A 72,089-nucleotide genomic window follows, 5' to 3' on the forward strand; every position below is an offset into this window, starting at 1 on the left:
AGGAAATGAAACAGCCCACTTGTTAGCTAAAGAGGGAATAAGATATGCGAGTCCCATGATTTGGATAGAGTAAGCTCCAGTGATGGTGGAAGTGGAGGTAGAAATGAATAGAGAAGCCATGCAAGGGAAGAGATGAGATGGGTTTTGTCACGCCCCCTATTTTTATTTTTATTTTTAATTTCGTCAGTTTATGTGCAAGCAAGTAGTAGCCTAGTGGTCACGACCTCAATTAAATTCCTTAAGATCCTAAGTTCAATTCCTTTCACCTACAACTTTTTTTTAGAATTTTTGACACATTAAACCTTGATCAAACCCCCTTGTGTTGTCCGCACGTAGTTACCATGCAAGAGAACATTCTTTCCTTGTTTAGCTAGTTAACATTCCCTCGATAATCCCCTTTTCACTCCCTTAGTTCCCTCATGATCCACTTTTTATGCCTTTGTCCCCCTTGCTGCCATTTTTCCTTCCGTTACCATGTTATTGTCGTCCCATGCACCTAGACACCATAGAATTCCATTTGCTTCTCATTTGAACTTTCTCTCCCCCCCTTTCTCTCTTTTTCTCCTCATTCAACCACCATTTATTTTACATTTTGCCACCATATCACCACATTTGGCCACCACTTTATCACCAAATCACTACCACAACACCACAAAAACCTCCCCCTCTTCCACGCCTCCTTCACACCTCATCACCATCATACCACCGTCGTGCCATCACCGTAATATCGCCGCACGGCCACCGCTGTTAGTCACCGTTCTTCGCCAATTTTCATTTCCTCTTCAATTCTTTAGTTATAATTTAACTATTATTCTTCCTCTCCTATTTTCATAGATCGTTTATGGTCCTAATCTATTCTTTTGAATTTTGGATGTTGATTCTCCTTAGATAATCTTCCTCTATAATTGAATCACCATGGGATCAAGGACTCTTCTATTCCTTGGAATTATCATAAGTGATATTTAAAGTTCCAATATTAATCTTTTCCTTTCCATTTCTTAAGGTCGAATCTAACACTAATTTTGCACACTCGTGAAGTGTTTGGATCCGTATTCTCACTTTAGGAAAAAAAGTGTATTCATTTAAATGATTGATAAGTAAGTCCTCTTACTTGATGTTTGATATGAGACCTATATGCAACGTTTTCGCATTTTAACACATGGTATTTATTTTATTGATAAAAAAAATTCAAGATTGAATTTCTTCCTTTGGAGTTGGAATTATAATCAGAATCGGTGTTGTCGAACTTACAAAATAAGGTACGGGTTTAACTTAATAGCAAACATATATGAGATTTGTTGTCTAAAATAAATATATTTTATTATAAAACTTTGTTAAGGTCTCCATATTGTGAAATAATGTGAATACTCTATGTATTCAAAAAGGGATGCAAAATTCATAAAAAAAAGGCAATTCTCAAGTAAGTACTCTGAACAGATCATTTTGTGACCGTATGATTATGTTGAAGTGATACAAGTTGATATAGAAAATATTTTTACATTCCAATTTTCATTGTCGAAGCTTTTTTTATTAAATTGACTTTTTATTTAAAAACGAAGATGGAGTCGCCACCCATCCTTTTTATTAGGTGTGATTAAATTACCTCGAAATTTGATCATTTAAATAAAAGGTTAGCTTTACTAAAACGATAATTTTCGGTCTACAAAATCCAAGAAATGGGTTCGAAAGTCGACTACGTATGAGGAAGGATTAGCACCCTCATAACTCCCAAAATTGATACCTAGTTGATTACTTAATGTCTTAGAGTTAAAAATTGAGAATTCAAAGAGAATTTAAAATACGATCCCTTTTTACATGATGTTATTTGATGGTATTGAAAATGTCACTATCTAAGTTAAATTTTAAGGAGGAGATTCTCTTATTTCGAGTTAATCGAGAAGAAAAGATCATGTCCCGTGAGTTAGGGCACGATATCTCGAATTCCTGAAAGCAAGAATGCTTGTCATTTGATTATTACCTAAATCATTTACATTTTAAATTTTAAAAGGATGTTCAAAGAGGAAGTCAAACCCCGTAAGTTAGGGCACAACTTCTCAACTCCCTAAATAAAGAACATTACCCCGATTTTAATTATTTTCTATGCGTCGGGTAAGAACGAATATAACACTTAATGCGATATGCAATTAATTCATTTGGGCATAGTATGAAAATGAATAAATATATTTAAACACGATACATGGTATGGGGATAGCAAAATAAAATAAAATAACTATGTGGGTGAAAAAAACGAAATGATGATATTAGAATAATAAATAAAATTAAAAAAACCATGCTAGTAAATAATAATAGTACAACTATAATAGTAATAACAACATTAATTCATAATGATAATAGCAATGGTCATGACATGATTACTACCATGATACCGGTATAAATAAATAGAAAAAAAAGATAACCACCTAAGAATAAAAATAAAAAATGCGTAGTTAAAAAGGGAAAATGTAAATAACATAAATTTCAAGTGTTAAAAAAAAGTAAGTAAAGGGGTGAAATTAAATAAATGAAGGATTAAATTGAAGTTTAAACAAAATTTAAAGTATGAATTATAAAAAACATAAAGCAAAATAAAGGATTAAATTAGAAAATGCGAAAATGAATAGGGACCAAAAGAGAAATTATCTCGACCATATTACATGTGTCATTCCCTCAGTGGGTCAATAGTGAGCTAAGGGACTAAATTGCATGAGAATAAAATAAAAGGGGTAAAAATAAAATAAAAGATGTTGGACTAAATTAAAAAAGGGCAAAAAAAAGGAAGGGCCAAATAACCCCTCCCTTTAAAAACACACAGATCCTTGGAGGGGGTCAGGTCAGAAATTCGAGTTAGGCTTGAAACGACGTCGTTTTGGGCGTCTAAATCCAAGCCCAAAACGACGCTGTTTTGAGGGGCTATATAAGTTAAAATTGTTTTATAAAATTCTTTTGCATCAGTGTTTTTTTTTTAAAACTTCTTTTCTCTTTTTTTTCTCTCTGAAGTGCCTCCCTATCCAACCTTGGAGCTAGCGAGTCTCCGCTGTGGCCACCGGTCATCGGCGATGGAGACCGCCGCCTCCAGTGGTCAGAGATCTTAAAAAATAGCCCTTTTAACCCTTTAAAAGCATAGAACACAAATATAGGGTTAGAATCCCAAAAAGTTCAACCAAAACCCGACTGAAGGTAGAGAAACCTTTCAATTTCTCCTTTTTTTGACGAAACCTTCGATGAATCCTAAAGGATTCAGAGACCTCTGAAGTCAGAAAGGGGCACCCACGACAACGGCGCGATGGAACATGTAAAAACACAACTTTTTCGGTTCTTTTTCCTTTTTTATATTTTTGTAATTTAAAAGATAAATAAAAAATGAAATACCTTTAAACTTGTTTTTTTCTTGTATTCTATTTTCTTCTTTTTGTGTGTGTGTTACAATTGGTTTAAGCTTTTATAGCCGAAATATATTACAAGATATTAGTTTTTTTTGTTTTTTTTACTTGTTTCTGTCCTTCCTTTGTTCCCCTGTCTTTGTTCTTGTTTTTTCTCTTTTTTGTAGGTATCTGTGGCAGTCAACGATGATAGGAAGCCATGCTTTGCCATTTTGGTAAAAGGGGGGCAACCTCAGATGGCACGCCTACTGACATGGCGAGGGAGTGGGGGACTTAGGGTTTTCTTTTTTTGTTTAGGTTTTAGGATTTGGGCTATTAAGCTTCGAGTGTTTGAGTTTTAGGGTTTTGTATTTGGGCTTGTAAATGGATTTTTTATGTAATGTATTTATTTGTTTTATTTCTGGTTTGGTTTGTTTGGGCCGGATAAAAACGGGCCTCTACACTCATGATATGTGATTGGCATCATATGATATGCATGATAAATAAATCATGCCATTGATATTGAAATTGAGATATATGATATGCATGTTAAGCATGCCCACTGTACTAATTATGAATCTAATTCGCATGTTAAGCATGCCCATTAAAAATATTGTTTATATGTCATATCACATGCATTGGGTTGGATGATTTGTTAGGAGGAAGACTTTGACAGTTTTATTGCAATATTCAATGGCTTGACTACAACATTATTCAGTGGCTTGACCACAACATGCCACTTGTCTACAAAATTCAGAGGCTTGGCCATGACGTGGTGTGTTATTGGATGGATGAGTTTTGGGAAAGTCTTTATTGGTGTGTAACGGAAATAGGTAGGAATGTTTTCTAAAAGACTTGCATTGATTTCTGTAAAGCTTTGCATTGACATTCTCATGCACTTGGCTATATGTGAAATTATGTTGGAATGGAAAACTACTATATTTATGAAATGTATGTCTTAATTCTCTACTGTTATTTAAGTTAATTCTCACACTGGGCTTTAAAAGTCCACCTCATTTAAATTCTGACTTTTCAGATAATCCTCAAGGTTAGGACATGAGCACGACTAACAAAGGAGTACTCGAACATAATTACGAAGTACCACGACTAACAAAGGAGTACTCGGACATATTTACGGACTATGGCATAGGACGTTGATTTCAGATTTTGGATAATTTTGCATGATTTGGTTTCAAAACAATTATTGAAAATGATTTATCAAATCGGTAAAAACTGAAATTTTCAATATTATTTACAATTTCAACCCAATGATTTTATTTTAAATTCAAGAATACATTTTTGCAAAACTCAAATCTATTTACTCAATTATTTAGTTTTTATGAAATGTATCAAATAACTATTTTATATCAATAATATGATTTTTGTCAATTTTCCGCTACGACATTTTCAAATTAAGATGTTTTCTGGACTTTCCAAAGTTATTTTGTTTATGATAATATTCTTCTAAGAAAGTTCAAAGAGATTATTTTAGTTTTTCTCTAAACAAATCAACATGCTGTTTTGAAATGAAAGAGATGACAGTTTTTAAATAAAATAGTTAAACCTTCTTCGTGCCATCATCATGACTAATGTAATTATTAAGATTCGGTCACAGCATCTAAGTCAGATTTAGAGAGTTACAGGTTTTGTCGCTAGAGGATTTGTTTGTTTCTTTTTTACTTCAATGACGACGAACCGAAAGGGGACTGAGATTAATCGTCAAATACAACTTCTGTTGAAGTGGGAAGGTCGACTGATGGGAGGCGGGGATGGAAGAACTTGCAGGCCGTTTCGTCTTTCTGCAAATTGGGGTGGGGGTTTCTTTACTGCTTGAAAATTTGTTTGTTTTTTCAGCTATGTTTGTGATTGCATTTTATTTTCTTAGGTTTTCTGTTTTGATTCTTCAATAAAAGGTCCTTTTAAGGCACTGACCCCTATATCCAATCAGGTTGCGATGTAACGACCACCTTTTTATTATACCATCAGTAGAATTTATTTTTTTTAAAAATATTTATATTTTTTCAATTTTAAAATTATTATAGAATTGCAAACCAAGACCCTCTTATCCTATAGCATGGACACATAGGTTAGGTACTATTTAATAATTTTGTAATTTATGAAATTTAAGAATTTTAACCTATTATATTTCGTTTCAAAGTATTGTACTATTGTTATTTTTTTATATTAAATATTTCTGAAAAGAAATTCTAATTTTAAGAATATTATAAGTAATTTTTTTTTGGTTTAATACGTTAAAAAGTAAAAGAATGGAGGCCTTTGGTGAAATATATCCTGAAACGAAATGCTAAGATCTTGAACCCTTACTATAACGTAATTCATCAAGGAAAGAAAATCTAAATAGTGATTACTTATTCAGATCAACCGGTTGTTGTATAAAAATTACACATCAAAATGTAAAAAGAACATAATAAATATCAAGTGCGCATATATATATGTAAGCAAACATCGGCCCTTATATTTAAAGAATTTAAATACAACTCTTCTATAGTACTTGATCTTAGGGGTGTGCATAATTCGGGTAAAACCGAAAAAATTCGGTTAACCGACCGAATTCGGTTAATCGGTTGGTTAACCGAATTTTTTCGGTCGGGGGTCGGTTAATTTTTTTATGATTTTTCGGTTAACGGTTAATTCGGTTCGAAACCGGTCAGTTAACCGAAAATTTTCGGTTAACCGAAAAAATTAATAAATAAAATTATCCAACCCAACCCAAACTCAATTACCCAATCCAATAAAACTAAAACTAAAGTTTACCCAATTACCCAATCCAATAAAACTAAAACTAAAAGACAACCCAATTTACTAAAGTCTAAAACCCAATTTACTTTAATAATTTATAAATTTTTTAAATTTTAAAAATAAAAAATAAAAAAAATTCGGGTATTTTTCGGTAATTCGGTTAATTCGGTTAATTCGGGTAATTCGGGTAATTCGGGTAATTTTTAACCAAAAATAAAAAATACATAATTTTCGGTTAATTCGGTTAACCGACCTTATTAACCAAAAAAATTTCGGTTCGGTTAAATTTTAAAAAAAAAATCGGTTCGGTTAACGGTTAAAATTTTTGGAAGGTCGGTTAATTCGGTTATAGTAATTTCGGGTCGGTTAACCGGTCGGTTAACCGAATGAACACCCCTACTTGATCTTTGGAGTCTTCCATGAACAAATCAAGTAAAATAATCCGAAAGCATTGACATTGGTTAAAGCCCAAGCAAAAAAAAAAAAAAAAATCCCAACTAACTAATCAATAATCTTTAAATTTTAGTCGTTTTATTAATAAAGTCAGACAAAGATTAAAAAAGATATAATATATAATATTTGATGTAAATCAATGGATCTAAATAAGAAAAAACTTCAAGAGAGGTCTTGCTAACACAAATGAAAGGTTTTTTTTGCATAAATTTGGCATATCAAAATTGGTTTGTCTAAGCTAACAATTTATATTACCAGATATTTACAATCAAAATTGATATTATTAGTAAAAGTAAATGAATTTAATATTTATGGAAAGAATGAAACGTAAAGTTTTGGAAGATGAAAAAGGAAAATAAACTAAAGAAAAAGGGAGTTATGAAATAAGTGCTGATAGAGTTAAAAAAATATTTTGCTTATGAAAAGCTCAAGAAAATAATAAAATATAAAAATTTAATAAATATACCATGATTAACTCCAATGACTCTATCTAGAGTCGAAAATATATAATAAGAATAAAAAAGAAAAATAAAGATGTAAAAAAGTAAATTGAGTTTTAGCTCGATTGGCATGAGTATGGTTATCAATATAGAAGAATATGGATTCGAGTGCGCTGAAGCGCATTATTCTCCTACTTATGAGTTGGGAGAGACTATGCCTAATTTTAGGTATTATGTAAAAAAGAAAAAGATATAATAAAAGAGAAAAAAATTACTTTTGACGAAAAATATTAAAAAAATTGATAGGTTTTAAATTGATACAATTTTATTTTCACTTTAATTTTTTTTCAAAACTATATTCTTTAAATTTTTAAAGATTTTAAACAAATAAATATTACCTGAATTAAAACAAATAAAAAAATCAAAAGTAAAAATAATTAATTACCTTTAGAATATTTAAATTGTCCTTAACTTTTAATACCTAAATTACCCCTATTCCTAACTTCTAATACTTAGGGCCAGTTCTTCATTGCTTTTAAAAAGTGCTTTTGAGAAGTGCTGTGGAAAAGTACTTTTTAGAAGTGCTTTTAAGAGGTGCTTTTAAAAATTTTGAGTGTTTGGCATTGCTGTTAAAAAGTACTTTTGAAGAATAAAATGTCCATTTTAGACATTATATTATAAAGTAATAAATATGTATTTAAATAATGTTCAAATTAATTAATATTATGATATTTTAGCAAAAATATAAAAAAAAAATTTATTATAACTTATTATTAATATTTTAATATATAATATTAATTTTAAAGATTTCTAAGTAATTAAAATTATTTTTAATTTTTAATTAATGCTTTTTAACACATTTGTATTATTTTATTTTAAAATGTATTTGAATATATAACTCATATTATATGTAAACATAACATAGAAAACATAAAACTAACAAATTAAAATATTACATATATTTGGATTGAAGTTTTAAAAAAGGATAATATATAAATACTAAAAATTTTACAATAGCATTTACAATTTAAAGTGAATTCTTTAAACTAGAAGCTATAACATCTCTTGTTAATTCCATTTATGTAATTAATATTTATGTAATTATAAGTTTGTAATTAATATTTATGTAATTATAAGTTTGTAATTAATATTTATGTAATTAATATTTATGATTTTAGTCCCTTTGTTTCATTCAAGAAAATCTAACTCAGTTTTGTTTCAAAAAAGAAAAATCAACTCAGTCAAAAGACCTTTTACATTCTTTTCTTCTCTCACGCCTCCTCTGCCAAGAATTTGTTGCTCATCTTAGAAGGAAAAGTAGTGGATTTTCTAGAGGGGCTTCAATTTACAGAGGAGTAACAAGGTTAGTATATTGAAACTCATCAACCCTTTTTTTATTATTTTTGTAAGATTTCATATATTCATTCTTTTATATCTTAAGCTTGGAATCATGGAATCAAAGAATTGGAATTGGATTTGAAGATAGGCTTTGATTGACTGAAAACGGTGAGTGAGAGATGGGGTTGCTGATAGGGTTGCTGCTCCACTTTTCAATCGTTTTTCATTTTGTTGATTCTGGAAAATTTTGCTGCTTGTCCTTAATGCTGTCTGCTATATATAATTATTGCAGTCAGCTACTAAATATGAATCTCTCTGGAACTTTAGCGCCTGAACTTGGCCAACTTTCTCACCTCAAAATACTGTGAGTTTGTTATATCTTAAATGTTCTTGACACATAATTTCCAGTAGAGCTAACTCCTTTTCTCTTTTTGTTTGTGGAAGACATTTCATGTGGAATGAATTGACTGGTAATATACCGAAGGAGATAGGACATATCTCTACCTTAAGACTCCTGTAAGTTGGATTTTTCTTATTCCTTCTTCTTCTTCACCAAAGAAATATGAGGTAATAATAAGTTTCTCAGCCTAAGATCAATTTTATATGGTGCAAAGATCCATTTAAAGTTGTTAAAATATATAAATGAAAGGCTCTTTGAGTTTGAAGATGAAGTGGTTGTCCAAAAATAAAGAGAAAAACGTGATATTTGTTAGTTAAGAAGCAGAGGAACAAAGAACCAGCGAGAGAAGAGATGAGAGCAAAGAAGTAAAAGACCAGCTAAGAAGCAGCAGTAGTTTGTGTGTGGGGCTAAAAAAGTAAAAGATCAGTTAAGAAGCACTTTTTGGCCGTTTCTGCGTTTTCATCTGCCCAAAAGTGCTTTAGAAAAGCTAGTGTACTGGCCTCAAATGAAATATGTTCTCTGTTACTTTTCACCCAAAAGCACTTTTGGGTGTAAAAGTGCTTTTCAACCAGATTAAAGAACGGGGCCTTAAACTACCTCTATTTACTCCTAATGACTTCAAAAGAATTGGTTTTATATAATATATATAGATTATTTAATATTAATATTTTATATATTTAATTAAAATTAAACAATAATTTATATTAATTGGGTTCAAACTCAATTATAAATTTAAAATTGGTGCTAATTCAAACTCAATAGTAAAATTAATATTAGTGCTATTTAAAAAAATTCTACTTTATTAGCACGTATCTTTCGGCTTCTCTAGCACGCTTACGTTTAAGGTTTTTTTTTAGTTTTATTTTTTGGGTTTTCTTTTTAAGGCTAATGGCGATAGGTTTTGCTAGTGGTGCGATTGATCTGTTTGTGATTAGGGTATTCCATTATGGATGGTAAGTTGGTGAGTTTATCATTGGAGGATGGGGAGGATGATGTTATCTTGGTGAGCAAAGATCTTGGATCTCAATTGGCGGTGAACGACTATAGTTTGGTCAGTTATTTCCTAACAGCTAGTATTGTTCACTTTCTGGAGATGAAAAGTACTATGGCCAAAGTGTGGCACCCAGTTCGAGGTTTAGATCTCGAATATAGGGGATAAAAAGTTTCTTTTCAGGTTTTTTCATAAGATAGATCTGGAACGGGTTTTTTTTGGAGCGCCTTGGACTTTCAACAATCTTTTAGTGTTTCATCAGTTGGAGAAAGGGGAAGATCCAACGAAGGTCCCTTTAATTTTTGTTAACTTTTGGGTTCAAGTTCACGAGCTACCAGTGAGGTGTTTCTCCAAGACGATTGCGAGGCAATTGGGGGATTTTATAGGAAAATTTTTGGAATATGACTTGACAAGCATAAATAGGGGAGTGAGGAATCTTTTTTGTAACATAGTCCAGTTGGATGTTAGGAAGCTTCTGAAGAGAAAAAAAAGACTTATGTTTGATTTCGAAAATTATACTTATGTGAGTTTTAAATATGAGAGACTAACTTTGTTTTGTTTCTATTGTGCCCAACTTGGTCATAATGATTCTTTCTGTCATATTCGAACGTCAAAAAGGGAGGAGTTAGTTGATATGGGTTGGGATCTTTCTCTTAGAGCACCATCAAAACATGCTGCTGTGATGAGTAGTGTTTGGCTAGTGGAGGAAAAGGTTTGGGAGGGGAATGAGAGTAATAATAAACAGTCAAATTTAGGGAATGGAAGTAGGTAGGGTGATCAAAGGGAACTTAAAACGTTTTTGGACTTGATACCCGTTTTGGAGGCAAAATGATATGGACTATGATGGGGAAGACACTGATTGACAGTGGACAAGGCAAGAAAAGGCCTTGTTAGGAGATCGGGAATTATGATATTTCTGGAGGGGAAAACTCAATTATAGTTAGAAAGGAAAGACCAATAGGGAGAACCCATATTTTATCGATGGCTACCAAGTGGCAAGTCGACCAGTCGCAATGAAACTTTTATGTTGGAATGTTCGTGGGTTGGGGAGTCTACGGGCTATGAGGAGAATTCAACATTTGCTGAAAATGTATAATCTCTAAATAATCTTCTTTATGGAGACAAGCTTAATAATAAAAGAATAAAGTATTTTCAAAAGAGGTGTGGTTTCTTAAATGATATTGAGGTTTCAACTGAGGGATCTAGATGATGGTTAACTCTGACTTGGCGAGGGGACATTAAGGTTGCTCTCAAAAGTTATTCAGTTCATCATATTGACGTGGAAGTTCAAGAGTTAGAATATAACAGACATTGAAGATTTACTAGGTTTTATAGGGCTCTTTATGCTAGTGGAAGAGTTCATGCTTGGAGTGTTCTAAACACTTTGGGTTGTTCGCAGAATCTTCCATGGATGGTGTGTGGCAACTTTAACGAAATTATGTATTCTTTTGAGAAAAAAGAAGGATTATCGAGGGATGAGAGATGAATGGAGTTATTTCGAGAGGTTCTAAAGGAATGTCAATTGGTGGATGCAGGATATTCTGGACTATGGTTTACTTGAGAGAGGGGGAATTTGCCAAAAAGAACATAAGAGAACGGTTGAATAGGGGTATGGCAAATGATGGGATGATGACTTTAGTTCCTAATATGAGGGTTCTACATCTCCATATTCGTATTATGATCGTTGTCCTCTCTTTGTTCTTATGGAGCAAGAGGAGTTGAATAATAAGTCGAAAAGATTCCGATTTGAACCTTGGTGGGTAATAGAGGAATCATTTGGAGAGGTCAAGAGTTTATGGGCAAAAGGTTTTAGAGATGCATGGAGTATGTTGGAGCAAGTGAAGGAAGGTTTAGTAGAGTAGGGTGAAATTAATCAAAAGGAAGAGGGTTGGGATTAAGAGAGAATTGACGAATAAAATAGTCTTGAATAACTAATTGATACGAAAATCCAATTAAATTTAGAAATTGACAAATATGAAATTTTCTAGAAGTAGAGTGCTAAAGCTAATTGTTTAAGACTGAGTGATAAGAACATGATATTTTTTTCATAATTTTGCTTCACAACATCGAAGAGCAAACATAATTGGGGGATTACAGTGTGAGGATAGAAGAATGATTGCAGAGGTAATTGAGATGGAAGAAGTTGCTCGTTTTTATTTCCAAGAGCTTTTCACGACAAATGGAATAGGGGATACAAATCATATTTTAAAGGGAGTCAAAAGGTGTATTTTGGATGAATCCAATTTAGTGTTGATGAAACGTTATATTGTGGATGAAATAGTGGTTGCGTTAAAAGGGATGGAGCCAACAAAAGCCTCAGGCAATGACAATTTTTTGGCTCTATTTAAAGGCGCTAAATGAAGGTATGACATTGAATTTATCCTTATTGTTTTAATCTCAAAAGTCCCATATACAATGTATCTAAAAAACTTTCAACCTATTAGTTTATTACGGTGATTTACAAGTTGATAGCAAAAGTAATAGTTAATAGGTTTCAAAGAGTGCTTGATGATTGCATTGATAGTGCTCAAAGTGCCTTTGTGCTTGGGAGATTGATTTATGATAATGTGCTTCCAGCATATGAGGTTTTACATTCTTTTAAACAAAAATGAGTTGGTAAAAAGGGATTTATGGAACTCAATCTAGATATGAGCCAAACATATGATAAAGTGGACTAGGGCATTCTTTGAGCTATGATGGAGAGGATGGGGTTTTCTTTGCCATGAATAGATCTGATTATGCGATGTATATCCTCAGTTTAGTATTCGATGATCATTAATGAGCAGGTAGGTAAGGCTTTTAAATTAAGCAGAGGGATACGACAGGGGGACCCTTTGAGCCCCTTTCTTTTCTTGATTTGTAGTGAAGGACTCCCTGTCTTAATGAAATTGGCTTTGAGTGAAGGTCGGTTAAAAAAAACCAAGGTAAGTCGAAAGGGACCACAAATCTCTCATTTGCTTTTTACTGACGATTGTGTCTTGTTTGGTGAAGCAAATGAGAAAGGAGGTTCGGTTTTAAAGGAGGTCCTTAAGGAATATGAAAGATGCCAAGTCAATGTATCAATTATGATATGTCCACAGTATTCTTTAGCACGAACATTAGCGACAGTGAGAAGCTATCGATTTCGAGAACCTAATAGTAAGGGTTTCAAATCACCAAGAGAGGTATTTGAGACTTCCAAATGTAGCGGGACGATAAAAGTGACTAGCTTTTCAGATTTTAAAAGATAGGGTCAAGTAGAAGATTGATAATTGGAGCACTCACTTTGTGTCTCAAGAGGGAAGGAGGTGTTTATCAAAGTTATTTTACAAGCCATTCCGACTTATTCTATGATGTGTTTTTCGAAATTGCTTTGTAGAGATTTGGAAAACATTATTGCTAAATTTTGGTGGCAAAAAAGTCACGGTAAAAGGGGTGGAGGCTGCCAAACAAAAATTACATTATGGAAAATTTCCTGGAATTTTCTACCAACCCTATCTAACCTACAACACAGAAGGCTTCGAGTCAATACAATCTGTCCACGGTGTGAAAGAGGGGTGGAGACTACAGGCCATGTGTTTAGAGAGTGCCCTGTTTCAATTGAAGCATGGTAACACTTAAATCTTGAGTAGGTTGCCTCGGAAGTAAATCTGGAAATTTGGGATTGGTTACTTGGGTGTTTCGTAAAGCCTCGAGCTACCGGTGTCACCTATTTTGTTGTGCGACATAGGTTATCTGGACTGAAAGAAATAGGAAAATCAACGAACGGAGAAACATTTCAGGCAGAGGAATAGCCGAGCAGACTATTAAATGTATCAGGGATTTTGAAGAGTTGGGGGTGAGAAAACTTACAAAATAGATTCTATGTGTGACTTGGAGACCTCCGGAGTTTGGATTTCTTCACATTAACTTCGACACGGCCTATAATCATGAAATGTTCCGATCAACATCGGGAATGGTTGCTCGTAATGACAGAGGCGAGGTTCTGGCCTCGCAAGCAACTTTAGAAGAGGCGACTGCATCCCATTTTGCTGTTGAGGCTTGTGCATGCACTCAGGCAGTGAGATTGAGGATCTAAATGGAAGCGAGGAAGGTTGAAATAGAAGGAGATGCGTTAGTAATTATCAAGAAATGTCAGTCTAACAATGAGGATAAATCAGAAATCGGGGCTTACATCAGAGATATCAAGCAATTAGCAACAAATTTTCAAACCATTCGGTTCAAGTATACTCAGAGATCATCAAATCAGATGACACATTTCATCGCAACAGAGTGCTTAAAGCGCGGAGAAGAAATGTACTTGGAAAGACTGATACCTCATTATGCAGTGGATTCTCTATGCCCTAGCAGACAAAGAGAGAGGGAGCCTGACTGAGGGATGGGGAGGAGCAAAACCGATGGAGAGGATGCTGCTAATTGGGATTTTGTCTTTGGAAGCATCGAGTAGTCGCCTCGGGGTACTGGAACCGTCAAGTAAATGAAGGTTTTATTTTTACGAAAATACAGATGGTTGCCAGCTAATCATGACTGGTAACATTTCTAGAATGGTCTATTAGTTTTTTACTTTTGCTTGTTGGTCCTGTTTTTCGGCCTTTGCTTTAAGAATTGGTTTTGTTTTATTGTTTTCTTTGATTTTGGTTTCATTAATAAAAGGTCCAGTCTGATTTATTTCAAAAAAAATATTAGTGCTGCTTATTAATTGGGTTAGAATTCAGTTTTAAAATTAACATAAATCATTTTTTTATAAATTGGAAGATGAGATTACTTGATGTTTGAACTCAAATTTTCATGCCTCACAATATATATGAAATTTAGAAAAGTAGGAAACCATCATAATATTCACACCTTCAACCTTATCATTTCAGTAGAAATCATTTTTATTTTTATGTTAAACTTTTTATGATTTTGCTGTATAATTATTTTTCATTCAAATTAATAGTAGAGGGCGTTTGGTTGGGGGGAATGCATGCGTATTCCCCCTATGCAGCGGGCCCACAACGAAATGGCTGTTTGGTTCGCTGTAAAAGGATTACAGCCCGAATCAGTTACTGGCCTATTACCCTCATTGCGTGTAATAGGCATTACGCCCCCTCAGCGCCGATTAGGTATTCCGCCTCTTTTCATATTTTGTATTCCATTTTCTACCCTCATCATCAAGCTTCTGATTCTCCCACGTTTCCTTGCAGAGGTAATTTCTTTTCCCTTCCATCGGTTCTGCCATCGGTTCTTGTTCATCGTTTCTTTTATTTTCTTCATTTTATCAAGAACGGAAAACCGATTTCCAGAGGTATTTTCACTGTTCCCTTAAAATTGATTTCCCTTTTCTTTCTAGAGGTATTTTAGCAGCTCGCACTCTTCCCGATTTATTTTACAGGTTAGTTTTCCTTTGGCTCAAATCGGCAATATTTGTTTCTGTTCTCCTAAACTTTGGGCTTTTCTTTGACTGTTTGTATTGCATGTTCGATTGAAAAAATTGTTCAATCCTTAAGCTAAATAGTTTTATGGGTTGCGTGTTATGTTCTGCTTACATCTCTTAAGCTGTGATGAAATCCATTTTATGGATTGCTTGTCTGTGATAAAGTAAAGTTTTATGGGTTGCTTGTTATGTTTTGCTCCTGATTGTTGTTACGTAATGGCATAATCAGTGGTTCTGTTTCAAATTTAGCGTGATTAAGGATGCTCAGGTTATTTTGTGTTAACTTTGTTGCAACTATACTGATTACAGTTGAAGCATTTGAAGCATTGAAGCATTTGAAATGGCATAATCAGTGGTTATTTTGTGTTAACTTTGTTGCAACTATCCTAAATACATCTATTGAAGCATTTAAAATGCCCTGAATTTAGGCGATAAAGTGAAATTTATAAACGTGATTCTGAAGTATAAGTGGAATGCATTTTGTGATTGGGATTAGTTTTTAGTTATTTAACTGCATACCAATATATTTAAAAAGCCATGAAAGGAGATCATATTTACACTTACTAACAGAGTAGAGAGGAGTGAGATCAAACCAGGAGATCATATTTACACTTACAGAGCTGTTTTCACCTACTCCCATAATGGTAGCCCCTCTTTCCTTTCCATTCCCCCTTTTTCCGAATTATGCTTCCCTTCTTCTTCTTTTTTTCTTGTTTATTACAGAGAATTGAAGAAAAAAAACTTGAAATATTTTTGCATTGTGATTGTGCTCTTATCTCGTTTTCTGGGTTTGCCTTGTTTTTTATATGTATTTTGTTCCACCGTTTTGTTTGTTTGATTGCCCCCGATTTACTTTTGATGTACTGGTTAGTAGATAAACTGCTACAAGTTCTAGTGTCCAAAAGTAATCAACATTTAGTCAAACATGGAATTATACAGTCTCCAAGGATTAAAGAGGCTGTTCTTCACAGAATATCACTACTTGCATCTTGGTTGAATTGCCTGTAATTTGGCTCCTTTCCATCCGATTTATCTATGCATTCCTTGCTAAACGTAAAATGGTAGTCAATTTCCTTTGTAGTTGGCATAGTTGAAGTACTTTTTGCCATATATGACATTGAGCTGATATGGCTTATAGTATACCATTTAAGGAATAAGAAAGATCAATGTATGTCCCTGGTGGAATAAAAATTTTAAGTTACCTTATTTTAAGAAAAAAACTGTTGTAAGGCTACCTTTGCTTCTACCTGTGTAACGATTGTCGTAGAGGTTCATGTGTAAGGAGTTTCGTAGATGTTTCCGAATGGCTTGTGATTTCAATATATAGATGAGTTGATGTTTCCGAATATTATCTACTCTTTGCCTCTGCGCTCACTCTGCTATATTTGATTTTCCGTTTTTTATCCTATTGCTTGTTACTCTCTTTGATCTAATTTTTTAAATGGTATCTGTTTACAGACATAGTGGAATGCTATCATGTATGACATTTCTTTTACTATTATTAACATTTCTTTTATACTATTTTATACTATTTTCTTTTATGCTATCGTGAAATTTGTTAACATTTCTTTTATACTATTTTCTTTTAAATGAGTTCCTTGAGCTAATTTGATAAGCATGAAAGTCATACTGTTTTTTGATAGTGTGCTGTTTTTTAAGGATAATTGAATTATATTTAACAAGTTAGGATACTGTTTTAATCGAGATTATGTGATATTGCTATACATCTACATTAGTAAACAGTAGTAAACTGTTTGATAAGCATGAAAGTGAAATTGTTAGCAGATGATTAATTGGGATTGATCAATTTTAAAAGCTGATTTCTACCGAGAAAATGCGCAACAACTATTTTGAGTAGCTTGTTTGTTTCATTTCTTGTTCGATTATTTGTTTAGATGGTTGTAATAGTTAGCAAATCAGTTTTGAGTGACTATTGTAATGGTTAGTGCAAAACAATATATTTTTATTATTTTTTATTTTAACTATTATTTTTCAATTATTATTCAAGATTTAATTTAATTATTATGGATCAGTTTTATGCATTTGTTTTTCAATTTACTAAATAATGCATTTGTTTATTTTTGTAATTCAAGTACAGTTTGGATATTTTTTATTTTTAATTATCCAATTTTTTAAATAATGCAGCATTGGTTAAAATAAAAATATTTAAATTCATAAAACTAATTAAATTATATATTTAATTTAAATAATTAAATTATATATTTTTATTTTTTTTATTTTTAATAATCCAATTTATTAAAATGAAAAAATTAAATTATATATTTAATTGTTAAATACCGTTTAATAATTACAAAGTCTTCATTTTTAATTAACAAAATATTGTTTTAATTAACTGTAATGAATATTAATAATAAATATGGAAACAACAAAATTTGAAATAAATCTAAAATTACATTAAATTTTAATTTGATGTAGAATGTGATTATGACATAGTTTTTTTTGCTGCAATTGTATAAATATAAATTTATTTTTAATTAAATTTTTTAAAATGGAATTTTAATTTTAGCTCAATTATACATATGCCAACAATTAATTTTAGCTCAATTATACATATACCTACAAATTTTAATTTTGAAGATGAAGAATTTATGCAAATTGCTATAGACTATTTGTATTGTGTTCACCTCACAAATTTATGCAAAATGTATTTAAATATATTTTCTTTCTTTATTTTTTGGGTGATTGATAAAGAAATGAAATTAAAGTTGCAAAGATAATTTTAAGTTCTATTTTTTGCTTAGTAAAGATTCTAAATTTGTATTGTTTATTTTTATTTGATAGTGTGTTATTGCAACTTCAATTCTTTAATAGTGTGTTCTAATTTTAATATCTTGCAGTAATTGCTCGTCTGTCTTTAATTGCACAAAGTGTGAGGCGTAAAAGAATTGGTATTGCATTGACAATATGGTTGCAAATCTGTAGAATTGCGATTTGGTTCTTACTTACATTGGGTGCCAGCCTTAGCCTACATACTTATAGACAAATGATTAGGTCCTATATTTTAGATTTTTATGCAAAACAAGATTATGTGAAAAGGCTTGTATATGCTAGTGACGAGACCTGTATTGAACAAGTTAGGATGAATAGAACTGCCTTTTTTAAACTATGTGAGATGTTACAAATGTTAGGGGGATTGAAGTCGTCAAGAAACATGCTTGTTGATGAGCAAGTGGCAATGTTTTTACATATCATTTCCTATCACCTAAAAAATTGAGTTATCAAGCATCACTTTAATAGGTCTGGGGAAACTGTTAGCAAATCATTTCATAGTGTTTTAAATGCTGTCATACGCTTACAAGATGTGTTATTTAAAAAGGCAGAGCCAATTACAGCTAATTCTTCTGACACAAGGTGGAAATGGTTTAAGGTATTGGACTGAGTTTTATATATAGCTTGTACATAATTTAGTTGATTTAGATTTAAATTTAGTATTCTAACTCAAGGTTTTATATCATGTGATATAGAATTGCTTAGGTGCTCTTGATGGAACCCACATCAAGATTAGGGTTCCAACAGTTGATAAACCTAGATATCGAACGTGAAAAGGTGACATAGTAACAAATATGCTAGGTGTTTGTACACCTGATATGCAATTTGTTTATGTTCTTCCTGGTTGGGAAGGTTCTGTTGCTGATGGACGGGTTCTTCAAGATGCCATTAGTAGAAGACACGGACTAAAAGTTCTTCATGGTAAAGTAGATAGTTAGAGGACTTTGAATTATTCATTAAGATCAAATTTTTTTCGGGAATTAATCATTTTAAAAAAAGTTTTTTTATAGGTTATTATCTAGTTGATGCTGGATACACAAATTGTGAGAGATTTCTTGAACCTTTTAGAGGACAACGATATCATTTGAATGAGTGGCGTCAAGGTTATCAGCCAAGTGCTCCGCAAGAATTTTTTAATATGAAACATGCCTCAGCACGTAATGTTATTGAAAGATGCTTTGGGTTATTAAAACTTAGATGGGGAATACCTAGGAGTCTATCATTTTATCTTGTAAGGGTGCACAATAGAGTCATTATTGCATGTTGTTTGCTCTATAGTTTTATTCGAACCCATATGAGTATTGATCCTATTGAAGTGAAGGTGGGAGAATGATTACCTAGTAATGTGGTAGATGACGATGAACTGAATACCGTAAATATTCATCCATCGGATGCATGGGTTACTTGGAGGATGGAACTAGCCAACCAAATGTTCGATGAATGGCAAGCATCTAGAAATTAGTTAGGTTTAGGGACAAAATGAGTTTGAGTTAATTTGTTTTTGTTATTTTATGTATCTAGTTTGTGAAACTTTAGTGGTGTTTGAATTGTTTTTTGTATTGTACTAAACTTGTTGAATTATAATTTAATTCCTTTTCATTCATCATGTGTTATAATTTTATACAGTGTTAAGCTTTTGATTCATGATATTGAACTTAATTTTAATTTTATAAAGTGTTCACCTTTTGATTCATGATATTAAACTTAACTTTAATTTGTTTTTTTTTCTTAAGATAATTATGTCAGATGTTTCAGAATCAAATGTTTATTCCCAAGCTTCTCGAGGAACCAAAAGGAAATGGGTTCCGGAAGAAGATGCAGCATTGGTTTCCTGCATGGTGGACTTGCACAATGGTGGAACCTTTAATGCTGATACGGGGTTCAAAGCCGGTTATTTAAACGAGTAGGAAAAAATGTTAGAAAAGGCTTTACCCAATGCAATGTTGAAGGCTAAACCTAATATAGAATCGAGGATTAGGTTACTAAAAAGGGATTGGTTAATTGTGTATGACATGCTTAATGGCCAAAACAATAGCGGTTTTGGTTGGGACGAGTATAGGCTGCTCGTTGTTGCTGAAGATGCGGTTTGGAACTCTTATTTAAATGTAAGAATTATTTCAAGTCTTTATTATCTTATTTATTCCCAACTTATAACTAATATGATTTTCTCATTTTTATAGAGTCATAAAGAAGCCGGTCAATTCAGACATCGTAGTTTCCCTTACTATGACCAACTTACTGCCATCTACGCACGAGATCGAGCGACTGGTAAAGATGCTCAAACAACCGCTGATGTTATTGAAGAAATAAATGTTCAGGATGTACCTACTACATATATTAATGAAGAAAGAAACGAATTCTATGACTCCGAAGCTGATGTCTCTTTGGATGACATGGATGTTTCTGCTACGGAGCCACAACCAGATAGAAACTAAGGGGGTTCCTCATCTTCAAAGAAGAAAAAGAAGAATTCTGATGCAAGTGATAATATTTCTTATTCATTTCATGATGCTGCCACTTTATTGGCGGAAAACATGCGGGCTATTGGCGAATAAATCAGTAGGAGTATTGCCGCCGATGTGGTAGTTCAACAGAAGTCAGAAGAATTCCAGATCATCTAAGAAAAAGCTACAAATTTATATTCAACCTTATGTGAAATAGAAGGTTTAACTGTGGATGAGCAGTATCGACCTTTGAGTAAAATTTCAGATCATCCAATTCAAATGCTCGTTTTCTTTAGTTTACCTTCTGATGTACAGTTGGAATGGGTCAGAAGATTTATTGCTGACCATTAAAAATCATGGTTCTGTTGATGATATTTTCGTAACTTTTTCTGTTTGTAATATTTGGGATGGTATGTCACTACAATGTTCAAACTTTTTGATGTTGTAAAACTATATAACATATGGATTATGATGTAGAATTTCATTTTCATCTAACCTTTTGTTAATATATGAAAATTATGTTTATGCAAAATATAATTATCAAGTTATTTATTACTGCTAATATTTTTTTATTGTAGAATAATTAAATTATTTGTTTCACTAATGATATTTTAGCACATTAAATATATATTGCAGTTTAAAAATAATAAAGTAGATTATAAATATATTTAATAATAATTATTTTAAATTATATTTTATAGTATTATATATTATGATTTTAGTAAATTCATATAAGAATATTTAATATTAAGAATTTTATTAAATTATATATTTTAATTAAAATATATTTAATAATAATTATTTTAAATTATATTTTATAGTATTATATATTATGATTTTAGTAAATTCATATAAGAAAATTTATTATTAAGAATTTTATTAAATTATATATTTTAATTAAAATATATTTAATAATAATTATTTTAAATTATATTTTATAGTATTATATATTATGATTTTAGTAAATTCACACAAGAATATTTATTATTAAGAATTTTATTAAATTATATATTTTAATTAAAATATATTTAATAATAATTATTTTAAATTATATTTTATAGTATTATATATTATGATTTTAGTAAATTCATATAAGAATATTTAATATTTAATATTTAATATGATTAAATTATTAATTATTGATATTAATAATCTTATTAAAATTAAATAACAATAACAATAATCATTTACCTAAAAAAATTCTACTAAGGGTATTCTAGTCATTTTAGTTTTTTCCCTTATGCTATTACAACTTCATTCCATTCAACCAAACACAAGAATACTATTACAGTTCTATTCCATTTCAGTCAACCAAACAAAAAGATTACCTATTATGCCTCTATTCTATTACACATCTATTCCATTACAGCGAACCAAACGTGCTCTAAATTTTATTTTACGTGGAACCCTTTTTCTAATTGAGTTCTCTTTAAAACATTATTGGGTTGACTTTAGATTTAACAATTATATAATTGTAATGCAGCCCCAGCTTTAGTTACCAAATAATCCCAAAAGTGTAGATAAATAAAAAGAAAAGGTAATAGGAAATTATACTTTCTGCTTCAGTACGAGTGATGTTTGACCAAAACTTAGGAGAAGCAAAACTCAATTTTATAATTTATTTAATTGAACGGTAATTAAATTCAGAATCAATTGAAGTATTGGTTCTAAGAATAGTTTTGAGCCGATTAGATCAAAAATCAATCTAAACTAGTTGAATTGGTTAAAAAAACCAATTGAATCAGAAATTTTTTAAAATTTTAATATTTTTTAATTAAATTGATTAGACAAATCAAACCGACAAATTAATAATTTGATCAGTTCAACTATCAAATTGAATTAAAAAAACATTACAACTTACATCAAACCCAAATATTTAAATGTGACTCTTAATAAACAAGTTAAAGGTATGACATTCAACCAGTAATTGGATTCAAATATAAATATTTAAAGAAAAATTGAAGATAGGAGTGATGAGAACCGCATTTGATATTGGAAGAGGTATAACCACTAACAAGTAGTTCCTTATTATATTTACAAGTAAAATAAATAACATAATTTTAATCAAGGAGTCAATACCCTATATCTTAAAGTTTTTATCACAAATTTAATTAAAAATCTTAAAACATTGATATTTCACCAGAGGGGAAAAAAGAGAGAGATATAAGCGAAAATTAAAAGAACCATATCTTACTCATGTATTTCTATATATTATGATCACATTTACGATTTTTATGAATTTTGAAATGCTGGTATGTTTTGGTTGATGAAACATTCAACCCATGACAAGAAGAGAACCAAAAAAGGTGAGACAACATGAATACTTTTAAATAACATCATTTAAAAAATAACCATCATTTGAGCCACCCTACATCCATATTAATGGAAAAGAGCCAAGCCAGCTGCTAAACTTGACCCACCCAAAAATGGCGTACAACAAAAGCAGGTTAATGTCAACTTGTAGGGTTGACCACAAGTGCTCCACTTTTGTCTTCAATAGCTGTCATCAGATCAGAGGGTGAAAATGATTCATGCTTAAACTACTCAAGGATCCTTAATCAGTTAAACTACTCGAGGATCCTTAATCAGTCATTCTTCTGATAAAAGGCAAAATTGCAGACTGCCGCCCCAATTTCATTCATCTGGTAAGGCAAAACCACAAAAAGTCGTCCCGATTTCACGGTGGTGGGAATCCATTGGACCTCAAATACAAGCAGCTCGAGATCATGAGCAAACATGTTGGCACGGGGAAATGATCAGTTTGATGAAAATGTCAAAACTATTAACCCCGCCAACATTGCAGCTACAGGCTGCGGCTCATTACCATATCCAATGGCCATTTTCTGAAGGATAATGGATGCAGCAAATTTTGCAAGTCTCCGTGGCCCAAGTGATCTTCAAGCTCAACAGCTGCAAGTTTTAAAATTCAGATTCAACGACTTGCAGGTGGAGCAAAAGTTTTCTTGGATCGCGCCTAAACAATTATCATCCTAAACAGGTCTAGAAACTAACCGTTCTAGTTGAATTATCATCACACTGATGTCACCAAATGAGCCTCTCCATGACGATAGCTCAGCAAGTTTTTTGCAAGCAGAAAACGGCTCAGGCTTATCAATATCTACGCAGAAAAGCCGAACTAAATTGACAGCCTCTTGATTAGTAACCTAAGGATCAGGGAAAAAAAGAAGTTCAATTTGCCATATAATAACTCGAAACGGATGATCGAAGGAAGTTCAAAAGCAACTATATCAACAACTTGGGTAAAAAATATAAACCTTGTTCCAAAGATCACCTGAGGCCAGGATCAAAAACTCACACTCCGGCTGAATCTTTAACGATTTCGTCTCCGGTTCTGCAATTACCCATTGTTTAAGATGTTTATTTCCGATTGCTCTAGAAACAGCAAGAGAATCTTGAATTCTCCAAACACCATGGCAAAAATCAACATAACCACCCTACAAATTAAACGTCAAAACACAAATTTTAATCTCAATATTATCAATTTTGTCTTTAAACTCTTCATTATATTGGATTGCAACAAAAAAATAATGCACACCAAGAGAAATAATCGATTACCAAAGCTTCAATTCTAGCTCTCTCATCTTGCCTTGAAACATGGTGATCAGAAGTCAAGGCCTCTGCGACACCGTTTCGGCTCAAAACAGCACGGCAATCACCGGGATTTGATACAACAAGATCACCTTCGTGAATCATTGCAGTAACACAACAGGTACTACCACCCACATCTTCCTTGAGAAAATCCATGTCCGTGGTTAAGTATGCCTCTTTAATGGCTTCTTCAATTGCATCTCCACATCTTTTCGATACCTCCGCCATTGCGACCTTCAGCTGCCTTAGAACCCCCATGCCCATCAAAAACACCAAAGAAAGCCTACAAAACATCAAAGCCTTCAATTTTTTTTTTAATCATCAAGACACGCACCACCGTATTTTCCGCTTTGACCCAAAGGGTGTCACGATTTTGTTTACAAATGCATCTCGTAAATATGAATTTAAGGATACGTATAATCACGAATCCTAAGAAATTCTTGATGTGGGACTTGGAGCATTAGCCTTACATTAAATTTTTTTTTTAAAGGAATATATATTTAAAATTTTCTATTCATTTAAGGAATAAGAATTAAACCAGAAGAATCGATTAAAAGCAGAAAATATAAGGAAATAATACCTGTTTAGAATCTCCTTTAAGATCAATAGAGACAGAGTAACGGTCTTCGATTTTACCTCTTCTCCCTCTCTTACAATAAACAGAATATCCTTCGCCATCAACCTGAACCTCCTCCTCTCCTCTGGGCGTCACCGCCGCAAACCCCAGCTTAACCGCCACCGGAGTCGGTATCTCTATCTTAGGTGGCTTCTTCCTCTTGGGCACCGAACGCGGCGCCGCGGCATCGGTTCCCAAAGAAAACTGTGGCGGCTTCCGGATGCAAAGGGACCACGGAGATTTCAACGATGATGATGATGATGGAGACTGCGGTGTCATAACGGAGGTGGATGAAAGTGGAGGAGGTGAACTCGGAGAGGATAACGGAAGGGATAACGGAGACTTGGGCGAATGAGAACCGCTGATGTGAGGAGATGAAGGGAAAGATGAGCCATCCGGTTTGTAGAAAATTGGAGAGGAGGGGACCGTGAGAGACCAAGGCATTTTTTCCCTTTCTCTTTGCTTCTTGGTTGTTTAACGAAAATGGGGAGAAAACGTTAAAAAGAAAGGTAAGGCAACTGAAATGATTTTTCTTTTTTTAATTAATAAAACGGATCGAGAGCTTGAATTTTGGGGTTCGCGCCCTACAAGAGTGGACTCCTACGGCTCGCGCTTGAACTTTTTGATGGCTCATTTTTCTGGAGCTCAATTTTCTTAAGGTGAGTTTGGCACAGTGCATTTATCTGCGGTTAGTGTAAAAACAGCAGTGACAGTGAGATTAGATACTGTAGGGATACTGTAACGTGAGACAAAAAATAAATTAAACGCACTGCACCGCACCCAATCGCCCATCCAAACCCACCCTTAGAGTCCATGGTTTCTTACTTTCTCTGTACTTAATTCAAAGAGTATTTATTAAAGCTACATTGAGATTCAGGAAGATTATGAACATTGATTGCATTAGATCACAATGTTTTTGGTGGTTAATACACAAAGATAATCTTTAAAAATAAATTGATTAAATGAGGTTTATTTGACATACTTAAATTGGTTTGATTTATGACATATAAGAAGAAAGTGAAGCATTTAAAAGGAAAAATAGTGTTGTCATGGTAAATATGGAAATTAATATTAGAAGATTTGTAATTTTATAAAATTCCATTTTGTAATCTTATAAGATTTAGTTTTATAATCTTAGAAGATTGTGTAGATCCCTTAAGAATCTCAATTGTAGATAGACTTTAATTTCAACCATTAATGTAAAGCAAATTGTACTGTTGGATCTAGGAGAGCTCAACTATAAATAGAGGCATTCTCCCCCATTTATAATCTCATTGTATCATCATTTATAGTAATTGAATACTATTGAGAGTATTTACTCAAACACCTTGCGAGCGTTGCTTTTATGTGGTTGTTCTGTTCTTTCGTTGCTCTTTTCTCTTTGAGTTGCTTCCGCTATATTTTTGGTGTCTTAAAGAATTTTTATCAAGAATTCTCATTTAGCGAGAGTTAGGTGGATTTGAAACAAAAAAATCACCTAAAGCCATACGGATTGAAAAACTAAAGTTCTAGCCCTATGATAGTTGGTATCAAAGTTAGTGTTCGAAGGTGTCGATTGAGATGGAGAAAGAATGAGACAAATAGAATCTCCTAATGGAGATTTGTGGGAAGATTAGGAAAAATAACAGATCGAGGGATATGTTGTCGGGTTTAGAAGGTCGGGTCACTAATCTCAAGGAATCCATGGATGGTGTGAAGGAAACACTCGAGGGATATGCACCATTGAGTTAGACTTGATGAGAGAGCAACTTAGGGACTACGTGGCAGATGTTGGATCTAGTGCCCTAAGTGTAGTATATTCGTTTGTATACTTGTAATTTTTTAACAGATTGATTTAATAAAATTATTCATGAATTACATTAATACCCTTTGTATATTGTCATCAATAGTTTTTGCATTCAAAGCAAAATGGAATCAAATATTAGTTCACTGATTGTCTAATGTTTAACTAATACTAAGTGATATTACATGGTTGAATCATAATCTGAAAAGACAACTTATAGTAGTAGATGAACCTAAACATGTCCTTAGTTTAATGAGAAATGAGCAAATCGATTGAAAGACTAATATGCCATCATCAAGTCTAATTGGGGAGATGTTTTGTCTTAAGCATTAGAGCGAATAACTCCTAAAGTTATAGACATAGATATGACTGACAAGATTGAAAGTACATTAGAAAAGACCTAAGAAGAATAGATCATGAATTCGTTTATGGATTTATTCACTTATAACGTTCATAGTGTGACATACTCAAATCCTGAGTGGATGACGAACTATATATGCATGACTCGTACACTTTGACGTAAGTAAAAGCTTGAGTACGAATAGATAAGGAACCGTAAGCTGGTGCGTTGGGTGCACGACTTTTGTAGTATGTAGCATCATTTACAACAGTGGAATTCATAGCCCAAGACATGGGTAAATGATATCCTTTCACTGGAATTACATGGTTGATGAAAAGTAAACGTGGCCACGAGTTGTTCGTCTTTGTGATGAATGACTTGATTACTATTTGATAGTAATTGACTTTTTATTAAAGAATATGTAGTGGTTACCATGAGATAAGATAGGATCATATTGGGGGAGGGATTTATCCCAAAGAGATTAATGATATCCTATAAGGGTAATACACTTATGACAAGGCCATTGGACGAGTATTGATCGAGTAGCTTTCGTAATGACATGTAATTGGGGAGAGCTCAGTCACGATACCATAGTGGAATGACTTTGTGATTAAATGAGTTTATAATTAACAGGCGGAAAGCTAGAACTTAACTATAAATCATTTGAACCCTAATCACATATGTCCAAACGATCCCTCCATAGCTCGTTGAAACCGGAAATGAATTGCACGTAGAATCAAATGAATAAAAATGAATAGACATGATAAAGTTAGAGAAATGAGTTACATAAATAATGAATGCGATTCTCAATAAGTATGGAAATGACCTAAGAATTAATTTAAGGTTTTTGAATTATTATTTAAATAAATAATTGAAGTTTGAAAATGGAATTAAATTTATTGATCATTGGGAATCCGTTGAATGTAGAAATTAAATATATTTTCACATGTATTCTTTTACGGTAAAATTGCCATGACTTTAATAGAATTAGAATTGGGTTGAGAATATTATTTAATTAAAATATTAATTAATTTAATAAATAATATTTATTTTGGGAAATAGAAAAAACATGTATTGTGTTAGATTGAATTATAAAGTGTTGGGTTAAAAGTCTAAGAAGCACATATAATTGAATCTGATATATGAGAGGCCCAAAACCCCTCATAATAAGTATGAGGGGCAACTAAACCTAGTTTAATTAACTAGGGTTAGTCACCTCTCTCTCCTAATTTAACTAGGGGATTGTTTTTCTATTAAATAAGTATTATTTGTATTCTATTAATTCAACTAGGGTTCCTCTATCTCTCCCTATAAATAGATAGTACTGGTAGGACTAAAAACACAACAAGTTATTTACAGCTTTGAGATATTGTTGTTCTACTCGAAAATTGTCAGAATTTATTTCTAAGTATAAATTCTATTTTTCGGGAATAACAATTCTATCGATTTTTATAAGAGAAAGATTTACATTCCTACTAAAAGTAAGAAAATTGTTTTTGATTTTGTGTTTGATTTGTAATTGTTCAAACCCACAGTCGAAGCGATTTGTGGTACGAGAATAGCGGAGAAAGTCATTCGGTTGAAAGTTGGAAACGTCAAGGATCTATCTTGCTCAAAGCACATGCACCTTTCAGAAAAATTTTATTGCTATAAATATCCCAAACCAACTCGATTTTCAAAATTTTATTTTTCCACTTTGCAAAAAAACCATTTTCGAACCATATTTTTTCCAACAGTGAATGCTATTAGTTCTAAGTGAGATTCGATGAGAGAAACCCTTAATGCCACTATGGATGATTAGACCGAGAAGTTGACTAAGAAAAATGATTCTCTTGAAGCTATGGTTGTGGCTTTTAGGAGGAAACTGAGACCATGATGTCAAAAATTTAGGAGTTCGAGGGACAACTCATTATGAGCAGAGTTGTTGTGGGAAAAGGGATGTTGGCTTCGATTCATAAGCAATTGAAAATTGATGTCCCCAAGCTGAAAGAGTTTAAGGGGATGAGGTTCATAAGGGATGTTGATAATTTTAGTTGGGGGGATGAAATAATAATTCTATGCAATGATCATTGAGGATAATGCCACTAAGGTAAACACTGCTCAAATTTATTTTATTAATGTCGCTTTGTTATGGTGGCATGGCAGGTCTACAAATGAAATTTGGTTGGAGTTCCAAAATGAATTTAGGATGTAGTTTCAACCACAATATGCTGAGGAGGAGGCTCAATCTAAGTTACGCCGGCTTACACAACAAGCCATTGCTTGGGAGTATGTTTGGGAGTTCACTGAGTTGTTACTCCAAATCCTTGATCTGAGTAAGAATGAGGCATTCTACTAGTTCAAGGATGGGTTGAAGCCTTGGACGAAGTAAAAGTTGTGTTGACTAGGGGTCAAAGAGCTTACCAAATCCATGGCCAAGGTAGAATCCTTTGTCGAGCTTGGTCTGAGGAAAGATAAGTTCGAATTTTCCAAGCCCAAAGAGATGGGAAATGGTAGGAGAGACCATGAGAAAGAACAAGATAGAAATGAAAATAGTCACAATTATAAGAATGGTGGCAATGGGAAACCACCTAATGGATAGAGGAAACCCAACAACCATATGAGGGACAACAAAAATGAAAAGAAGTCGATACAGTGCTTCTTATGTAGTAGGCTGCATAGGGTGCGGGACTGCCTACAGTGATCAAAGCTATTCGCAATCAGTAAAGAAGACAAAGTGGAGTCTGATGAGGAAAATGTATTAAGGCTTTGATCAATAATACTCAATTTTGGTAAAACAAAGAGGGATTGCAGGCCAACAAAGGAGTGCTCTTATTGATATGGGGGCATCAAACTTGTTTCATTGGAGAAAGCTACGGGTAAACTTGGTCTCTCAATTAGTAAAACAACTAAGAGGATCAAGACTGTGAATTCCAAAAAGGTCCCAACCATGAGAGTAGCATAAGGAGTTGAGCTACAAATTAGTGAGTAGAAAGGCAAGAAAGATTTCGAGCTAATTCATTAGATGATTACAACTTCGTTCTTGGCTTGAATTTTCTTGATTGGATTAATACTCTGTTGGTTCCTTTTATTGATTGCATTTGTATCTTGGATATTCGTCAACGACAATGCATTGTGCCAGTGAGTTGTGATGAGAAAGATGGAATCTCTGTATTGTTGACAATCCAACTAGTCGAGGATGTTCATTGGGAAAGAGCATTAACTCGGTAAATTAGAGTGCTAAGAACACCCCTTTAGAAATGCTAAAGGTGCGACAAACCGATATGAAACCTGTTGAGTTATTAGTGGGGTTACCACCTATGAGAGAGAGAATCAGAACTTGGGGGAAAAATAGTGATGCAAACTAGGAAATTGAAAAGAGTAAAGGCTACACGTGAGGAACATCTGAACACTTTCCTAGTGTTTTTCATTTTGACTTACCATTGGCTTAGCAAGGACACATGGGCCGTTTCAAAGTTCTAAAGTGAGTAAGACGAGAGGTTTACAAACCAGAGTTGGCGAGAAAATTCAATGTTAACCCAACATTCAATATGGGCATGTTGAACCCTATTTGTGCAGATCAAGAGGATCTCAATCGAGGCAAGTCACAATGTGGGCAAGTAAGAGCTACGGGCTCTGACAAGCGAGATGTACCAAGGAGAGAAATTGTTCGAGTTAGGCAATGACAAAAGCCAAGGAAAATGTTTTGAGGGGCAGAATTACTCGATAGAGAGACTAGTTGGGAAATAGCCAAGGCATTGAGAAAGTTTTGAGGCGAGTCAAACCAATGTCATTCAAATGATGGAACGAAGGCATTGCGAGAATGGGTAGGGGAGAATTTCACAAGTCACGGATCAAAGCCCATGACTAATGCAGAAAGAACGCCCTATGAAGATCAATTGATTAAATGAGACTCATTTGATCCATTTGAATTGGCCCAATTCATGGAACATGTGGAGAACCAATCTATTTGAAGCCTTGGTGGCCAGGTAAAGCAATTAAAGAAAATTTGGGTTGGCATGGTAAATATGGATACTCCCTCATTTGTAATCATTCCATTTGTAATCATCCCATTTTATCGTCATTTATAGTAATTGAATACTATTGAGAGCATTTACTCAAACACATAACGAGCATTGGTTTCTTGTAGCTTTTCTTTTCTTTCGTTGTTATTTTCTCTTTGAGTTGCTTCTGCTTTATTTTTGGTGCCTTAGAGAATTTTTATCAAGAATTCTCACATTGTGAGAGTTAGGTTTGTCGAAACCAACTTTTATTTTTTGAAAAAAACAAAAATTAGTTGTCGATGAAAATTTGGAGTCGCCACCAATCTTTTATTAAGGTGTGATTGGGTCACCTAAAAACGACTTTGGTCTACGAATTTTTAAAAAAACGAGTCCGGGAGTCGGTTACCTATGAGGAAGGATTAGCACCCTCATAACACCCAAAAATTGGTACCTAATTAATTAATTAATATCTTAATGTCGAAAATTTGAAAATATATAATCCTTAGCAAAAACTTAAAAACGTTACGTATTAAGACCCTTATCATTTCAGAGAAAGAAAATGTCACACCCAATGCGTTAGGGTACGACATCCTAATTTCCTCAAAAATGAATTAGGCCAGAATACTCGTGTAATAAAAATTTAAAAGAATATCCAATTATTCAAGATTTAAGAAATCGCGGCCCAATACGTTAGGGCACAATTCCTCCAAAATCCCAAACTTGGAATATTTCCTTTATTATTTTTTAGAAAAAAATTATTTCGAGAAATCAATGCGTCACATCCAATACGTTAGGACACAACGTGTTGAATTCCCAATAATGAGTACTTATTTTGGATTAAAGATAAATGCTCGATTGTTAGATTTAACGAAGAAAATTGGAACCCAATACGTTAGGGCTCAATTTCCTTGAAAATCCTAAATACAAGCATTATCTCAATTTTGAAATGTTTGAAATCAAGTAAAAAAAAATGATGTGATGCTACATTAAATATACAATGCGATAATAAATATTACAATGACATAGAAATAATGCATACATATAAATAAATAAAACTAATATACATAAAAAAAATAAACAATGACATGCAAAGTATCACATAAACGAGCAAAATAATACAAATGAAAAAAAAATAAATAGAAAAAAAATAAAAATAAAAGGTACATGATATACACATTAAACTATGAAGAATACACATGAATTTATATATAAAAATTAGATTATAAAAGATTTATATAAACAAAATACATAATGCATTTGTGAAAATAGAGAAAAATAGGAAAATATGTATATACATATAAATTATAAAATACATGTTAAAATAAATAGGTATTTAAGCATTTTCGAAAATACAAAAAAAACATAGATATACACATGTTTTTATATAAAAGAATATTTGTTAGGAAAAAAAGGAAAAAAAATAAATAAATGAAAAAATAATAATCACATTACTAGAATTAATTAATAAAAAAAAATAAAACTAAATTGAACTGGAATTCAAAATTTTAGGGTAAATCCGCAAATAAATAGAGCCAAAAGGACTAAATCGAACACGCGAATTGCATAGAGGGGCTGGAAGGGAAATTTTCCCTTCTCCTCCAAAACGGCGTCGTTCCAATAGGGCAAAATTGAAATTAAAAATAAATTAAAGGGCGAATTAAAAAATAAAAAAAATCTAATTATAAAACATTAAAAAGGCGGAGGGACTAAATGTGCAATTTATTCCTCCGCTCAAAAACACGCGGATCCTAGGCCGGGTCGGTTCGGAGTTGGGTCGGCCTCCCCAAAACGACACCGTTTTGGTGACTGGGGAGGCCTAGTGAAATGGCGTCGTTTCACTAGGCTATTTAAGCCAAAAAGTTACAAAAATAATTCATTTTTCATTCTTCTTTAAAAAAAACCACAAAAAACTCTCTCATTCTTCAATTAGCCCGACCAGGGCCCGATCATCAGCCAGTCATCGGCCACCAAGCCGACCACTGATCTCCAGCGCCGGCACCACCGTCCGCGGTGGCCGGAAAGGGGAAAAATATCCTACTGGGCTCTTTAGACTCCTTTAAGCCCAAATCTGGGTCCAAATCCGTCAAAGTATCAACAAAAAGACCTCAAAAGCCTAGGAAACCCTTCAGTTTTCGATCGTCTATCCTCGGAGACGAACCTCGACGGCCCTAACGGCGTTTCAGAAGCGGGCAAAGATAAGTTTTTTACCCTTTATTCTGTTTTATTGTATTAAGTAAAAAAACTAACATAAAAAAACGAAAATAAAAGTATCAACCTTTGTATTTCCCGATTAATCCTCGATGGTGTTTTTTTGTGTTTGCTGTGAAAAATATTTGCTACTTCTCTTATTGATTTTCCAATCGGATCCTTATTACAGTGTTCGATAGCCTTTTTTATAGCCGAAATAGTAAAAAATATAAAATATAAAAGAAAGAAATCTGCTTGATTTGATTTTGAAATCCTTGATTTTCTTTCCTTTCTTATGTTTGCAGGTGAAGATCGCGCGAAGATTCGGACTAGGTGGCTGCTTCGCTAGTTCTCCCCAGAAACTCTAGGGTTTCTGTCATTATTTTGGGCCACTAGATTTGGGCCTCGGCTTTATTTCAATTTGGGCCATGTAGGCCTGCTTGTAATTTGGACTCTATGGACTATTTTCATTTATTTGTTTATCTGGCACGGGCTAAGTAAAAATTGGGTATTACAGCTGTCCCTCTTTACTCGTTGCCGTGAAACGGGGATGGAGCAAAGACTTTAAAATGGCCAATTTTGCCCGGTCGTGCTGGACCTTGGTGCTCCTATTCTTCAAGTAGCCTCATTCCTTCCTACTGCATCTTCAGAGGTATAGGAACTAGTGCTTCAATCTACTCTGCTGCAATGCCAGAGAGATAGAACTTGTACATTGTAGTTTCTCAAGAGCACAAGATTTGCTATCTTTAATCTGCTCCACTGCAACTTCAGGGAGATAAGATTATTTATTTAGTCTGCCCCACTGCAATTTCAGGGGGATAAGACTTGCTTTCTTGAGTCTGCTCCACTGCAAATTCAGGTAAATAAGACTATCGGCTTTAATCTGTCCCACTGCAACTTCAGGGAGATAAGATTTACCATCTTCAGTCTGCCTCACTACAACTTCAAGAGGATAAGTCTTGCTTACTTAGTCTGCTCCACTGTAACTTTAGGGAGATAAGACTAGATGCGATCTGCTCTCTGCAACTTTAGAGAGATAAGATTTGCCATCTTCAGTCTGCCTCACTGCAACTTCAGGAGGATAAGACATATTTACTTAGTCTGCTCTACTGCAACTTCAGGGAGATAAGACTAGATGGGATTTGCTCTTTGCAACTTCAGAGAGATAAGATCCAAGGTTTTAATCCGCTCCACTGCAACTTCAGGGAGATAGGATTATTGGCTCTAATCTACTCCACTGCAACTTCAGGGAGATAAGATTTGCCATCTTCAGTCTACCTCACTGCAACTTCAGGAGGATAAGACTTGCTTGCTTAGTCTACTTCACTGCAACTTCATGGAGATAAGAGTAGATGCGATCTGCTCTCTGCAACTTCAGAGAGATAAGATCCAAGGTTTTAATCCGCTCCACTGCAACTTCAGGGAGATAGGATCATTGGCTTTCGATCTGTTCTCTAGGGAACATGACTTGTAAAAATCTATTCTATGAACTTAATTATGCCTAGTGATTAGGATGTTATTATCAAAATGAATTCAATGCTCCTAACTAGACATGTATGAATGACATTTGAATAAATGCAGAATGTCATTTTTCGAGAATTATCACTCAAGTTATTATTTAAAGTTTATTAAGGTTTTGTCGCTGACGCATTTTGCTTGGTTGACATCACCAAAGAAACACTCAATCAAATTGCCCTCCATTGTGAACTTCAAAGCTCAATCCATTAGGACGCTGAACTTATACCATCCTCCTTCCAATGTAACCTAATGGTAGGAAAGCTTGACTCTTCTCAATCCTCTCCTATCGTAATTCAAGGATGCAGATCATGAAACTCTTTTACACCATTCCTCAGGTGTCCTACCAAATGCTCCTGTATAAATGAAGGATTTTCTTTCCAGAGGGAACTTCCAAGACTTCTTGCCATCTCATTCGATATTTAGACAACCAACTCCAAAAAAACAATCTTAACTTAGACTTTCTCGTTTAAACTTGGTGTGTTCTAGACAATAGTCTTGTTTCAGGTTTAGAAATTCTCATAGTAATATGCAAAACTTCTTTTGTGAAAGTTTATTAGTCCATCCATCATTATTCTAATGTGACATGCTTGCACAAAGATCAAGATACTGACTAAGAAATTAATTTAAGGGATAACTTGAATAATAGAAAAGGAATTTATTGATAGCAAGTGTCTTGAAAAGAAAAAGTATTCAAGAACATCGAAGAATGAAGTATTTACAAGAAAAAACAAACTCGGTACAAGTTATATGAAGACTAGGTGCCTTGGATATCGCCGCTTGAACTTCTCCGTACAAACTGAGAACCATTCTGAATTTAACATGTGTTTAGGGGATTTACAACACTTTGTCGATGTCCCCTAAGACGTCGTATATCCTTTCCTTGTTGACTTAAGTGTAGCAGGATCACCATATGCCCCAATCTGACAGTGTTTGAGCTGCCCTTTTTGGGTTTTCAACTCAAACCCCATTTGGTCTCATGGCGCCTTTTTCGGGTTTTCATCTTGGCCTCTCCTTTTTTTACCTTTTTAGGAAATCAGAGCGCCCTTCGCGGGTTTTCACTTTGATTCCTCCCTTCCTTCAAGTGAAATATTTCTTGGCCGAATCTGAATTTACAGGATTCGAAAGATTTTTCCCATTCATTTCACTCAAAATCAAAGCGCCTCCAGAAAAAGCCTTTTTCACAACATAAGGTCCTTCCCAGTTTAACATCCATTTCCCTCTGAAATCTTTCTGTAAAGGGAGGATTTTCTTTAGCACCAGATCCCCTTCATGAAATTCTCTAAGACGGACCTTTTTGTTATATGCTTTCATCATTCGTTTCTGGTACATTTGACCATGACGAATAGCTTTTAGTCATTTTCTTTCTATCAGATTTAACTGATCATACCGAGATTGGATCCATTCGGCCTCATCCAACTTTAGCTCAGCCAATACCCAGAGAGAAGGAATTTCAACCTAAATAGGTAAAACTGCCTCCATTCCATAAACCAAAGAAAAAAATGTTGCCCCAGTAGAAGTCCTGAGAGATGTTCGGTAAGCCAAAAGAGCGAATGGTAATTTTTCATACCAATCCTTGTAAGTTTCAGCCATTTTCGCCACAATCTTCTTAATATTTTTGTTGGCCGCCTTTACTGCACCATTCATTTTTGGACAATACGGTGATGAATTATGGTGTCTAATGTTAAACTGACTGCAAACTTCCGCTATTGTGCTGTTATTCAGATTCAGCGCATTGTCAGATATGATTCTTTCAGGCATTCCATATCGACATATGATCTCTTTCTTCAAAACCTTACTGACTGCTAACTTCGTGACATTAGCATATGAGGCTGCTTCTATCCACTTAGTGAAATAGTCAATAACCACAAAAATGAAACGATGTCCATTAGAAGCCTTCGGTGATATTGGTCTAATGACGTCCATACCCCACATGGAGAAAAGCCATGGGGAAGTCATAACATGAAGAGGTAAAGGAGGAGCGTGCATTTTATCCCCATAAATTTAGCATTTATGGCTTTTCTTGGCATGATTAATGCAATCTCTCTCCATGGTGGACCAGTAATATCCAAATCTCATGATCTGTCTAGCCATTGTGAATCCATTGGCGTGCGTTCCACAAACACCCTCATGGACTTCTTCTAAAATTTCCTTAGCCTCTACAGCGTCCACGCATCTCAACAGTACTCGATCCTTTCCCCTTTTGTATAGGATCTCTCTATCTAGGACATAGTCAATAGCTAATCTCCTCATTGTCCTCTTATCATTCTCCGTTGCCTGATCAGGATATTCGCGATTTTTCACATATAGTAATATATCTTGGTACCAGGGACGATTATCATTCTCTATTTTTTCAATGTTGTAACAGTGGGCCGGGATCTCATAAATACTAATTTGAATGGGCTTCATGTCCTCCAACTAATTCACTTTAATCATGGAAGCTAAAGTAGCAAGAGCGTCAGCCATCTGATTTTCTTCCCGTGGGAGATAACAGAAGGTAATGTTGTCAAACTCTTCAATCAATTCCAAAACCAATCTCCGATAACGGATCAACTTAGGGTCTCTTGTCTCCCATTCCCCTCTTAGTTGGTATATTACCAATACTGAGTCTTCGTACACTTCTAATGTCTTAATTTTCTGCTCTATGGCTGCCCGTATACCCATGATGCGAGCTTCATACTCAGCCATGTTATTAGTGTAATCCAAGTCCAATTTACTGATGAAAGGATGATAATCACCATTCGGAGACACCAGGACAGCCCCAATCCCACTGCCTAACGCATTCGATGCTCCGTCAAATTTTATTCTCCAAGAATGATTTTCTTGGGGATCCTCTTCAGCATTTGCCACATACATCAAATCTTTATTCGGGAAATCAAAGTCCAGAGGCTCATAATCTTCTAGAGCTCTACTAGCCAAGAAATTTGCTATCGCACTCCCTTTGATGGCCTTCTGGCTTACATATACTATATCAAACTCGGAAAGCAAGATTTGCCATCTAGCCATTCTTCCTGTTAACGCTGTTGATTCCATCATATACTTTAAAGGGTCTAATTTTGAAATTAGCCAAGTCGTGTGATAGAGTAAGTATTGCCTCAACCTCTTTGTTGTCCAAATCAAGGCGCAACACAGTTTTTCAATAGGCGAATATCTCATTTCACAATTAGTGAATTTCTTACTGAGATAGTATATCGCCTTTTACTTCTTTCTAGTCGTGTCATGCTGACCCAGCCCGCATCCTATGGAGTTATCGAACACCGTCAAATACAAAATCAAGGGTCTATCTGGGCTAGGTGGTGACAGCATTGGAGTATTGGATAATTATTGCTTTATCTTGTCAAAGGCTTTCTGGCATTCTTCATTCCAAACATCAGGATTATGTTTCTTCAAAAGGCGAAATATGGGATCACATTTCTCGGTCAACTATGAAATAAACCGAGCAATGTAATTCAGTCTTCCTAAGAAACCTCGAACTTCTTTCTGAGTACATGGTGGTGGTAAATCTCGTATTGCCTTGACTTTATCTGGGTCAATCTCGATTCCTCTTTCACTAACTATGAAGCCCAATAACTTTCTTGACCTGATTCCAAAAGTGCATTTTGTCGGATTGAGCTTGAGCTGAAACTTCCTTAGTCTTAAGAACAATTTTCTTAGGACCTGTACATGCTTCTCCTCCGTTCTGGATTTGGCGATCATATCATCAACATATACCTCAATTTCTTTGTGCATCATGTCATGAAACAAGGCTAACATGACTCTCTGATATGTTGCTCCTGCATTCTTTAATCCGAATGGCATTACTTTATAGCAAAATGTTCCCCACAAAGTAATGAATGTAGTTTTTCCCATATCCTCCGGATGCATCTTTATCTGATTATATCCTAAGAACCCATCTATGAAGGAAAACAGCGAATATCTCGCCGTATTATCGACCAGAGTATCAATATGTGGCAATGGGAAATTGTCCTTTGGGCTTGCTTTCTTCAAATCTCTGTAATCCATGCACATTTGTACTTTTCCATTTTTTTGGGAACTGGAACGATGTCAGCTACCCATTCAGAATATTTGACCTCCTGTAAAAATCAAACTACTTCTTGACCTCCTCTTTTATTTTAAGCACAATATCGGACCTCATTCTTCTAAGCTTCTATTGAACTAGCCTGCAATCCTCCCTTATAGGTAAGCGATGCACTACAATGTCAATACTCAATCCAGGCATATCCTAGTATGACCACACGAAGACATCTTTAAATTCTTGGAGTAATTTAATGAGGTCTCGTCTTATCTTTGCAGAAATCTCAGTTCCAATTTTCACCTATTTTCCTTTTTCCAAGCTCACAATTTGTACTGATTCTTTGTGAGGTAGGATTTGTTTTTCTTCTTGTTCTACCATTCTCAACAAGTCCAGAGATAAACCACAATCTTCATCACCTTCAAAGTCATGCAATCCCACTAAACACATGTTTCGTTCAAAAGGAAACTCTGAGTTCGTAGCGGCTCATTCATGTCGTTGATATACAGTGACCTAATATGGTTACAAAAGAATGTATGAATTTATGTACAATTACTTGTGCAATGATTATAAATGAAAGAATATATTTACTTGTATGGAAAGAATGAAAGAATATTTGCTCAAAACAATTGCAAAGATGTTTTATTAAAATAATGATATTCAAACATATGCCTATTTCACAAAAGAGTTCTTGTTATTTCGAGGCTAAAACAACAAGTTTGTTTTGAATATTACTCTGAGACAGTTCTAAAGACTTTAGGTATTTCTTCCGCAGTCCAATTGTCTAGAATACTCCCAGGCTCATAAGGACGAATATCTAACCAACTCTTCTCTTCATTCTCATGCTCATGAATGGCATTGATGTGCATATTTCCCAATGTCTCTTCAATGCTTTCATCAACTGGTATCTTTCTCTCAGCATGAATAACTCCTCCAGATACAAAGGTTTTGGATACGTGTGGAATTATCATTGGCTCCCATTTGGTTTCCTCCCCACTTAGATGTGCCTTTCTTATTTCCTGTCTTTTTTCTAGCTCCTTCTTTCTCTGTCCTTTGACTGGTTTGTGTCCTAAGCCAAAGTGATCTTGCTTTCCTTTCAGTACTGGCATCTCAATCCTCCCTTGAAGATATCTCCCCAGCCCTTTTCCAGGTAAAGCTCTTTTTCCTACCAACAACTGCAAACCCATCTCTGTAGTTTTGGATAATTTAGGCACCAAAATTTTACATCCTTCAGGAACAAATGCTTCGTTTACAAACTCCAAAGATCGAAATGAGCATTCTACTGACTCATCATTAGTCTCCACGTGCGGCATCTCATTGGATACAGCTGCTATTATATCCTCTTCGGCGTTGATTATCACTAGCCGACCTTCTGACACTAACTTCAGCTTCTGATATAATGATGACGGTACTGCCCCCGCCCAATGTATCCATGGTCTTCCTAATTTTGGCATGTTTTCATGTGCGAACTGTCTATGGGAAGCCTGTTGAGTGTGAATAATGGCAACACGTTCAAAGCTGATCCATTGTCAATCAACACTCTTGGTAAAATATGCCCCTTGCATCTTGCAGTGATATGCAAAGCCTTAGTGGATCCCACGCCCCCAGAAGGTATTTCATCATCATTGAAGAATATGAAATTATCAGCACTGATATTATTGACCAACCGATCTAACTTGTCGATAGAAATATCATTGGCCACATAGGTCTCATTTAGCATCATCATCAACGTACTTTGGTGCACTTCTGAATTCAAGAGCAAGGTTAGTACGGATATGCGAGCCGGTTGTTTATGCAACTGTTCGACAACATTATACTCGCTGTGCTTCAAGAATTTAAGGAATTCCACGGCTTCTTCCTTCTTCACTGGCTCGTTGATAGACAACACAGGCTTAGCTATTTTCCCCTATTGTTCCACTATTATGGCCCTTCCTTTCACATGTTCTGGATCGACAATCACATCCTGATCCCTTGTAGTCTCCATTCCAGGGACAGTTGTATTGCACTCATAGTTCCACGGAACCTTCCTACTATCTTGGTAAGAAAAGGTTACAGGTTTCTTTATTATGATTCTTGGCATTACTGGCGCTCTCACTTCATCATTCCTTGGTCGCGAGATGATGACCACAGGTTGAGTTACTCATGGAACCTTTGTGGATTCAAGTGTGAAAATATTCCCCTCCTCCTTAGCTTCTTCATAAAACGCCATTTCCTTGTTATCAATCAGGCCTTGAACCAAGGCTTTGAATTCTGTGCATTCTTGAATCTCATGTCCCTCCTCATGATGGAACTCACAGTAGTTTTCCACCTTTTCACAGCTTCTTTCTGAATCCAATACAAGCAACCCTCTTTCTACCATCTTCTTCCAGATCCATCTCAAAGGGATCTTCACTTCTGTGATATCTTCTTTGATTTTCCTTCCCATGTTACCTCCTATCATGTTCATTCCATTTTCATTGTGATTAGGTAACGGATTCTCTGTACTGGGCGAATCATCCACTTTAACGGCACCCATACTTATGAGTCTTTCTACCATCTTCTTGAATGCCGTACAATGTTCTATGGAATGCTCCACGACTCCTGCGTGATAATCGTATTGTGCGTTTGCATCATACCACTTGGGGTACGGAGGCTGCAGAGGTTTCAAGTGGTAAGGGGAACCACGTGTGCATTGAATAGATTCTGATATAGTTCCCTATACGACATCGAAATCGGCGTAAATTGAAGCTTCTCCGTATTTTGCCTTGTGTCGAATCCTCGTTTTGATGATCCTTGTTGGTTAACAGCCACTTTTCCCGGTTGATTCACCGTAATCGTCTTTGAATATGAACTTGTGTCGTTGACCTCATTTTCCTTCTTCTTTGAGGCTGACCTTCTGCTACTTTCTCCAGCATCTATCTTCTCGTTTCTGATAGTATTTTTTCATCATTTCGACATTCATAACTATGTCAGAAAAGCTTTTAGTATAACTTCCTAACATATGTGTAATAAATGGGGCCTTCAATGTGTTTACGAAAAGCATCGTCATCTCTCTTTCTAGAAGATATGGCTAAACCTGGACAGCAACCTCCCTTCATCTCTGTGCGTATTGCCTAAAACTCTCACCGGGTTTCTTTTCCATGTTCTGCAGAGTGATCCTATCAGGTACCATGTCAGTCACATGGCTGTACTGCTTTATGAACGCCTGTGCTAGATCTCTCCATGAATTGATCTGGGTACGATTCAATCGATTATACCACTTGGATGCTGCCCCTGTGAGGCTATCCTAAAAGCAATGTATCAAGAGTTGGTCATTATTGACATAACCAGTCATTCGTCTGCAAAACATGGTAATATGAGCTTCGAGGCTACTAGTTCCATTGTACTTCTCAAACTCTGGCATTTTGAATTTATAAGGGAGTACTAAATCCGGAACCAGGCTCAATTCTTTAGCATCCATCCCATAGTAGCTTTCCGCACATTCCATCGCTCTAAATTTCTCTTCCAGCCATTTGTACTTTTCCTCTAGCTGTTTTGGCAATTCATCATTCATTTTCTCCTTCCCAGCCGTGTCATCGAAGTCAGGGATAGCAAGATTAACAAGGTTGACTCCGGGGTTAGAGCCTGATCCTACCTGAAGATTCATTAGCGTTGCAGCGTCGTCCTGAAATTGCTGAGGCCTAATGGTAACAGAGGACTTACGCGGGTATATCTCAACTTGCTGGGGGATAAAGTCTGGAGGATAGACAGGTCCCTCATTGTCTCCTTCTTCAACATTGAGCACAGAGCCTTTTCCTTTATCAGTTCCCTTGTTGAACCATTGAGTTAACTGAGCCATCATGCTCCCTTGAGATTCCATCATTTTTATTATCATTTTTTGCTGCTCATTCATTTGCTTTTAAAGCTGCTCCTACATTTCCTTTTTGGATTGTTCTAGCCTTTCCACCCTTTGATCTATGTCCTTAGGTTTTGATCGAGTACCGTAGCGATGTTTAGTAGGCTGGTTGGTTTCCAGATTAACTGAGGAGTGATTTAAATTAATTAGAATCTTTTAATATTTTTAAATGCATATGAAGTAATGCAATGCATGAATGCAAAAAGGCGTCAATTTTAATTGAATTCCATTTAAGAAAACTTTACTAGAAAGCAAATTTCTTTACATAAAGTGAATTACAAATAAAGCTTTGCCCTATTGCTCAGCATTCTAATCTTCCTAAGTAACACAACTAACTCCTGCCCCTGATCTGATTCTAATTCATACTTCACACTCAGCATGTCTACTTGTACTGCCAAAACTTGTACGTGATTAGCTACTTCTCGGATCTGGACCACAGCTTCCTCCATAATATGATCTCTGCTCTTAACTTGGTTCTAAAAGTAGTGTAGCTGTTCCTTATTATGATTTTCATTTGCTTCCAAGTGCTTGATCCGGTTTTGACAACTTTGCAACGTTATTTCTAGCTCTTCGATTCTTTACTTCATTTCCTCAATCTTGCTCAAGCTTGCTTTCAACTCTATTGCGGAATTTCGATTTTGATACTGACAAAGAGATCGTTTAAACACGATCACCCTATCCTTTAACTCGCCCTTTTCCTTTTGGCTTTCTGACAAACTCTTTTCTAAAGCCTCCTTTCGCCTCTGCATTTCTTGGAATTTCTGTTCCCATCTATCGACTTTGTCCTTTTCTTCTCGAATTTTTGCTCGCCACTGTTCTGACGTTTTTCCCAGCCTGGCAGTTCTCATTGACAGACGTAACTTTTTATAATCCGTCTTCAGACTACCCAGCTCTTCCTCAGCCTTGTTTTTCTCTTTCCTTAATTTCTTAGTTTCAAGCTTCTGAACATCTATGTCTAATCTCAAGTTCATCTTTTCCTCCGCCATTTGCTCTATCTTCTTTTCTAAATCCGCATTTCTTCTCTCAAAATCTTGTCTTATGATTTCCAACTCAGAAGGGATAACTCGCAAATGTTCCTCTATTGGCTGGCGACCTTCCTGACTTACCTTGGGTATATTGTCGTTGATTCTCTTACCCCACCATTCATTATACTCAGGAGTTGTTATCGGACCCACATCTAACCCTTTCATTCGACGAATCTGTTTCCACGCGCTAGACATTTCTTGAATCTTCTTTCTATAACCATCATCTTTGTACGAAAATTCTCAATCAGCTATCCCTTGGGTCGCAGGTATAAATTGTCTTGACCTATACTATCTCAGCACCAATAACGGAGCATATCCAATAGCTCCCCAAATCCCAAGTAGTGGAACCCAATCGAAATTACCACACCTATACAGGATCTAATCTGGAAGCAACCAAGGAGCTCTCCACTCAATGTCTTCCTTCTGAAGATTTTGAAGAATTGCCATCCACTTCTCCTCCGAAATGTCGTCTCTCCTCGGCGTAGCTACTATCTCCCTTAGTGGTGAATAATTTTTAGAGAAAACCCGATACGAAACCTTATCTACCTTCTAAAAGTGACTGTGAAACCATAAAAGTAGAAGCTGTGCACATCCAATAAATCTGTCCTCACCTGTTTTTCGGCATGCACTCAATGATCTGAAGGTTTCTGCCAAAATTGTTGGAATCAGTGTAACCTTCTTATCAAGTCGGTCAAATAAATCTGTGACTGCTTCATCCACATGCCCCAAGGCCTTGGGGAAGACAACCAAGCCATATATACTTAAAGCAAAGACGTCTAACCTTTTTCTCACATCTGGGTGCGTCAGAATTGCATCTCTCAAACTTCTCCAAGGAACGCATTTACTATCCCCCTTTTGCTTAATCCGTGCAGCAACACACTACTCACTCATCCCTGTTATACCTAGCAGCTTCTTTGAAAAGGTTGGCACATTTACCGCTCTCGAGTAAACCCTGTCCACTTGAAACTTTGAACATCAGAGTAAAGCCACATATTCTTCTATCGTAGGCACCAAATTGACCTTCCTAAACGTGAAGCAGTTGTAAGCAGGATTCCAAAACTGGTCGAGGGCTCGAAACAAATGCTTGTCTACCTTCACATCAAGCAAATAAGGCAAATCCCCATAATTGTCATAAAATAACTGTCTAACCTCATTATTCCACTGATCCCAGATTTCCTTCAACTCCTGCAAATTGTTTTGAGTTACATTGATGCGAGTAAAATCCCATAATTCCAATACATACCCATCGGCCAGGCTATCGCCCTTTTCTTGTTGCGTTGTTTCAGACCAAGTTCGGACAGCCGCATTGTCCTACACTTTATCAAGAAACCCTTTTTCCATAACAAGCTTTCTATCTAGCAACTGAATCTGAACTGATGCCTTTTATGATGAAATGAAATGTGCAATCAAAATAAAACACAAAAGTCAGTATCAAATATAAGCATATAATCAAAGAAGAGTAAAACGTCTATTAGGGCATCTACTAGGGTTTAGTGTGGTTCTACCTAAGGCAAGCTCCTAAGGCTCCTTATATGCGGTTTGGCTCTAAAGTAAAGGTACCCGAACCAGCAGATTTCTCGATCTTCACCTATTATAGGCTCAAATAGATTAAGTTCAGTTCAGGGAGACACATTCCTCGATCTTCACCCATTATAGGCTCATACCGATGTATCCCGAAAGCGATCCACTATCCTATACGAAGGTGAAAACCTCACGAAGGAATAGTTTCTCACTCCCACTTAGAGGGTAAAATTATCCAGTACATGTAATGTACAATGCAAAATAATTTAAAGTACTGAAATCAATTAAGCATGAATGCAAGAGGATTTTTAAAACGAATTTATTTTTTTCGACTATAAGACAAAAATTAATCAACTTTTTGGCTCGACTCTCTTATTTTTTTTAAAAAAAAAGTCCCCAGTGGAGTCGCCAAGCTGTCGAAACCAACTTTTATTTTTTGAAAAAAACAAAAATTAGTTGTCGATGAAAATTTGGAGTCGCCACCAATCTTTTATTAAGGTGTGATTAGGTCACCTAAAAACGACTTTTTTCTACGAATTTTAAAAAAAACAGGTTCGGGAGTCGGTTACGTATGAGGAAGGATTACCACCCTCATAACGCCCAAAAATTGGTACCTAGTTAATTAATTAATATCTTAATGTCGAAAATTTGAAAATATATAATCCTTAGCAAAAACTTAAAAACGGTACGTATTAAGACCCTTATCATTTCAGAGAAAAAAAATGTCACACCCAATGCGTTAGGGCACGACATTCTAATTTCCTCAAAAATGAATTAGGCCAGAATACTCGTGTAATAAAAATTTAAAAGAATATTCATTTATTCAAGATTTAAGGAATCGCGGCCCAATACGTTAGGGCACAATTCCTCCAAAATCCCAAACTTGGAATATTTCCTTTATTATTTTTTAGAAAAAATCTTCATTTCGAGAAATCAATGCGTCACATCCAATACGTTAGGACACAACGTGTTGAACTCCCAATAATGAGTACTTATTTTTTATTAAAGATAAATGTTCAATTGTTATATTTAACGAAGAAAATTGGAACCCAATACGTTAGGGCTCAATTTCCTTGAAAATCTTAAATACAAGCATTATCTCAATTTTAAAAAGTTTGAAATCGAGTAAAAAAAATTGATGTGATGCTACATTAAATATACAATGTGATAATAAATATTACAATGTCATAGAAATAATGCATACATATAAAAAAATAAAACTAATATACATAAAAAAAAATAAACAATGACATGCAAAGTATCACATAAACGAGCAAAATAATACAAATGAAAACACAAATAAATAGCAAAAAAAATAAAAATAAAAGGTACATGATATACACATTAAACTATGAAGAACACACATGAATTTATATATAAAAATTAGATTATAAAAGATTTATATAAACAAAATACATAATGCATTTGTGAAAATAGAGAAAAGTAGGAAAATATGTATATACATATAAATTATAAAATACATGTTAAAATAAATAGGTATTTAAGCATTTTCGAAAATACAAAAAAAACATAGATATACACATGTTTTTATATAAAAGAATATTTGTTAGGAAAAAAAGGAAAAAAATAAATAAATAAATAAATAATAATCACATTACTAGAATTAATTAATAATAAAAAAATAATAAAAAACTAAATTGAACTGGAATTCAAAATTTTGGGGTAAAGCCACAAATAAATAGAGCCAAAAGGACTAAATCGAACACGCGAATTACATAGAGGGGCTGGAAGGGAAATTTTCCCTTCTCCTCCAAAATGGCGTCGTTCCAATAGGGCTAAATTTAAATTAAAAATAAATTAAAGGGCGAATTAAAAAAATAAAAACCTAATTATAAAACATTAAAAAAGGCGGAGGGACTAAAAACGCAATTTATCCCTCCGCTCAAAAACACGTGGATCCTAGGCCGGGTCAGGTCGGAGTTTGGTCGGCCTCCCCAAAACGACGTCGTTTTGGCGCCTGGGGAGGCCTAGTGAAACGACGTCGTTTCACTAGGTTATTTAAGCCAAAAAGTTACAAAAATAATTCGTTTTTCCTTCTTCTTTAAAAAAAACCACAAAAACTCTCTCCTTTTTCAATTAGTTCGGCCAGGGCCCGATCATCGGCCATCGCACCGGCTGCCGATCTTCGGCGCCGGTACCACCGTCCGCGATGGCCGAAAAGGGGAAAAATACCCTACTGGGCTCTTTAGACTCCTCTAAGCCCAAATCTGAGTCCAAATCTGTCAAAGTTTCAACAAAAATACCTCAAAAGCCTAGGAAACCCTTCGGTTTTCGATCGTCTATCCTCGGAGACGAACCTCGACCGCCCTAACGGCGTTTCAGAAGCGAGCAAAGATAAGTGTTTTACCTTTTATTCTGTTTTATTGCATTAAGTAAAAAAATAGCATAAAAAAACAAAAATAAAAGTATCAACCTTTGTATTTCCCGATTAATCCTCTGATGGTGTTTTTTTGTGTTTGCTGTGAAAAATATTTGCTACTTCTCTTATTGATTTTCCAATCGGATCCTTATTACAGTGTCCGATGGCCTTTTTTATAGCCGAAATAGTAAAAAATATAAAATATAAAAGAAAGAAATCTGCTTGATTTGTTTCATTTGATTTCAAAATCCTTGATTTTCTTTCCTTTCTTGTGTTTGCAGGTGAAGATAGCACGATGATTCGGACTAGGTGGCTACGGCGCTAGTTCTCCCCAGAAACCCTAGGGTTTCTGTCATTGTTTTGGGACACTAGATTTGGGCCTCGGCTTTATTTCAAATTGGGCCATGTAGGCCTGCTTGTAATTTGGAATCTATGGACTGTTTTCATTTATTTGTTTATCTGGTACGGGCCGGGTAAAAATTGGGTATTACAAGGTTGACTTAGGCAAATTTGAAATAAAGAAATCGCCTAAGGCTGCAAGGATTGCGAGACTAAATTTTTAGCCCTGTGACACTATATCACAATGCTTTTGGTGGCTAAAGCTGTAACAATCTGCTCAACGTAGACCATACCAATATTTTTTTCGCGTATAACTGAGTAAGCTAGAGAAGTATTAAGGTGAATTATCAATTTAAGTGTTCAGTCGACGTGCTCTTTTGTTCACCTTTGTAGGGGATCGCCTTGGTGGAATTTTCCATTTGGCGAATTCTAAAGCTGGCAAACTCTGAGGTTTGATGGAATCTTTTATAAGATGATCCACCAACCCCAACTATTTTGCACAAACTTGTTAGTTCACGGAGCGATAAAATTGATTTATATGGAAATGATGGATAGTGGGCATCGTTAGAGTCAAGTTTAGATCTAGTTAAGTTGGAATTGAACTAGAGTGCTGTAGATGACACCTTGATACACTTAGGTAACTGTATGACCGGTTTAGTTGGTTGCCTAAGTGTGCAAGCAATGTTTTACCACTCTAATTAGTGGTAGTAGTTGCTTTTGGAAAGGGGTTAGATTTCAAATCTTATTAGGTAAACTTAGCCTTTGAATTCAAGGTCGGTATGAGGTCTCAAACCTTCCCACTATGCTTATTTCTGTTGTTTGTACTATAAAAGGGTGTCGATAACCAACATGTTTTACTTTTTTCTCTTCTCTCTGTGTTCTTTCCTACATTCTTAAGAAATTTCTTTAGAGTCATCTTCTCTAGAGAAGACAAGGAAAATATCCAGAAGCTTGTCAAACCCCATTGATAAGTACCGACAGATTGGTAATTTTTGGGAAACCCATAAGATGTCATCGAGGGGATTTACGTCTTTGCTCTAATAGATGCACGGTCAATTTATAGTAGGTAAAGTGTTTGATAATTATGATTGTTTTTCACTTAGCCTAAGAAGCTAGAGAATGTCCCAGCAATCGAGATAAAGTACCAATAAAGTAGATTCTATCTTGCAGGTTTTGGTGAGTTTCTTTTTAAATCTTTTAGGTTTTAAAAACTCTATAATATGAAGTCGTTAAGGTAAGTTGTCTCTGCTGAAAAATGTCAATGTGTTGTGTATTAATGAGTCTATATTGTATGTTCATGGCCATGGTTACTGTTAATACCTACCTTGTGTGCTAGCTCAGTACCAAACTATCTACGATTTATGAAAATATAGAAAGGAACATTATTTGTGATGCCTTCGGTAGGGCAACTTTATTACAAATCGGATTGGCAGATCACAACCCGAATTTATGGGAGAACACATGTTCAATATGACAAGGAATAAAATAAAGATATGTGATTTTGATTTTTGATTTATGGGTCTGAGGCTAGCACAAGGTTGGGTCACAGGTATACACATATGATCGAGAGAAACATGCATGATTTACTGGCATGTGTTCGTTAAGAATTTTGCGTTATAGTTATGATGTATGCTCCAGTAGATTATACCAATAGATTAGCATAAAGTTATTGTAGGGCGGAGTTTCAAAAACGTCTTTATCTTTGATTCGATCAGGGGTAACCTTATAATCATATTATGTTAATAAGGAACTCACTAAGTTCAAATGAACTTACTTCGTTACCTTTCTTTCTCAGGCATTTGAGTAGTAGAAAAAGATCCGTAAAGAGGGAATTACGCCAGAGTTGTGTCTATAAGTGAGCTAGTATGACTGTTCAACGAAGGGCGTACTCACACATTTTGCGTTTAAATTGTGTTTTCATTTCACGAATGTATTTTGTTTTGTTCTATGAAGTGTAATTGACTCTGGTTATATTTATATTTGTGATCGCCAAATCCCCATGGTTCGCCATTTTTCAAAATTTCCTTTTCCTAATCGTATTCACCTTTAATGGAGGAGCCTAATTAATGAGTTGTTTAGTAATTCTTATTACTCTTTTTAAAGATGTTCTACCTTCAAGAGAAATGATCAACAATTTTGACGTAAAGGGAAATCCTTATAACTATTTTTCTAAAACTTTGAAACAAATGAAGGGTTTTGAATTTGTCAGTAACGCCTCAGTTCGTCGGACGAACTGTTTGGCTGATGGGTATGGGCCATGTCTTTCTAACCGGCTAAGGGGTGTTACAAAATCCCATTGATGGTTTTATTTTTTAGGGTTGTTTGTAATTTTTTGGTGGTTTTTTCACTGTAGCAATTTTTATGATCAAGTCTTGTTCTCGTTATGGCTTGGTCTTCGATATAACATTTTATGGTTTCCTTTTCTTTGATTGCAAGCTTGCATATCATTTTGCTATTTTGTAACGAAAGCTTATATTGAACAAAAAAATATTGATGTAAAATTTTTGGCAAAAGTAGTTTGACTCATTGTACTTACATGATTTTGTTTTGCTTTAAATGAGAGGGTTAAGTTTCGATTTTTGTCCCTGTGTTCTTACCAAATTTGAGATTTAACCTATATACTTTAAATTGACACATTTCAATCGTCTTATTATTATTATTGTGAATGGTTATTCCAAAGCATTAATACCATAAAAGAATTCCCTTAAAAAGTTTAGATGTAATTATCAATTTTTTAACTAAACATGTCACGTCATAAAAAATACTATAAATATGACACAAATATACAACAATCTCAAAATTTATAGAAAATAAATTACTAACATGTAAAATTTTATATATTTTATTAATTTGAACACACTCAAAATAACACAAATGCAACACTAATATTTTTTTTCCTCTAAGTTGAATAAGAATGATAAGCTATGCAAAACGTGTTATGCATTGACACATTAACTTTGATTGCCGCAATGCAACATATCTATCGTCTCAATATCCTTTACCATTTCAAAACAATTCAACTCAATGGCACATGGTTGATCATTCGAAGTTAGTAGGCTAAGTCACGACATTCTCCTCCTATTTTGAGATGCTTGTTACTTACATTTCTCTAATTTTGCTTCCAAGCTCTCTTCAACCTACACATTAAGTTCAAGTGAGGTTTAAGTAGACTAAAAACTAAAAATAAACAAAGTTAACTAAAAATAGACAAACAAACCACTAATAAGCTAAACCAAACCACACTAAACATAACAATTCCACTTGAAATCAAACACAAATCAAGTGTGAACATGATCTAAAAATGTATAACCAAAAATACCTATAAAAAAATAAACATAAGAGCACAAAAAAATGCAAAAGAAAGAAATGAGAATATTCCAAAATCAATCTTAAATCCTCAAGGTTAACAAGAACTAATACTAGGTGTTTATATCATTAGGAACAAAAACTAGACAGAAAGTCAAGGCACTAAATCAGGCACTTACCACTAGTAACTAGAAATGTTCATGCGTCGAGCTTGGCTAGGTCAATGCATGGTATCAATATTGTTCATAGTTTTCCAAGTTTGACCCGAAATCTAAACCTCAAATTTTACCAAAGCTCGCTTATATTTGTTAATATCTGACCCAACCCTATTTAGGCCTGTCGATATTATTTTTTATTTTTAAAAATATAATTAGTTTTATTTAATATTTAGTAATTGTATAAAGCTTTTACTACCATTATATATATATATTTTATTTTATTAAATTTCTAAACATAAACAACTTAACAAAAATTTTTAAACGTTCATAGTATAATATAGTACATTTAGTTTTCATTATAAATTACAAATGTATAAAAAACATATTATACAATTGGGTGGGTTGGGCTTGAATTTTGAATATTGGAGTTCAAGCACGAGCCATATTTGAAATGAAATTAATTTTTTGCCTAAGCTCATTTTTTTGGTAAAATATTTTTGTCCAAATCCTCCCAAATTTTAGGCAAACCTTTATGTTTAAGCTAATAGCTCGGCCCTTGAACATGTCAACTAATAACTACTCTATGGTGCGTTGGTAGTGACATGATTTTATTCGTGATGTGGTAAAGGTGACATGTAATATCAATTCATTACAACAAAAAAAACCATCTTTAACATAAAGAGTACATTATCCCATCAACAATCATAGCTTTTAGCGACCCTAATGATAAAAGCCCTCATTATTAGTCCTATTGGTGTCGATATGTAACATCTTTTGCTACGTTCTCTTTGTCATAACTCTATCAACTACTTTGTGAGCTTTAAATCTGAAAGCCCTCTTAATTTGGTATAAAAAACTCTTTGGTCTTCTTGCTTTTCCCTTAGTCAAAATTTCAATTCATTATAGGATCTTTGACCCACATTGAGCATTAGTAATGGAACATTATGTTAATAAGTTCTTCATTCCTTCAAAAATGTTGTAGGGATAATTCCAAAGACCCAGTCTAGCTTTACCAATATCTCCCTCAATGTGGACAATGACTTCCAATTAGAATTTCTCATTTCTATCCAATATAGCATATGAACTTAGGTAATTTCAAACCTTCTTTTACCTTTGCTATTGGGATCAACAGAGGCCATCATTTCACATTCAGTGGGCTTGGTTTTTGGGTCTTTGATAATGATTTTGATTCGTAGGTTTACTGTATGACCAATCCATTCTCATTAATGGTCCTATATAGTTCATAGGATTTTCTGCACACACTTCTTTACTTTTAATCAATAAAGGATTGTTGTGTATTATTAATCAATATCTTCTCTTGTGTTGTGCTCTCCTTCATACGTGTATGGCTTTCATTGGCTTCCTTTTAGTTTGCTCATTGATTTTTCCATTGGTTAATGGAGGTTTTGGTTCTAGCAGTTCTTACATGTTCTTGTGTATCAGAGCTACCTGTTGCCTTCCATAACTTGACATGCTTTGAAATTGTGATCAAGTCTATCATATGCATAGAAAATGTTGGATAGTCTATCATATTTAAAAATGATTGTTAATGTCACACCTGAAAATTTTAAAGGATAAGTACAACAGTAATTTTGGGTATTTAATTATAAAACTTTCTGTCTATGAGGGTTTTAGTGTAATTACGTGAATTTTGCTAACTGATTTGGTAATTGGTTAGATTTAAAATATTAGTCTCATTACATTAGACCTAAGTATTTTCTTTAGTGGGAAACATTATGATGAAAAAGATTAATTTTGATGTTGATGAATTGGTTTTGGTGAACGAGTGTGGGAAGGTTATATAAGAGATCGATGTCATTCTCTTAGGAGCATTCTCTTATTTCTGTATTCATTTTTTTTTCTATCTTCTTCTCTAGTTCATTTTATAAGATAGAAAAATTAAGTAGCAGTCTACATGGGGAAGAAACTAACATATTAGCTTAAGAAATTAGGAATTTAGTAAACTGGTATTCTTTCTAACTCTTGTGTATCTTTTGATTGAGGAAAAGGGAAAGAAAAATTGAGGATTTTAGTTTAATTTATTGAATTTGTACTATGATGATTAAGGTCATAGTTAACCTTTAAAGTTTCTCTGCATGCATATGAATCATAATTTTTTTACGTATGCCTTTGTTTTGATTCTAATGTGGTTGTTATGCTTAGCTAATCAAGAAGAAGGAGACTCAAGTAATAAGGGAAAAATTAAACAGATGTAGTCAGTATAAGCTTTCAGGTATTTTGCTGGTGAGTTTCTAAACTTAAATCCTCAATATTTGTTTTATGTATATTAGTATGATGTTGTTCTGGGATGTTTTTAATACTATCGAAGCATGTAAAGTGTTGATCTACAAATGCAAGTCTGGTTGTAAGTATAAGTCTATTATTTTGATGGACTATTACTGGTAAAGTAATTATTGAAAAGGTTATAATTAATGTGATTTGATAGGTAATATGTTTGGTATGATTTGTCACACCCGAATATCTTTAAGGACTCAAATTTAGAGGAATTTTGGGACTTAATTGAATAAAGTAAAGAGTTGGCGGACTCTACTAGGAATTTTGGGACAAATTGTGAACTATTGAGTAAATAGTTAAGGTCTAATTTTGGTTTGGTTAGGATAGAACCGACTGGTTCCATAATGGGAAACATAATGATTTTCGAATATTGGCTAAAAGGATTTAGAAGACTGTGTATAGGAGATATATATATGAAAGAGGATATTCTTGCAAAGAAGAAAAATCCTCTTTGATTCGTTTGCAAATTTCTTTGCTTTGTCTTTTTCGGTTGCACCAGAAAAGAAGAGAACTTAGGAGAGCTCTGCATGGAGCAAAAGTTGTGAGAATTGGAGTCTAGAAGTAGAGAGATTTTGATACTGTAAGCTTCCTAACTTTTTATGCTCAAGAATTTGATAAAGAAGGAGGACAAGGGTTCCTAATAAGTTTCTATTAAGTTAATTTTGGGTTAAGGTTTCTGTGACTTTAATTTAACTGATTTATGTAGCTGTCATGCTTAGCTACCAAGACGAAGGAGACTCTGGCATAGGAACAAGCTAAGCTGAGAATAAAAAAGGATTTAAGGTGAGTTTCTATACTCCACTTTAGGGTGATTAATGATGTTATGTCGATTGCTTGAACTATATTCACATTTATTCTTAGTTATGACTAGAACCTAGGTTGTGTAAGGTTATGAAAAATGAGTATTGTTTTGTGAATAATATTGTGAGTATGTACTCTTTCGAGTCTAGTTGCTAAATGATATTGGTTGTGACTTGATAAATAGATGAATGACGTACTGATTGAGATAATATTTAGCGAAACAAAGTGTATGTGAGTACTTGTTAATATTGTATGCGAAGTATGGAGGAATTTTACCTTGATGGGGTAGATGAAGTTAGGAATAAGTGAAAGAATGGAGAAATGGGTAGATTGTTAAGAGAATTCAAGGTAGTTTGGCTGTATTTTAGAATGTTATTGACTGGCTTGCTAGAGCGACACTGTGACGACGGTCTATCAACTCTATGGACCGAGACCGCGATGACGGTAATGTCTTTCGGGGCAACACCTTAAAAGGGGTTACAAGGTGTAAAACCATAGCTCAACTTTGACGAACAATAGATTCCATTAGGACATTAAACATGGGTTATAAGGTGTAAGACCATAGCTTGACTATGGCAACCAATAAAGTCCGCCAGGACATTAAACATAAGGTTACAAGGTGTAAAACCATAGCTCAGCTATGACAACCAATAGAGTCCTCTAGGACATTAAACATGAGGTTACAAGGTGTAAGACCATAGCACGATTATGACACCAATAGAGTTCACCAAGAAATTAAACATGGGTTTACATGGTGTAAGACCATAACCCAACTATGACAACCAATAGAGTCTACCAGGACATTAAACTTGGGGTTACATGTGTAAGACTATAGCTCGACTATGGCAGCATATGGAGTTCCTAGATCGGTAAACCAGAAGACCCATAAAGTTGTTAAGAAGGAATTATGACAAGTCACAAGACAGAATGAACTTGACCTGTTTGGGTACACAGGCTAATGAGATAACAAGAGGATTCGCCAAAGGAAATGGTGAATGGAACCAAGGAAGCGTTTTAACCCAATTATGAGTGAAAGAAGGGAAAAATTCCTTAGACAAGATGGTAACATGATGTCTGCCAAGAAATGTCTACAAAAGAAGTTGCAAATACCACATTTAAGCAGATGTAGGATAGGCTATAATAGGATACAATCTTAATTTGGAAATCGAAAAAGAGGTGGCTGTAAGAATGAGTAGACAACAATGGTATTCATGGGAGGAAACGTTAGCTCAAGACTGAATGATCAATAAAGTCCACCAAAAGCACTTGAAAGATCTTGTAGGTCTACCAAGGGTGTGAGCCATCAATGGATACCTAAATAAGAGCAAGTACATTAGGAACAACTTGAATATTGGAGTAACTTAAAGTGATGGACTAAAAGAATAAGTACTTATAGGAATACATTGGAGGCATGAGTCCACCAAAGAAAAGAAGGTGTTATTCAGCCAAAAACTATAGTTAACTTATGCAAAAGAGACCTTATTCAGGAAAATGATTAAGTGAATGACCTATAGTCAAGGCAATTAATTAAATAACCACCAATAGATGTTGCCGACCACAATGGCAAATATAAGGAAATATTGAAGCATATTAGGAAGGGTATAATAAAAAATGGAAACAAGACATAGTGGGGGTAAGACTCTTATGAGAATATATTTAGATAGAACCTGGTTATGACCAGACCAAGGTTTATACTACCAACATTCGACTCAGAGTAATGGAAGCATTGGCTACGCCAACTGAGTTCGCAGATTTCCCCCTCGAAATTCAAGGAGTTTAACTCTGTGTATAGAATCTTTTTTCTTCAAATTTAAGTAGTCTTTTATAATATGCATGAATAGACCTCACTAAGTTCCTTTGAATTTATAAATATTTACTACTTGGATGCAGAATAGATAAAAACTTGGAAAATCAAGTGGGGGACCAAGCCAGTGTCCACTAGAGTTAGGAGTTGGGCATGAATACTAACTCATGTATATAGAGGGGAACCCTTAGAGGCCACGCCTCAGGGTCTAAAATGTTTGCATCTATATTTGATCAATAATTTAAAACTTTTAAATAACTGTCATCTTATTAAGGAACCAAAACTATAATAACTTATTTTTAGTATGAAATGAGTTTTAGCAATAGTTTTTTTTATAAAGAGTCTTAGCAATAGTTAGTTGTTGGAAAGTGGGGTGTCTAAGTGTGTCAACAAATTTGATAGAAATTTTGTTGAGAAATTCAGATTTTTTGTAACACACGATACATAGACCTATCGATCGATTAGGGTATAGGGTGTTACATGATCTATGTTGTGTTATTAATAGTAGATTTAGTCGATTTCTTGTTATACATCAATCGTGAAAATGAATGGTATTCGGAGTGTGAAGAGATGTAATGGTAGATGAAAGATGAAATAATATCATATTGTGCACTATGTGCCACATGATATTGGTTTTGCGGAAGTTCAGATGGGTTGTACAAAGAATGTATACGCATGACTTTTTGTTTTGAGGAGGTTCGATTGGATTGTACAAAGATCTATGTACACATGTATATGATAACCCTACGTGGGTTCTTTCAAGTATAAGACTTTGCGGAGTCTAAGGCTTAAAGCCTTATGTATGTAAGCAAGTCCTATGGCCATAGGCACACGCAAGATAAGGCAGTTCGTTGGACTTATCTCATGATTCAAGTTATGGCAGTCCACTGGACTTGTTTTATAAGCTTCATGACAAAGTTATACATGGAATTTCTCCTTGCGGAAGTCCGCAAAATCGTTCGCGCATATGAATCTACAACTATATGTAAGTATTTGTCTATGGATCCGTATGTATAAGTCTATCATATATGAGTGAGAATCCGTGAATCTTTTATATGAATTCGTATGTATGACAATCACTGGATTTATCTTTATGATTCAAGCTATGGTAGTCTACTGATCTTATATCCATGTTTGAAGTTTTAAGAGCTCAAAGAGACTATTTTTCACAAGAGTTAGTATGGACTATTATCCAAGCAAGAGATTGCATGAGCTTATCCATATGTTCAAGCTACAGGAGTTCGTATAGATTAATTTTCTCAAGCCAAAACCCACAAGATCTTTTTTCATGTAGGAGTTCGCCAAGAACTACCTTTAAATTGAGAGTTCGCAGTGATTATCCGTTAAACAAGAGTCTGATAGTGACTATCTGCCAAACAAGAGTTTAGAAGTGACTATCTTTTAAGAATGATTTCACAAGTAAGAAATCACATATATGAATCTGTGATTATGATTTCGCATATAAATGTTTGCAAGTATGGTCTGCAAGTATGTATTTGCCAAGCTTGAGTCCGCGTATATAAGACTTTATGTGTAAATTTGCATGTAAAAAAATTCTCCAAGTGTGAATCTCTATGCATGAGTTTTCTAAAATCAATCTACCGTACGTTAATCCGCAATGAAAGCAATTACTAAGGTAATTGGCATATGTTCTACTGGAAAAAGAGTTAATAATCCATCTTGTATGAAATTAGTGCAAATGGTTAAGCGAAATCATTCCGCTTGTAAAAAAAATTCTCCAAGTGTGAATCTCTATGCATGAGTTTTCTAGAATCAATCTGTTATACGTTAATTCGCAATGAAAATAATTGCTAAGGTAATTCGCATATGTTCTACTAGAAAAAGAGGCAATAATCCATCTTGTATGAAATTAGTACAAATGGGCAAGTGAAATCATTCCACATTATAGCCTATAGCATGAGCAATAGAAATGGAGGATTGTGACAATACAGACAATGTACAAATTTTCAAGTTGAGCCAATGCAAAGAACATGAGTACTCTAGGAAGATGTGTGAACTATACTTATGCAAGTGATGTCAAACAAGAGATTAGACCTATGAATTTTTAACTTACAAATCCATAAACAGTATGTTATATTAGTAACCAACTAAGTTCATTTGAAGTTACTTAGTTTTTGTTATGTTTTCCAGGTATAATAGTCTATACAAGAAGTTGAAGAGGGATCAAGCCAGAATTCGTTCAAGCTTAGGCGAACTTGTGTTTTTAACTGTAACATGCATATAGTGGGCCGACCTAGAAGCTGAGCCTCAGGGTTAGAATTTTTTTTGTAACTAAGTATGAACCGTAGTATTTTATTTACAACCAAGAGAAATCAATGCTCCTGCCTTAGCTGATATCCTCTCATTTATTGGAGTCCATTATCATTGATCTATAGAACATTTGCCTTATCCTCAATAAATTCTCCCCTCTTTGGTGTAACGGAGCTAGATTTGAACTCATAACTCCATTCGATCTAAATTCTAAATATTTGTTTAATCCAAATCTATTTTAATCTTTCATATAATAGAATTTTTAAAAATGATTTTAATTTATTCATTATCATAATTTTAATATATATTAAAAATTTTAAAGTAAATGAGATGGAGTAGGGTGGAGTAGTTATAGACATTTTCAACATTCTCGTCCCCGTTTCACTGCATTTCAATTCTTAAAATGATAGATTGTGATTGAGTCAAGTCGAAAAGTATGAAGCTAAATAATGAGAAGATACACGGCTTGAAATTCAATTCAATTTAAACCTCTAATAAATTTTAAACATGCTACTATTTCACCGCGACAATTTCTATTTTAGGTTGGGCCTAGATCTAAACATGAAGAGGTTGTTTTTTTTTATCTTCTTTGAGCAAGTCATTTATTAAGTTTTATAGTTTTATCCAAATCTTTTAAATTTGAGCGAAATCTTGAACTTAAACAAATAGTCAAACTAATGAACATCAATGTACTAAACACATATTCTTGTTGCTTGTTTGAGGTTGCTAATATTTCTGTAAAATTTAAATTTAAAATTTATTTTAAAAATCCCAATCCATCTATTACGCGCATTAAATCTAGATATTAGTAATAAAATCTAAATCTAAATTGATTAAATTATTTATTGAATATTTAATTTCGCTAAATATCCACATTTGGTTAATATACAAAAAATTTTAAAATTAAAATTTTAAAAAGTAAAGTGGATAATCTGAATATGTTACCTACTAAAGTTAAGCGGATTTGAATATTTATTATCCGAATTTAAATTCGTTATTTATAAAAATAAAGTAAAATTGATTAATAGATATTTGACTATTAATATTCGTACTACCCAAAATTTATTGTAAATGTTTGAATTTAAATGTAATTAAAATTTTTTTTATTTATGAGTTGAAAAGAAAATATAGATAGTAAATAAAAAAACAAATCAAATGAGGAAAGGGGTATCTATTTATCAAGACGATGTTGGTGAGACTGGGTCTTTTTTGAGCTTAGCTATTAAGGCAAAAAGAGAATAAAATTATGGTCAAACACGTTAACGATTAAATTGCCTTGTTCTACTTGAGCTTATCTATCATTAAATATCGTTTTTTGTATGCTTTAGTTTTTCTAGATTTCGTTGGAGCACGTCATTGGTCAAAACTTTTTAGCCGTCTAAAGATAAAAATTGAACAAATTTCTCCAAACTAACTTCTGCGGTTTTTGTTGTTGTTGTTACTTGTCTACCTAATTTATACCTTTCCAATCGCATTAAGTGCCGACTATTTCTGTACAGAAATATGGTATTTGTGTTTTTTTCTTTTCTTTTCAAATACGTTTTTGAAGTATGAAAAGTTCTATTTTTTAATGTTTTCATCATTCGTTAATTAACAGTGTTATAATTTATTGCAAGAGTAAGGTGACTTGTTATTCAAGTTTAATCTTTAATTTGATCAATTTGATTGTTTAATACTTGCTTGGAAACTATTGTTTTAAGCAAACTCTGTTAAAGGTAGATATCGCTCCCAACTACTACTGAACTCGATCACACAACTTTGCAACTATCTTCTAACACTGAAATTAGTCTATCAGACTGGCCATTAGTTTGGGGGGTTATAAGTCGTATTGAAAGTAAGTTTCAATCTTAAAGCCTCTTGCAAACTCTTCCAAAACCTTGAAGTAAAACGAGGATCTCTATCAGAGATGATAGAAACTGGAACACCATGAAGACGAATAATCTCTGCAATGTACAACTTTGACAACTTTTGTAAGGAATAATTGGTATACATTGCCAAGAAATGCGCACTCTTTGAAAATAAATCTACTATAACCCAAACCAAATCCTTCTTTGATGGCGTCAATGGCAAACTCGAAACAAAATCCATAGTAATCATTTCCTACTTCCATTCAGGAATTGCAATCTCTTGCAACAAACCTGAAGGAAATTGATGTTTGGCTTTCACCTTTTGACACACCAAACATCTAGCCATGAAATCCGTAACATCAAGCTTCAAACCAGGCCACCAATAAATCTCACAAATCTCATGGTACATTTTACCACTACCGAGATGCATAACGTAAGGGTTACTATGTGCCTTGGTAAGGATCGCTTGTCTTAAATCCACATCTTACGACACACACAATCTACCTCGAAAATTCAAAATACCTTCTTCATCAACACCAAAGTCTCCCTTAACACCTTGTTCAACTTGACAAATCCTTTTCAACAAATCTCCATCTAACGGTTGTTTCTCCCTAATCTGTTGAGACAAAGTTAGCCTCACTTGAAGTTAAGCTAACAAACCACTATGACTAGCCAAAATCAAGCGTGCAAACATAGCTTTCAACTCCGTCATCAATTTCCTACTCAATGCATCAGCAAAAACATTTGCTTTGCTAGGATGATACTCAATCACACAGTCATAATCTTTCAAAAGCTCAATCCAATGCCTTTGCCTTAAATTCAACTCCTTTTAGGGGATGAGGTACTTAAGACTCTTATGATCCATGTAAATAACAAACTTTTCCCCATACAAATAATGACGCCAAATCTTAAGTGCAAATACCACAGCAGCTAATTCCAAATCATGGGTAGGATAGTTGCACTCATGAATCTTCAACTGTCTCAAAGCATAAGCCACAACTTTACCCTCATGCATCAAAACACAACCAAGACACGAATACAATACATCACTATAAACCACAAAATCTTTTCCAAGTTCTGATTAAGTCAACATAAGTGCCTTAGTCAAAACTACCATAAGTTGTTCAAAACTTTTCTACCCTTCATTAGTCTATTCAAATGCCACATCCTTTTGAAGTAGTTTCGTTAAGGGTACAGTAATAAAGGAAAACCTTTCAATGAATCTACGATAATAACCGGTTAAACCTAAGAAACTCTGAACTTCTGTAACACCCCTAGGCGACTTCCACTCTAAAATCACCTCAATCTTCTTAGGATCCACACAAATCCCTTTTGCCGAAACCACATGTCCTAAAAATGCCACTTCCCTAAGCCAAAATTCACACTTACTTAACTTCGCATATAGTTCCTTATCTCTCAAAATCTGTAAGACAATCCTTAGATGCTTGTCGTGATCCTCCTCAGAACGAGAATACACCAAAAAGTTATCTATGAAGACGACCATGATTTGATCCAAGTACAAATGAAATATTTTGATCATCAAATCCATAAGCACGGCAGGGACATTAGTTAAACCAAACGGCATCACCAAAAACTTATAATGCTCATACCGAGTCCTAAAAGTAGTTTCAACACAGTAGACTTCTTCACCTTCAACTGATAATACCCAGATCTTAAGTCAATTTTCGAAAACACCATCGCACATCGGAACTGACCAAACAAGTCATCAATTCGAGGAAAATGATACTTATTCTTAATGGTCAGCTTATTCAATTGCCTATAATCTATACACATGCGCATCGTACCATTTTTCTTCTTCACAAACAAAACAGGTGCACCCCACGAAGATACACTTGGTCCAATGAACCCTCTATCCAACAACTCTTGCAACTGAATTTTTAACTCCTTGAGCTATTTTTGTGTCATGCGATAGGGTGCAATGGAAACAAGTGCAGTACCAGGATAAAGCTCAATTCCAAACTCCACTTCTCGTTCCGGCGTTAAGCTAGACAACTCTTCAGGAATTACGTCAGGAAAATCCTTAACGGTTCAAATATCCTGAACTCTCAACTCCTTACTAATCGAGTTCATCACATAGGCTAGTAAGCTTCACAACCTTTCTTAATAATTAGTGCGATATTTTACTAAATTACATTAGTGCGATATTCTGTCTAGGAGATTGGGTTTTAAGCGGGACCGCTTGTGACCCCTTCAATCTTTCCCGGGAATTGAGCCTAGTGTGGTTTACCTGAGTTTCTTCCAATTTATTTCTCAACTTTTACGATAAGAGCAATCCTTTTAGGTTCTATCTTTCTTATTCGGCTGTACAAATTTAGAAGTACTGTGTTAACCTTGGGGCGACATCCATTTACGATTACATTGGCTAGGGTAAAATCGCTTCTAAGGCAGTGGTTCCTCTGCGACATAGTGATTGCTTTATTTATTTACACTTAGTTTGGTTTCCTGTCAATGCTAACAATTTTTTTTGCAATAGTATATTTCCAACACTACACACACCAGTTTGAGAAGCTCCAAGCGAAACCTAGAAAGAAAGAAACAAAGAAAAAAAAAACAAATAAATAGGAAAAATTAGAAGAGAAACGAAAAAAAGAAAGAAAATATTTTTATATAATTTATTAGTTTTTTAATTTATATTTTTTTATATATTCTTAATATAATTTTTTTAGAATTTATATATATTTAAAATTTTATGAATTTTTTTTAAAATTTTTTACATAATTATAATTTTTAAAAATATTTTTTATAATTTCAAAAAATAAATAATGAATTTTCATAATTGTTCAAAGAATATTTTGACATTTTTATAATTTTTGAAATTTAACTTACGTCTTTCAACTTAGTTTTTTTAGGATTTTGTGATTTTTAAAATTTTTTACACAATTATAATTATAAAAAATATTTTTTTATAATTCTAAAAGGTAAATAATGAATTTTTTAGAAATTTTAAAGAATTTTTTTGTTATTTTTAGAGTTTTTAATAATTTTTTTTAGAATTATTGCTAAAAAAATTGTAAAATGACCAAACAAAATATTTTAACTATAATTCAGGGGCTAAATTAGATATTAACCCTTGAGTTAACGTATTACGTCACTTATTTATTAATGCTGCAACAACTGTTAATAGACGAGTGACCAAAATATTATAATTCAATAATGTGAATGACCAAAATATAACTTCTCATAGTTTAATGGAAAAAAAATTAAAATTGAGTGACTATTTTTTTTAATTTTTTGTCCTTTTATATTTTATAGTATTATATATTATTATATTTTATATCTATCTAAAATTTGATGCTTTAGTAATTTATATTATAAAATTATAAAATATTTATATAATATTATTCTATTTGTTCATATAATATTGGCATTTAGCATCACTTCAATTTAAACTTTTTTTTTCTTTGTGGTCGTCGATGCAGTCGGCTTTGTGTCGATTGATGTTTGGTTCTCTCTTCCCCTTCCTCTTTTTTTTTCCCTTTTTTTCCCTTCACTCCCGACAAAATGATGTTTAAACCTTGCCCCTTCTCCTCCTTTGACCTTAGGTTGACATTGTGAGAGGCTTTTCGAACGTCTCGTGGGGTTTTGCCCTATACTTGTGGTATTGGGCTTGACCTTTTCTTATTTCTTTTTTTCTCTTCCAGTAACTTGCTCCTCTCTATGTGTTTGTGTTGTTGTCTCTTTAGTCCTATGCGGGTTGGACCTTAGGATTTATCACACTAGCCAACTCAACTTATGGTTGAAGCCTCTCTCATTAATCGTGGGTTCTTACCCCGTCGTTGATTTCCTTTTGCTCTATGGAGATTGATGGTGTTTTTTTTTCTTGTTGATGCACCATGGTCTCCTTTCAGAGGCTTTACACGCCATCATCAAGTACATTTTCTGCCTTCACTCTAGGTATTTCCAACATCCTCATCGCTCTTTTTCGGTGATAATGACTATTGATGTTTCTTTTGAGACTAATGTTTTCTTATATTGTTGGGGCTTGGCTTCTTGGCTCATTTTAAGCCATTTTTCTTTTTTTTTTGTGTGTGTATTTTTTAATAAAATTTATGGTTATTTTTGTTGTATTTGAATTCTTTGTAATAAAAGCTTAAATTTAAAAATACATATATTCGTGTTTTATAAAATGTTGTAATTTTTTTTTATCATGGAAACATTATAGGGCGGCTTTTTATGTATCTTTTTATGTATCCATTCATGTTTGAACAAAAAATTGTTTCACATTTAATTGATTTTGTATGGTTAATAACTAACAATTAAGCTATCTTTACATCAAGATTTAGAGCATTTAATTTATAAATTTATAATAATATATATAAAAGTACTAATTTGGAGAAAATTTTAAGTCAACCATAATACTTTTTTATTGTTCATTATATTAATAAATTGAAATTTAAAAAAAAAAGTAAGTTTGTTTTTTAAATACCAACTGATGCTTTATTAATTAGAAAAGAAATTGAATCAGTTACAAACCTGAAAATAAATGTCCTTACAATTGTCCTTCATTAATTGGTCACCACCAGAATAGTGCTTTGAAACTCGTAAAATCATAAATAAAAGTAAAGGAAAGCACATAGGAAAAAAAACTTGGAAAAGAAAACAAACAGACTCAAACTGAGCAAAAATGAAGAAAAAACCAGGCCTGAAATCTCATTTTTCTTCTCACTTAAAGCAACTTCTTTTGTGCATCAGCCACTCAAGAGACCGATCACCCATGAACAACCAAATACTGACTTTTCAAGCTCCAGTCTCTGTCACTCTCCCCTAGTTCATCGGACCGACCAGGCGTCACAAAGTCCGGACTCAACAATACCAGTTATCCTCCATCGTCGCCGCTACTCCTATCGCGGTTCACCAGTTTTTCCACCGCACGCGGTACCTCTTCCATCCAGTATCGGGGATCTTCATATCTCTGCCCTTCCAACGCCAACTCATGTGCCGCTTTATTAGTTTCCCTTGGTACATATTTGAAGTGCAATCTTCTAAATTTGGGGATTCTCCCCTTGATTTATTGGATCAGACTGTTAATACATGATCTATCTTCTTCTGCAAAGATTAGTTTTCTGATTATAGTTAACGTGTCTCCCTCAACACATATATCTTGAAATCCCATTTCTTCTGCCATAGTAACAGCTTGCAAACACGCCCTCAGCTCTGCTATAGTCGGATCTAAAATATTCTCCTATGGGTAAGTATACGATGCCATCACTAATCCTTTCTTATTCCGCGCAATGATTCCTGAAAATGATCTTCGAGAATTCTGATTAAATGAAGCATCAAAATTAATTTTTATAACGTTATCAGTAGGTGATTTCCACACATTACTGTTAATCTTATGCATGTTCTTCAAGATCTCACCCATATGCTTTATTTTTGTACAATATGCGTTGATAAAGCCCACAATTTCATGAATTCACTCCCGTTTCCCTTCATGATAAATTCTGTTTTGGTTGTATCAAATAGCCCATAAAGAGATAGTTCGGATTTTGCATTCTTCATTACTATGATTCTCAAACTCTAATGCTAACCATTTTTTCCAATTGGGTTCTCTGTTGGTTATTGAATTAAACACTCCCAACTCCCACAATACTTGTTGAGTAAAGCTGCAATCTAGAAATAGGTGGCTCACCGTTTCCTCTTCTACTCGGTATACTGGACAAAGCGTATTTATCACCAGCTTACGAGCTCTCAGATTATACAGTACGGGCACAAATTCGTTAGCAACCCTCCACATATGTATACGAATCTTGCTTGGCACCTTAAGATCCCATATTTTTTTGTAAAAAACTGAGTTAGAGATTCATTTTGTATCCTAGTTCCTTTTGCTGTATTTAGCCATTTATAACCACTTTTGACTGTAAAAATCCCTGTATTATCACCTCTCCATATTAACGCATCCGGTGGTTCATTACTCGCCAACGAGATTAAGAGAATTCTCTGCAGCTGTTCCTCACCAAGTAATGAATGAATGACATCCTGTTTCCAGGTAACAGAATCCCTTTCAGTTAAATTTGACACCAGAGAATATCAAATATCAATATGCTGACATTACACCCTTCCATTTCCAGGTCTAGGCAACCATGCGCCATTCCAAATATTTACTGCCTTGCCATCCCCGATTCTCTATTCGACCCCCTTCTCAAGGATCTCTCCATATACTTCGCTAGGTGTAGGAAGCGTAAGAACCTACTCTTGCACTCATGAAATCCCCCATTGGAAGTATTTTGCTTTCATTACGCGTGCAAACAAACAATTAGGCTGCGTAATAATTTTCCACCCCTGTTTCACCAACAGGGTCGTATTAAACGTTGATCTTTAACATCCAACCCTCCCTTTGTTTTGGGGATACACATTTCACTCCACTTGCACCAATGTATGCCTTTGTTGGTTTTGGAGTTACGCCACCAAAATTTGCACATTATGTACTCTAGTTTAAGGCAAAACGAAACTAGTAACTTAAAATATTGTATCGCGTAGATTGGAATAGCGTATAAAACATATTTTATAAATACTTCTTACCCCCAGCCGATAAGTAGCATACACTCTAATTATTCATCATCTTAAAAAAATGTTCTTTAATTCCAACAAAAGCATGCTTTTTCCTTTGTTCGACCATTATTGGCAATCCCAAATACTTCTCTCGATTATTAGAAATCCGCACTCCCAATTTTGCCCACCTGTTCCTGTATTTCTTGTTCAACATTACTACTGAAATAAATTAGAGACTTGTCAAAATTAACCAATTGTCTCGATACTGCTTCATACTCCTTGATCACGTTTTTCATAATATTTGCTTCGTCAGCTGATGCTTCTCCAAACAACACACTGTTATCAGTAAAAAATAGATGCATCACCAAAATACCACTTCTCCCTACCCTTACCCCAAAAATCCTCCCCTCCCTTCTGGTCATGTCGATTAAACGTGAGAATCCTTCAGTATAAATTAGAAATAAATACGGGCTTAGGGGGTCCCCTTGCCTTAATCCTTTTGTAGGTCGAAACTCCTTCCCATGTTTTCCATTAATCACCATAGTATACAATACACTAATAATACACCTCATTATAAGTGAAATCCACTCCTCATAAAAACTCATTTTACGCATCAGTTTCTCCAAAAAAACACCACTCGACCTTGCTGCACGCCTTGCTCATATCGAGTTTTAAGGCAAAACCTCTATTTGAATTCCCTCTTCTTCTCTTGAACGAGTGCAAGATTTCATATGCCATAAAAATGTTATTTGTGATTTGCCTTCCTGGTACGAATGCCCCTTGGGTATCATCTATACAATAGTGAAGCACTTGACGAAATCTGTTGACTAACACTTTCAATATAATTTTATAAATCACATTGCAAAGGCTAATGGGTCGAAATTGACTCATAGACTTCGGTGAATTCACCTTAGGGATAAGAATAATACTTGTATGATTCACCTCCTCTATGCTCCTTCGACCATTTAGCACGTCCAAACAGTACCTAGTGACTTCATCCCCTGTTACATACCAATACTTTTGAAAAAATATTGCAGGAAAGTCATCTTTTCCAGTAGCTTTAAGAGGGGCTATGGTTTTTATTGCTTCAACAACCTCTTTTGCTTTAAATTCCACCATTAATCTTTCATTAAGCTCTTCCATAATACATGGTGATATTGCCGAGAGTAATCTATCATAATTGCCAACCTTTTTTGACGAAAACAATTCTTTGAAATACCCTGTAGCGGTTTTAGAAATTTCGTCAAAATCATTAATCCATCTCCAGGAATCACTCTCCAGCCCCTTAATCATGCTCTTTTTCTTGCGGTAAAAGGCACACCTATAAAAGAATGCTGTATTTTTATCCCTCATCCGAAGCCAATGGATTCTCGCCTTTTGTTCATAAAAAAGTTCCTCCCTATCAGCTTCGAGATTCATCTCTAATTTAACCTCGATAATCTTCGTCAGAATCTCATCACTAATCTCATCAACACTCAATTCAAACAGTTTAGAATTTAATTTTGTTATTCAACGTTCCCGTAATCCTTTCTCCTTTTTTGCCCAATTGCTCAAACTTACCCCCAACTCCTTCAGCTTCACCAAAATATCCTTTTTATTCAAAACCCACTCATGTTTAACTTGATCCTCAAAACCTTTATCCAATATCCAATCGGCATTGAAACAAAATTGCCTTATCGTTCTCTAAATTGCAATCTCCCATCCCCATTTGTGTCCAACCACCGGACAATAATTTGAAAAACTATGTTGTAAATGATTCACCGAGTACCCTGTAAAAAGATCCCACCATTCTGGGTTAGCTACCCCTCTGTCCAATCTTTCTCTAATATTATTTCCTACTAACCTACCTCTCTCCTATGTGTACCATTACCCAGGAAAACTTAAATCACTAAACTCACAATTTTCTAGAACTTCCCTAAAAGCAACCATCTGTCTTTCCTCACAAATTCTACCCCTTTTTTAAAAGAAAACAGGATTTCATTAAAATCTCCCAAAATAAGTCCCATTATTCCTACGCTTCAGATGCCTTAATAAGTCCTATGACTCCTTTCTATCATGTTCCACAAGCGCTCCATAAAAACCCGTGAATCTCCATACTACCATCTCATTTCCTTCATCCACCACCACATCAATATGAGACTTTGAAAAACTTTTTGAAGTTAAATTCAACCTCTCTCTCCGCCCCAACGATAAGCCTTCTCTTGTCCCTTCCGCGTCGACATCAATTCCATGTTCAAACCTACACCGCCTTTTTATTTTCTCCATTCGTTTACTAGCAACCTTTGTTTCCATAAGAAACAAAATATGAGGTCGAATGTTTCTCAACTTGTTTTTGAGATGTCTGATTGTCCATGGTTGCCCCAAGCCACTAATATTCCAACTGAGAATTTTCATTGTGCCCGGTCGGCCTGCTTGTTAGTGGCTGCTGGTAATGCATTTTTCAATCCTAACTCTAACAATCCTCTATTGTTATCTAAATCTCCCATTTCTAAATTAAATCACTGCCTCTTCTTCCCATCAACAAATTCTACAGGCATATCTTCCGATTCTGATCCATCTCCCATTTCCTCAATTTGCTCCATACTATCTTCAATCCTCAAATCTATGGGCTTCCTTATATGTCACACAAAATGCCCCACTGAGCCCGTACCCCCTCTATGTTCACTTTGATTGGTTACATTAGCGCCAAATCTCCTTGCCTTACTCTCCCCATCGATTTTCATACTTGCCCACCTATCATTCTTTGATTCCTCTCGTAATCATTTGCTCACCAACTGCCCTTCTCTCCTTGGTGTAGCCCTCAAAAATAGATCCCAGCCAAAATCCGCTTGTTGATTCCCTAATGTTAATCGAACTAGGCAAAAAATCCCTCCATGACAAAGATGGCCACATAAAAAAATAAAACAGCAACAATATTTCATATTGAAACAACGCATATATAAATTTATTTTGCCCAATACAAATCTATTTCTTCCTTTTAAGTGGGAGTCTAATATCCATTACAACTCTAATCTGCATAAATTTGCTTATCCCCCTCGTCACCATCGACACATCATACTCCATTAATTTTCTAATAAAATCCCTGAATTGTCGCGCCATCCCTTCTGTTATAAATCCAACTGGTAAATTGTGGATCTGCACCAAAAAAATCGTAGTCCAGAGCGAAACTGTAGATGGTTCCTCACCGCTTATTAGTCTATGGAACTCTATCAGATGTCGGTTGAAAAACCATGGCATACCATCCATAACCCGCTTCAAGTCAATCTTGCTATAAAACTGAAACAAAATACGTTTGTCTTCAATTTCGTGATAGACACCCTTCTCAGCGGATGCCACAAATCACCCAGAGTATTTTTTTAAAGATGGAAAATTCATAATACTATCCGTGAGAACTCGCCCTACTAGGCACAACCCATATTCTGGATCAATAGCTATATCGTCCCCTACCACCTCCAAGGGATCTTCATCATCATCCATAATGTTAAGATTGGCCAGATCTACATCCACCGTATTAAGATTGGCCATGATGGACCCATAAATCTAAAAACCAAAAGTCCCGCAGAAAACAAAACGCTAGCAATTAAATCCCAAGAAGCAAACTCGTACAGCAAGGTAGACAGAAAAAAAACCCTAATTCGTGCCATAAGGCAGACAGAGAAAACCCTAAGTCTATTTCTTTCTTCCCTTAAAAAAGGTAAGTTTTTAGTTTTTATATAATAAAGTTTTTTATTAATTTTAACAATACAATAAAGTTGAAGTTGGATTCATCGTATTAAGAATAAGTAATATTAATTAATCATTAATAATAGATAAAATCATATTAATAATATATCTTGTTCATTTGTTTGAACTATACAATTGAGAATATTAATTAATTATTAATAATAGGTATTATTTTAAAATAATTATCACTTAATTAGTGTTACAATTATATATCAATTAAAATTAAGACTTATCATTATAGATATCATTCAACAATTCATTTCAAACAAACAACATTTAAATAATACCATCTAGAAAAAAAAATAGAAATTATTTTATTATTGCATTCAACACTTCATATTCAAACAAACATCATCTAAATAACTTCATTGATAAAATAATGGAAATTATTTTATTGGCATTGGTAAGCTATAAGTGCCTAAAAAAATAATAGAGAGGATAAAAGAATTTATTATTATTTTAAATATAAATATTTTTTTAATCATAAAAAATAAAAAAATATTTATGAAGTAAATTAAAAAAAATTCACGATATCGACATTATAGCGTTGAAATCACCGATATTATACCAAGGACTATGTTACTAAATTTGATACACTATGAAAAATCTCGAGACAATTTTCTCTTTGAGGACTAGCATAGATGAAAGTGCACCACCACCTAACATCAACTTGCCATCTAATGAGAGAATGAATGTAGTTGCTAGAGGTGTTGTTGATCTTGCAACAATTAGTCCACCAAAGAACAAACCCTTCTGATTTGCCAACATAACAACCTTGACAAACTTAAAATTTTGATCTGCTCATTAAGGTAATTGGACTCTAACCCACAAACATATAATATTATAATTTTAAACCTTAATAATATACAAAAATCAAAATTCCAAATATTTATACATATTACATATGTATAAATATTTAGTTAGAATAGAGTGTCAATGTAAAAAAAAAATAATTAAAAAATGGTTTTTTAAAAATATTAAAAAAGAGAGAGTTAGGATTAACTATAAATATCGATTGGGTCAACGTAACTAGTCTAACCATCAACAGTAGCTTGGCATGCCACTCAATTTGGTAGGTTCTTTTAGCCACTCACGTATGAAGCATAGGACCCCATATAATACTTGAGATCATTAACTCTTTGAAACTAAGCCGATTTCATATAGATGTTACTACTCATTGTCGTGTTTGATGAAAATAAAATGTGTTTTCTTTGCATTTATTCTATGTCTCAAGAAAACGTAAACTACTGTAAAATTCTCTTCATCATATCAGCTTGGTCTATGTTATTTCGGCAAAACATCAAGTCCTCCACAAAACTATTCTTATATATGTGAATCGGTATTCGTTTCTTCCTTGAAACCACAATCTAAATGCTATGAACCAACCATTCAATTCCAAGAACAAAATAGATAGGAGGGTAGGGGGTTTCTTGTCTAACGTCCCTCGTCAATTTAAACTCTTTAGTCAGAGCACCATCTTGGAAGATTTGCACCGAAGAAATTATAACATTATGCATAAGGGCTCTAATCATATTCAAAGGTAGTTCCACCTTATATAATTTTTTCTCGAGAAAATACCATCTCATTAAATTATAAACTTTCTTTAAATCTACCTTAATAATCATCCAATTCTTTTTACCCTTGAAATACTTGATTGAAAAAACTACTTCTTGTGCAATCAAGAAATTGTTGGTGATTTTTGACCTACCACAAAGTTTACTTGATTTGGCCTTAAAAGGTATGGCATGACACATTTAAGCCTATTAGCAATGGTTTTAGTCACTATTTTATAAAGCACTGAGCACAAATTAATTAGCCTC

The 72,089-nt window shown here is 34.2% G+C and overlaps 1 protein-coding gene, 3 long non-coding RNA genes and 1 pseudogene across 18 annotated transcripts; 3 read left to right on the forward strand and 2 right to left on the reverse strand.

The window, feature by feature from the left end:
- Positions 1 to 8,144: 8,144 nt before the first annotated feature.
- On the forward strand, positions 8,145 to 9,332 carry LOC107955184 (uncharacterized). The gene is made up of 4 exons (XR_001699841.2): positions 8,145 to 8,375; positions 8,454 to 8,518; positions 8,643 to 8,714; positions 8,795 to 9,332. It is a non-coding gene; the product is annotated as an uncharacterized lncRNA (long non-coding RNA).
- A 3,747-nt stretch (positions 9,333 to 13,079) lies between these two features.
- Positions 13,080 to 14,177, reverse strand: LOC107955185 (uncharacterized). 2 transcript variants are annotated; one of them, XR_001699842.2, is made up of 3 exons: positions 14,037 to 14,177; positions 13,573 to 13,794; positions 13,080 to 13,460 (listed from the first exon to the last, which is right to left on the reverse strand). It is a non-coding gene; the product is annotated as an uncharacterized lncRNA (long non-coding RNA). The 2 variants fall into 2 exon arrangements; XR_001699843.2 differs by lacking the exon at positions 14,037 to 14,177 and adding an exon at positions 13,895 to 14,036.
- Positions 14,116 to 20,752, forward strand: LOC107955182 (uncharacterized). Of its 14 annotated transcripts, XR_005912538.1 has the most exons (5): positions 14,385 to 14,825; positions 14,907 to 15,094; positions 15,707 to 15,780; positions 19,660 to 20,031; positions 20,107 to 20,176. XR_005912538.1 is itself a non-coding variant. In XM_016890912.2 (3 exons), exons 2-3 carry the CDS (start codon positions 19,840 to 19,842, stop codon positions 20,359 to 20,361), a joined length of 447 nt encoding a protein of 148 aa, XP_016746401.1. In that variant the 5' UTR covers positions 18,622 to 18,847; positions 18,937 to 19,839; the 3' UTR covers positions 20,362 to 20,752. The 14 variants fall into 14 exon arrangements, 1 of the variants encoding a protein (XP_016746401.1); XR_005912534.1 differs by adding an exon at positions 14,116 to 14,250 and having other exon boundaries at positions 14,660 to 14,825; positions 14,907 to 20,031; XR_005912536.1 differs by adding an exon at positions 14,120 to 14,250 and having other exon boundaries at positions 14,708 to 14,825; positions 14,907 to 20,031.
- Positions 20,753 to 22,534: 1,782 nt separating this feature from the next.
- On the reverse strand, positions 22,535 to 25,114 carry LOC107955186 (probable protein phosphatase 2C 30; annotated as a pseudogene).
- Positions 25,115 to 64,483: 39,369 nt separating this feature from the next.
- Positions 64,484 to 66,568, forward strand: LOC107955188 (uncharacterized). The gene is made up of 2 exons (XR_001699844.2): positions 64,484 to 66,043; positions 66,126 to 66,568. It is a non-coding gene; the product is annotated as an uncharacterized lncRNA (long non-coding RNA).
- Positions 66,569 to 72,089: the final 5,521 nt, after the last annotated feature.

This window comes from Gossypium hirsutum, chromosome D04 (assembly GCF_007990345.1).
Source record: "Gossypium hirsutum isolate 1008001.06 chromosome D04, Gossypium_hirsutum_v2.1, whole genome shotgun sequence".
Taxonomy (NCBI): domain Eukaryota; kingdom Viridiplantae; phylum Streptophyta; class Magnoliopsida; order Malvales; family Malvaceae; genus Gossypium; species Gossypium hirsutum.

Coding starts and splice junctions, on each gene's coding strand:
- LOC107955182 (XM_016890912.2), top strand. CDS start 19,840: ATGTTAGAAAAGGCTTTACCCAATGCAATGTTGAAGGCTAAACCTAAT. Junction 20,032..20,106: donor TTTGGAACTCTTATTTAAAT/GTAAGAATTATT, acceptor TCATTTTTATAG/AGTCATAAAGAAGCCGGTCA.